The 72,089-nt window shown below is 39.8% G+C and overlaps 2 protein-coding genes across 4 annotated transcripts; one reads left to right on the forward strand and one right to left on the reverse strand.

Annotated features, from left to right (window-relative positions):
- Nucleotides 1-12,768: 12,768 nt before the first annotated feature.
- LOC311508681 (interferon-induced protein 44-like) lies at nt 12,769-21,096 on the reverse strand. Its single transcript, XM_084573588.1, has 7 exons — nt 21,076-21,096; nt 20,934-20,967; nt 20,569-20,764; nt 14,095-14,247; nt 13,790-13,961; nt 13,573-13,673; nt 12,769-13,467 (listed from the first exon to the last, which is right to left on the reverse strand). Exons 4-7 carry the CDS (start codon nt 14,179-14,181, stop codon nt 13,306-13,308), a joined length of 522 nt encoding a protein of 173 aa, XP_084429714.1. The 5' UTR covers nt 14,182-14,247; nt 20,569-20,764; nt 20,934-20,967; nt 21,076-21,096; the 3' UTR covers nt 12,769-13,305.
- A 26,080-nt stretch (nt 21,097-47,176) lies between these two features.
- Nucleotides 47,177-56,159, forward strand: LOC311508680 (uncharacterized protein). Of its 3 annotated transcripts, none has more exons than XM_084573585.1 (8): nt 47,177-47,228; nt 47,765-47,827; nt 49,375-49,410; nt 52,024-52,093; nt 52,182-53,163; nt 53,281-53,448; nt 53,677-53,772; nt 54,472-56,159. In XM_084573585.1, exons 5-8 carry the CDS (start codon nt 52,201-52,203, stop codon nt 54,784-54,786), a joined length of 1,542 nt encoding a protein of 513 aa, XP_084429711.1. In that variant the 5' UTR covers nt 47,177-47,228; nt 47,765-47,827; nt 49,375-49,410; nt 52,024-52,093; nt 52,182-52,200; the 3' UTR covers nt 54,787-56,159. The 3 variants fall into 3 exon arrangements, with proteins under 3 accessions (XP_084429711.1, XP_084429712.1, XP_084429713.1); XM_084573586.1 differs by having other exon boundaries at nt 52,029-52,093; XM_084573587.1 differs by lacking the exons at nt 49,375-49,410; nt 52,024-52,093; nt 52,182-53,163 and having other exon boundaries at nt 47,199-47,228.
- The last annotated feature ends 15,930 nt before the right edge of the window (nt 56,160-72,089 follow it).

Consider the following 72,089-nt stretch of genomic DNA (forward strand, 5'->3'; position numbering starts at 1 on the left):
CAGACAACCATTCACACTCACATGCACACCTACGGCCAATTTAGAATCACCAGTGGTTAACTGGTGATAATGAGCATGTCTTTGGATGGTGGGAGGAAGCCGGAGTACCCGGAGAGAACCCACGCAGACACAGGGAGAACATGCAAACTCCACACAGAAAGGCCAGCCGGCCCATGGATTCGAACCGGTGACCTTCTCGCTGTGAGGCATCAGTGCTAACCACCTCGCCACTGTGCCGCCTTTACAGTTTTCATCAAAATGAATTTAAAAATAACTTGCCTGAGCACTTTGGCTTTGCCGCCGATCCATTTTGTCCGTCCCGCTAGCTTCAGGATGGTGACATTGTTTTCTGCACCAGCACACCGCAAAGAGCAGTGTTCGATGCGGCTATTATTATACAATATAGCCATTTTAATGAGAAGCTCGGACGCTCTTGTATGTGTTGAATGATATTTTATTCGAACAGTGGTCCAACAAATAAAAGAAATCACATTTATTACTGCCCCGGGGGTAGGGAGTGGATAAAACCTGTTGAAAGAGTGCCCGCCCGTATGCGACGCTCTTTGAAAAACAGCCAACGCACTGTATACAAACAGGGATCATCTGATTGGTCACTACCAGCCGGCCTTCTATTGGTTGACAGCGTTGATACACCAAAGATCCGCGAGCAGAGCAGAGTTTCGTGAGCGCACATGTTCCGCGAGAGCAAGAGAGAGAGCTGGAGAGTGAGCGCAGGAAATCTGCGCGAGCAGCATCGTAACCGAGTGTGTGGACACAGTTTGAGCACGCGCAGAGCAAATTTGAGAGTGCAGAGCAAATTTGAGAGCGAGAGCAGAGTTTTGAGAGATAATATCACAAAATCTGAGAATGAAATCGATAAATCCTGCCCTCGAATCAATTTAAAATGCTCTTGCATTATGATAGTAAATTCATTCCATACACACATGAATGAAAGTTTGTTGCAAGAGGCTCAGATAGCAGCATTTAAGGCACAGGTACTTAAAAAATTTTAAATAAAATGTCTAAAAACCAAAACAGTAAAAAAGTATAAAAACAAACAGTAAACAGTAATAAATATTAGAATAATAAGGTGCAGGAGAATACTGTACTGGATTATTGTACTGAAAATATTTCACTGGATGTTGTCTCGTCCTCAAAACCTGACAACAGACTACAGACTGTTATCTATTTGCAGTTCAGAACAGTGTTCGAATTATACCATGAGCTTCGGGGGGGTACTGCTATTTTGACTGGTGACGTCACTCTCCATTTTATATAGGCTTACACACACGATTTCACACTTGTGGTTCACAGTCAATTTTCCTTCGAAATATAGGTCATATGACCGTGGCTGGCTGGCCGACAAGGTAAAAAAAACTAATCATGCTAGCAAGCACAATGCACCCTACACGTTATAGGAAGGGTTGAATTCGGGCACGGATAAGCACTGTTTCACGGTGCGCCCCGTGCGTAAAATTGCGCACCACAGTCAAAACATATTTTTCGGTATAGCAGTGCAATGCAAACATGGAAATGCATACAGACCAATAGCACAGATTACCGAAATGTCAAACACCCGATTTAAATGTAAAATCCAGAATTATTAACAGATGGGCTACAGAAAAATTCCCGTTTAATAGCCAAGTTCACCTAGCCTAATACAAGGCCTGCACACTGTGCATTTGTTTTAGTTCGTCAGTATTCATTTACCACAAAATACAACGCATGGTGATATACATGGTAGTCAAAACCATAGGCAGAGTTTAAAGTTGATTCAGCCACTTACTCTTAATTTCGCACACACCAGCGCCTGCGCCCGCACCCAGTAGGCTACGTACTTCGACAGCTAGTGAAGAACCATAGCAAACAACTGAACGTACTGAGAAATGGTACATCCCAATGGGGGTGAGGGTTTGAAAATCGTATTTCATTAGATTATTTCCTGAATTGATGTGATGGTAATACTGCATTTAAATACATACAATTTTGGAAAGGCTAACATTATATTTTATTAAAAAAATTTCAGTACCCCCCAAACTATTATTTTCATCTACTTTGGGGGGGTCTAAGTCTCATCTAGGGGAGTCAGATCCCTCCAATACCCCCCGTAATTCGAACCATGGTTCAGAAGTCTTATGGCCTGAGGTATGAAGCTGTTGCAGAGCTTGGCTGTTCTGCACCTCAGGCTGCGGTATCTCCTGCCAGAGGCCAGCAGAGAGAACTGTCCATGATGTGGGTGTGTGGTCTCTGATGATATTTTTGCTCACGACAGACAGTATTTGACACCCATGTCTTTGATGGAAGGAAGAGAAGTCCCGATAATCCTCTCTGCTGTTCTCACCACTCTCTGGAGGCCTTTCCAGTCTGCAGCTGAACAGCTGCCACACTATAGAGTGATGCCGTTGGTCAATATACTCTCTATGGTGCTCTGGTAGAACATGGTGAGGATATTGGCGGGCAGATGGATCCTTCTCATCCTACAAGTGCAAATGCTGCTGCGCTCACATTATCAGAGATGTGGTGTTCTGGGTCCAGGATAGATTGTTTGTTATGTGCACCCCCAGGAACTTGGTGCTTTCAACCACCTCCACTGCTGCGTTGTTAATAATCAGAGAATTGGAGGGTGGGCTCTTCCTGAAGTCAACAATGAGTTATTTTGTTTTGTTGACATTCAGGAGGCGATTGTTCCACCTGCACCAGTCAGCCAGATGCAGCACTGCCTCTCTGTAGGCCCGGTCATCATTGTCCCAAATCAAGCCCACTACTGTGGTATCATCTGCATACTTAATGATGTGGTTAGTAGGGGGCCTGGCAACGCAGTCATGTGTCATCAGTGTGAAGGGTAACAGACTCAGGATGCAGCCCTGAGCAAATCCAGGGGAATGGTGGTGTTGAATGCTTTTAAATGAGTTAAAATCGACAAGCAGCATTCGCACATGAGCTTTCTTCTCCTCCAGGTGGTTGAGGCTCATGTGGAGTGCAGAAGAAATTGCATCCTCTGTAGAGTGGTTTGTGTTACGGATTTTCCAGGGGAGAGGTAGGACCCAAGGAGCGGGAACAGGAGCAGAAGCCGGGGTCCAAGCCACCTCGGAACAGGAGCAGAAGCCGGGGTCCCAGGTACCAGAGAAGAAGCGACCCTCGGAGCCGGAACAGGAGCCAGAGAAGAAGCGACCCTCGGAGCCGGAACAGAAGCAGGGGAAGAGGCAACCCTCGACGCCAGGACAGGAGCCAGAGCTGAAGCGACCCTCAGAGCCGGGACAGGACCCAGAGCTGAAGCGACCCTCGGAGCCAGAACAGGAGCCAGAGCGGAGGCCGACCTGGGAGCCGGAACAGGAGCACAAGGAGCAGGAGCAGAAGCTTTCCTAGGAGCCGGGACAGGAGCACAAGGAGCAGGAGCACAGGGAGCAGGTGCTGAGGCCTTCCTGGGAGCTGGAACAGGAGCACAAGGAGCAGAAGCGAAAGCCGACCGGGGAGTTGGGACAGGAGCACAAGGAGCCAGAGCAGAGGCCAACCTGGGAACCGGAACAGGAGCAAGAGCAGAATCCAACCTGGGAGCTGGGACAGGAGCACAAGGAGCAGGGGCGAAGGCCAACCTGGGAGCCAGGACAGGAGCACTAGGAGCAGGAGCCGAAGCCTTCCTAGGAACTGGGACAGGAGCACAAGGAGTAGGAGCGAAGGCCAACCTGGGAGCCGAGACAGGAGCACAAGGAGCAGGAGTGGAGGCCTTCCTGGGAGTCGAGACAGGAGCACAAGGAGCAGGTCGCTGGAGGTTGGCTGGCCGATGGTCAGCAGGCCGGGGAACCACTACCATGTGGCTGACAGACCGTTGCACCAGAGGCTGCCGGCCTGCAGGCCTGCCTCCATGGCGACCATGAGGGCCTAACCTCCCTGTGTGCTCAAGGGGAGCACTGGAGACACACAGGAGCAGTAAAAACACAGTATGACGCGAAAAGGAACAAAGGGGAAGGCAGAGCTATATATACACACTTGAGGAACAGAGACGAGACACAGGTGAAGCAAATCAAGAAACAAGACAAGGAGAAACCAATGACCTAATCAAACGTGGGGAACACAGGGAGTAACAACAGGAAATCAAGATCTTAACAAAATAAAACAGGAAACTGGAAAACATGAACAAAACTCAAAACACGAACACAGGAGTAACAAAACCAGAACCATCACAGTTTGGACGGTAAGCAAACTGGAACTGGTTGAATGTGAAGGGAAGGTTGGAGGTTATGTGCTGCTTTATCAGCCTCTGATGGTATGATGGTGGCCTGCTTGATGCATGATGGTACAGTGAAGTGGTTCATGGAGATGTTCTAAATGTCCGCCAGAACCGGGGCCAGCTAGTCCGCACACTCCCTGAGAACTTTCCCGGGAATGTTGTCTGGCCCTGCTGCCTTATTGATGTTTATTTTTTTCAGGGTCCTGCAGACATCAGCTCTTTCAAGCTGCAGTGCCTGCTCATCCTGCTGTGGTGCTGTTTTCCTCGCTGGGGTGATGTTCAGCGCCTCAAACCTGCCAAACAATTGTTGAGGTTGTTTAAGAAGTCAGTGTCATCCTTGCAGGGAGCTTGGGTTCCCTTGTAGTTTGTGATCGCCTGGATACCATGCCACATATTCCTGGTGTTGTTTGGGTCGTGGAAAAACTCCTGGATCTTGAGTCCATGTGCGCGCTTTGCTTTTGGTTGAGATTTGTTCTTGCTCACCTTAGAGCCTCTACGTCACTAGATTTAAAGGCAGTGTCTGTGCTTTCAGCATAGTGTGTACCTCTCCAGTCATCCAGGGTCTGTGGATTTCTGACACAGACGTAGCATATTCCTCCACGTTGATGCTCTGGTTGTATGTTGCTGCTGCTCTGAACACGTCCCAGTCCGTATCAAAACAGTCCTGTACTTTCATAGCACCATGAGACCACATGAAACTAATACTGTTACATTTTCTGTTTCTTCTGCCATTTTAGGAGTGAAAAGTCAACACCATCTCTTCTTTTTGTTCTTTTATTCACAGCTCATTTATCAGTCACGGTCAGTAAACAACATGGCAGAAAAGGCGTCCCATAACAACAACAAAAAACGCGCCCATAACATTTCATTGGCTTAAGAGGTTCACGTGACCTCCACTGAACATACAGCTTTAAAATAAAAGCACAACATAATAATACATGAGAACACACAACCTAACACCCCCACTTGTTCTCATCATCATAAACCGATATGTTATCATTCCAATACATTTAGTTTCCAAAGAACCACGTTCTGAACTTGATTATTTTTGTTTTTTCTACAGGCTTTGTCAGTATGTCTGCAACCATTTCTTCTGATGGGCAATAGACAATACTTATTTTACCTTCACTGAGTGTGTTACGTATGAAGTGGTATTTCACATCAATGTGTTTAGACCTCTGTCTGTTCACTGGGTTCTTACACAGTGCTATGGCACCCTGGTTGTCACCATGAATCTCAGCACAACTGTGTATTCTATTATCCATGCCATTTAACAGCTGAGTAAGGTATATGCTCTCCTGAGTAGTAGCAGCTAGACCTATGTACTCAGCCTCACATGTGGACAACACCACTGTGGGCTGTTTCTTTGTTTTCCATGAAATGGCGGGACCCTGTTGTGTCAGTACCCTGTAGTGCTCCGTCTATCTTCCACAGAGGATGCCCAGTCAGCATCACTGAAGCCAATAAGATTCAAACCTTCTTCATTTTTCTTGTAACATAGTTCATAGTCAACAGTGCCCTTCAGATACCTTAAACCATGTTTAGCAGCCACTAAGTCCTCTGCTTTTTGATTTGCTAAAGTTTGAGAGAGCTTACTCACAATCCAGCTGGTATCTGGTCTTGTACTAGTTGTAACCCAGGTTATTTTCTGTGGCTTCAGTTACAGATTTCCCTAAATGCCACTTATGCAAATATTCGGTAAACACTGTAAGTTACTGGTGTTCCTTGAATGCATCACAAGCAGGTTGTCAGCTAGACAGCGTCGTGCGTGCGTAGCGTATCGAGTCTTCCCTCAGTACGTACAGCCTACGGGAAGCATACATGAAGCAGACGTGGTTGTCTTTGTTGAAAACAGTGAAATAAGTATTTTAGAGTAAGAGACAGATAAATTAAAACTGAACCGGCGTATCGCTAGTGAGGAAGGCAACTACTGGTGTGTGGTGTGTGTTATGAAATATAAATTGGTTGGATATGCAAGTTATCTAAAAGTGTGTGTACGTAAAGTGAAATAATTTAGTTCATATGTTCGTTATAGTTAATTCAGTGTTATGCAAATTTTATACTGGTAATTCTCAAACAATGGACAGTGAAAACCAGAAAATACAGACTGTGTCTAACTGTTCTACACACTTGTGTGTAGGCTGGTTTTTTGTTGATGGACGATTCTATCTGTGACATCGTGGAGCTTCTTCGTCTTCGGGTCCAGATCGCCATCGCTGTTGTGGATGCCTTCACCTTGTCAGGACGCTGACAAGTGTACATTGTGCCAGTCCAAGGGACGGTAGGAACCAAATCAACGCAACTCAAACTGAGGAGAATTTTTCTATTTTGTTTTGGTACTTTTCCACTGAGATCTCAGGTCGTTTTTAGTTCTCGGATCCGAGAAAGACTGAAATTAAACGGGGGAAAAAACTAAAACTGAACTGAACTGACAACTGAAACAAAAGTGTGTTTGGTCCACTAGTGGATACATTTAATTTGTGTATGAAGCACTGAGAATTGAATATTCTTTTATTTCCTAATTACTACAAATTTTGGTAAACCACTCATTTGTGCTATCCTATTTTAAGGTGTTTAAGTTAGGATTTAGGTCAAACAATCTTGGTTCTTTTGAAGAGGTTAAATATATGTGAGATATTTGAGAAATGATATGCTGTTATGATACTTTCATAAATACATTTCCTACTTTTTCTACTAAGTCAGTGGTTGTGTGTCTTGTGTGGGTTGGAGGTCTTACGTCTCTCCTCATAGAGTTTGCTACTACCAATCTCCTTACCGAACCTAGTGAATAGTGAACCTAGAACCTGAGTAAACCTGTAATCGTATCAGACTTTGAGGTCTTTGGTCTGAGGTATTTCAGAGAACCCCAGATTGAACTACTGTAAATACTTTAGCCAAGATCAGCATTAAAGGAACCCTACTAGAGGGAAAGGTGACGTACAGGTTACATAGTCATAGCATAAATCAGGCCGCCAACAATCTCCCGATATCCTCTGGGGTCTACAAACTCACTGTTCTTTTCTTCCTCATTTTTGATACCATCTTCCCTTGGTTCACTTGGGATAGATCTGGGTTTACAATCTGAAATTCCAAATCTTTCAAGCATTTTTAGAATGTATTGTTTTTGATTCATTGTAATGTTGTCTTTCTTCTGGTCAAAGTGTATGCCCAAGAAATATGAAATTTTCCCCAGATCTTTCATGTTGAATTGTGATCTCATAGTGTTTTTGAAGCTGTTGAGTAGGTCAGGTTAAATCATCCTTCTGAACAGCAATTTGCATAAGGGCTCGCACTGAACAAATGTTTGCTGTTGGGGCAAATGTTTCATTATAGTCTATTCCCTCTGTCTGGTTGTAGCCTTTAGCAACATATCTAGCTTTGAAAACATTTCCCTTTTCTGTGTCCCCGCCCCCCCCCCCCCACACACACACACACCGCACACTGCCCTGAAACAATAATCAACACTAGCATGGGTTACATCTTTATCTTTAATGTCCGATATGTAATCCTTTTAGCTATTTTGGAGCTTTTCTTTTTCTTATTGGGTAGCAGGGGTTTTGGTCATAACTAGGCTCTGAACCTAACCTGTTTTTGTTTTCACCCAGAACAACTTCCTCATCTGTAGTTTCATCATTTTGTACATTTTCATTCTTGTCTGTGTCATCATCATTATTGTTTAAGGTCTGATTCTCTTTGCTATCTTCTTTCTGTAGCAATTCAGAGTCACTCTTTTCAATTTCTGACTTTCGGTCTCTGAAACTGTTGGTTTCTGGTTCATATTCATCAGTCTGGGTTTGTTGATCAACACTGTTCATTTTGATGAATTTCACCAATCTGTGTTTGGACACCTTTCTTGTTTGAGGGTTGTAAACCAGATACGCTGGACTGTTTTCACTGTACCCCACAAGTATTCCCTTTTTACATTTGGGATCAACTTTCTTCTGATCATGACTATATGCATAAGAATCTGATCCAAAGATCCACATTTTTGATAGGTTTGGCTTTCTTCTTGTTAGCATAAAGTATGGGGTGTTTTTAGTTGTCTCATTGTAACATCTGTTACGGATATGGGCTGCACTTTGAATAGCATAAGGCCACAATGCTTCTGGTAACCCCTTTTCTATTAACATGCATCTCCCCATTTCAAACAAGGTCCTCCACTGTCTTTCAGCCGTTCCATTCTGATGTGGAGAGTAAGGGGATGATGTCTCGTGTCTTATACCTTTTTCTCTTAAAAGAGCTTGAAAAGCCTCACTTGTGTACTCTGTACCATTATCTGATCTGATACATTTGACACTACCATAAGGTGCACTGTCTGCAAGGTACTTCTTTGTGGCCAATGTTGTATCACTCTTATTTTTAAGGAAGTAAACAGCCACTGCCCCTGAAAAATCATCTGTGAATGAGATGGCATAGCTATGCCCATCTTGACCAGTTGGCTCTATTGGACCTGCTAAGTCAGTATGTACTAACTCAAGGGGCGCACAAGCTTTTGCATCAGCCTTCCTACTTCTACTGTTGGTGAATTTTCCCTCAGTGCAAACATTACAGTCAATCTTAGTTTCCCCCGTGATTTTCATGCCTAATACAACATTAGGTAGTTTCATCACATCATCAGTATTACAGTGTCCCAGTATTTCATGCCATGTTTTGGCATCACACGTTAAATTCACTTTGTCCTTAGACATTATGCCATTGACTGAGTAATCAACCCATTTTTCATTGTTATTTACCGTTTCAATGTAGTACAGTCTTTCCAGTTCCTCAATGCGGAAGACAGTCCCATCTTTGGTTGTCAGTTCATTCTTCCCTTTTTGGAAAACCACTTTGGCCCCATCAGCTGTTACTGCCTCTACTGAGAGGATGCTCTGAGGATACGATGGTATGAACAGGGCCCTCTTCAGTGTTACCATGACGTTTCTCCCGTTCTGGTCCCGTAGCATCACCTCTGCATTTCCTCGCCTGAGAGCTATGTTGTTCTCTCTGGTGCCATCTGCAAGCTCCATAAAATGTTGTTGTGGATTAAAGGTCTTGTCAAATCTTGTACTGTAAATTTACTTTCCTCTGTTATGATGTGGGATGTTGCTCCACAGTCCACCATCAGTCCATTTTCTTTGATGTTATCTGGGAGGAGCTCTTGACTAATCTTGAATACGTAGGTTTGTTCTTCGTCATGACCTTGTTTCTCTGCAGATTGTTTTGCATCATCTTTCTGCATATTTTTCCTCCTGCACGTCTCATTGCTGTGTGTTGAGCTTTTGTGGTAGCTGCACCACAGCTCCTTTTTGACGGCAGTCTCGTGCAAAATGACCGTGTGTCTCCACATCCATAGCACATCATGGACGACACGTCCACTTTCATTACATTGTCTGACTTTATCTTTGTTTCAAACTTCTCTGTTTCTTCATAGCTTCTTAGTTTACTTTTGAACTCAATAAAGGTCATCTCTTGACTGCTCTGTGTTGTGTGTACAACAAATGGCTTATATGATTCTGGGAGTCCTTTCAAAATCATGGCGATTATAAACCCGTCACTAATTATTTCTTTTGCGCTTCGAAGTGACGTTATTACCTTTTCAGTCCGGATGATATAGTCTGTCACAGTTTCTTCTGGCTCCTTTCTAAGCGACGTTAATTCTGTGTGCAAGGCAATTATTCTGGGTTTACCATAGATAGATAGATAGATAGATAGATAGATAGATAGATAGATACTTTATTGATCCCGAAGGAAATTCAAGCATCCAGTAGCAGTAACATACATTAAACATACAATACAAAAACTATATAAAAAATGGAAAGTAACTAGAAATAAAATGTTTTATACAACTATAAACTATGTTAAAAATTTAAAGTGACCTGTTAAAAATATAAAGTGACCATTAGAGGTAGAAGTTTTTTTTATATATAAATATGAGAACTACAAATGGGGAGGACTGTGTGCAATTAAATTAGGCTGTAAACAGATGAATGAAATGAATAAATGAATGAAAGTCACAGTCACCACATATAGCTGAAGTAGACAGACATGGCAATGACAGAGTGTCCAGTAAGTAGTGCAAAAAGATTTGTCCATTGTCTATTGTGACTCCTGCCATCACTGAGAGCTGTTGTACAGTCTGATGGCCAGGGGGACGAAAGAGTTCTTCAGTCTGTTGGTGGAGCAGGATTGAGACAGCAGCCTGCCACTGAGCAGACTCCTCTGCCTGATGAAGCAGGCGTGAACCTTGACTGGCGTAGTGGTTCCATAATATTTGTAGGGCTTTTCTGCCGTTGTCTGAGGCTTCTCTCATCACCAACGACAGGCTGCGGTCGTCGAGGAACTGTTTAGCTCTGCGTAGCATTCTGCATTCCTCTCTGCATTGTTGGGACCTGAACCCGGTGGTGAGCTATGGAAGCTCACCATGCATAACCAAGTTGACCACATGTCTTGGAAACAAAGGGAAGCACCAGAACTCTAAGTCCCACAATCCTCCAGGTGTGAAAACTGACCAAGCAGTTCACTGGCTGACAGTGGCATGTGACCTCTGAGGTCATCAGGTCATATAAAATGCACCGTTTGGCCTTTGTTCTCTCTCTTACCCTCTTACCCTCTACAACTCCACACCTCCACGTGGAGACCCCCAGCTGCTCGGCTGCAGCTGGGTGACAGGCCTGTTCTCCTTACAGCAGCGAAGCGAGATCCTGCTGAGGAATCTACACCAGCTCTTTTAGCCAACAAACAGAAGGTTTGCAGGCTAAACTCCCAAACAACAGGAGCCACACGGCTAGTTAGCACCGAGCTGCTAACAAGCCACTTCAAAGGACTCAAGGAGCGGCCGGTTTCCCTCCAACGTCTGCCATCAGGAACACACAGCAAGGACTACAACTTTTCCCAGTTTGGCCTTCCATCAGGAACTGCCAGCTAAAGGAGCAACACACCAGAAATTGACTTTTCCACCAAATCTGGTAGTATGACCTGGGTCTAGTTAAGCTAAGCAAAGCATAGAACTTTGATTTGATGTGATATTTGTGTTTATTGAGTTGTTTAGTATAGTGACTTGATGTTAGTTTAGATTATGCAACACATAGACTCAGGGTCTTGCATGCTAAACTAACCACTCTTCCTCTAACCTGGCACCTCATAAAACCCTTATCACATTCCACATATCTACTAGCCAGCACATGGTCTGAGTGTACCCACTCAGCAGCCATTGTTTCCTTTGTGTTCAAGACCTCAAGGCCCCAGCGGCCATCTTGGCACGCCCACAACTGGCGGCCATCTTGACACACCCACAACCAGCGGCCATTTTGGCACGCACACACACACACACACCCACCCACCCACACACACACACACACACACACCTGTATAGAGTAGACTGTAGTTGGATTGTATGTTTACTTTTATTCTTGTTAATAAATGTCTTTTAAACATACCTGTCTGTTTAATGTTGCACAAGAGTGAATATTGCCAACCTACACTGCCAAGAACTCCAAATTCCTTCAACTTTAACTAGTTGTTAACGTGGTAATTTTGGTTATAGTTACTAAGTTAATATTAATCCGAACTCCAAATTGACAATTTAGTATAATTTATGAGACTGTTTTGATTAATTGGCTATCTTTTCCCTTCCTAGAAGGGTGGTGCCCCGAGGTGATCTAGTAATTCAGATCCAATTATTTAATAATAAATAATTATTTTTGATAGTTATTAATTATTCATGATAGCCAGAGAAAAATGGCAACAAACTATAAATAAATGTATAGAAATTTCGCAAATGTTGGTTGGTATAAACTAAGCAGAAGCCAGGGAGAAAGCAGTTCAGCCTGTTTCAGTCCTCCCATATTACCAGTCATGGTGAAAGAACAAACCATCTTGTTGCACCGCACAATATTTTGTCCACTCTTATGTTATCAATATCAACAGTACATTTGCTTTTTCAGATGTACTGTTGATATTATTTGCAACAACACACTGTGAAATACAGTCCAAAGTATTCTCCAGAATATACCAACCATTTAGCTATTGCTCTTGAACATTTGTTGCTTGAAGAATTGACCACAGCTTTTGAAAGTGTTACTGCTGCTTTGATCACTACCCCTACACTGAGCTCATAACAGAATGTTATTTGCACGCTAAAATAATCAGTGGTGTTAAAAGGACTTTGGGTGAACTCATTATTAATATTTTAACTTTGACAACCTTCATTTTCATATATTAGGTAGGCTGATAGCTGAGTTGAGAAAGTGCGTGCAGGTCCAACAGGAGTGACATTTTGGTTTTATTTGTCCATGGCATTATGGACTGTTTGAAACTCATTTCTGTCATCACAGGCAGGAAAAACAATCACTTTATAAGCAGACACTTCCAACCAACCAGCTCTGACACTCAATGTGATGTTTAGTTTTCAAAACTATAAAATAAAAATGCTATAGTGGAACAGACATTGGAAATGCAAACTGCTGAAATGAAACAAAAGGGATCCTCAATAAACCACACGAAATACTTAAATAGCTTTAAAGATTTATTGAAGAAATTTGTTATTTTTGTTGTATTGATTTACAGGATTATTTATACCATGATGTATTTAACTGTGAACATTACAGAGGTCAGTAAAAGAGTAACAAAGTAAGAGGCATAAAAGGGAAACACAAGAAAGAAAAAGCGATAACATTATTTCTGATATGATAGTGACTTTAAACAGCAGTTAAAACTGTGAGGCTTCAACCAACACACCTAATAATAAAAAAAGCATAGTCTCCATTCCCCACTCACCCTGAGCCCACTGAACTGAAACTGCAACTCTCCTAAAATGGGTTCTTATATCATGTCTTAGCATTTTTGTCTTTTCTTTAAATCAGAGAACTGAAACACTCCAGAAACGTGAATCTCCAGGAGTAGAAAGTCTATGAAGCATTAGGGACACCAACACAGCAATCTTCAACAACTTTTCTAGTTATACAACAGAGAATTTTACAGTGATTCATCATCTCAGTACTTTTCACCACAGCTGACATTACGCAAGAAAAGAGAAAACACTGATTGACTTGTGCATGACCTGTTGAGATAAATTACACAAAGTCCAGATCAGCTTTTGGTTAAATGTCGTTCAGGTAGTCTTCTCCATAGTCAATGATTTTTTTCATTGCACTCAGTATCAGTGAATCAATGTCAGCGTCTGTGTCAATTTCTGAGTTGTAGTTCTTCACTGGAAAGATGCAGTTCATTGGAATACCCAGCGACACACTCAGTTGTTCTATCTAAGGTTAAACAAAATGTAATAAATTTTTTTGCCACAATTCTGATATTTCTAAATAAGTGAATTCATTACAAGCTAATGGAAAAGTAAAACACTTCAAACATACCTGTTTCTTCAGCTTCTCACTCTTGTAGACATTCTTTATGTTTTCATTCAGCTCAGGATAGGCGTCATCAATTTTGGTAATGATAGCAACTTGGGGAATCCCTGAGAGCACAGAGTGGAAACCAAGGCTGACAGTTAATGTTAGTATTTTCATGCTAACAGACATAAGAGATTGTGAAACAATTACAGCTCTTTAAAAAAACAACATATTCTCTCACCTATGTCACTGGCTGCTGCTCTGATATCCCTTATCTTTAGGGTAGACTCATCATCCATTATTTTCAGTGTGTCGGCAGGAACAACACAAACCAGAACATGAACCTGGTCCTCTAGAGTTGGGTAATGGTTGTAGTCGTGATCAGTCGTAGTTAAGGGAGAGCTGGGATTGAACTTGAAACAAATATATAGAATAGGAAAAGTCATTTTTATATATGAAATTTTTCAATAATAATAGTTTTTTTAGATTGATTACTAAATGGTGCACACAGTACTGAATGTTTGATAGGGCCTGTAGTGATTGTACCTTGTAACCTTCTTTTATGTGTCCCTTCATGGCCAGTCTGACATCATCCACACTAATTCCTCCATTAGTGCCCCTCTCAAGACCCATGGTGTCAGCGAAGACGAAAGGGTAAAAGGTTCCCGGTTGACCTTTCTGGATTTTATAACTTCTGTACTGTTAAAAAGAAAACAACAAAACAGGCTTATTGCGACAATGGTACCACAGTTTGTGAGTTGCTGAGTGATTTAGTTTGAATAGTAATAATAAAGTTAAACAGAAATGATCTATAAACTATGTACTGTAATGGTACAGTGCCTTCATACCTATAACCACAGGCTGTGTAAAATGTGGCAACATGCTTGATTAAATGTGAATCAACACACAGCCTGTTTCTGTGTTAAACCAGATGTAGAGTGACAATTCTCGCTGCAGGATGCAAATTATTAGAAGTTTATACAAATTATATGGAAATTAATCATTGGCTTTATCCCTTTAAACCTTCCCTTCCACACTGAACGATGAGTTCAAAGTAAAAAAGCATTGTCAGCTGTGACCATTTGAACAACAACTGAGTTTTATGGAGCCAAATGCTTTGTCAATTTGAAATATAGAAATGTAAATGCAACATTAAACTAATATTAATACTATCATACTAATTAGTCATGATAATGGCCACTATTGCACCTTACTATCATCCCTGTGTATATAATATATATTCTTCTATCTCTATTTCTTGTACATTTTATATACTAATATGCTAATTTGTACATTTTGCTTATACTATTTTATTTTATTTTATCATATTTAATTCTTAAGAGTATTACTGCTACTGTGACCAAGCAATTTCCCTTGTGGATGAATAAAGTTTATCTAAGTCTAAGTCTATCTAAGTCTAAGTCTAAGAACCCAGAGGAAAAAGCAACGAACTACTGTCGATGTGGAATTTCTTACACTGTGTAGCTCTACAGGTGGTTGGTGTAGCCTGGGAGAAAGCAGTTCAGCCTGTTTCAACCCTCCCATGTTAGCAGTCATGGTGAAAGAACAAACAATCGTGTTGCACCATACAACATTTTCTGTTTCACAAGGTCTGCTTTCATTTATAATGCTGCCAGTTATGTGACGCTATTAGTGTATTATTATTATTATTATTATTATTATTATTATGAGTATTATTATTATTATTATTATTATTATTGATGGAAAAGTTAACATGTTCTCTGATTCTCAAACATATATGACGACATTCACTTAACCACAGAGACATCTACACCCACTTAAGACTCACATGCACAGCAGTATAGATACAGATGTCACTGACAGATAGAAAGAGCACACTGTATTATTGGCTAGGCTAATATCATTGTGTCCTCTGTTTGCTGAAAGTAAAAGATCCTTAAGGCAACCTCGTCTGGAGTCTGTCTTGTCTCTCATCTGAAGTGTTGGTAATCTTGAAGATTTATCTGACAAACTTGGTCCTTTGAGCCAGATCCCAAGACACCTGCAGGAGCCAGGAAAAAAAAAAAAAAAAAACAGTGATGCCTGAAAACTGTGCACAGTGGTCTGGGACCTCAACAAAGACCTCCATCTGAATTGATGTTCAAAGAGGCCGGGACGTTGGGACTGAAACTGACTCCTGCTGGGTTGACGGGATCCAAATAGTGAACCGGAGAGGAAGACAGACCGACCCTGGAGGTGAGTAAAAGCAGGGCTTTTAAAGAGTCTGATACTCATAGGCAGACGTGACTGAGTCACCGCGTAGGAGGCCATAAAAAGATTAAAAGAGTCTGGGACTCATAGGCCACAAGGAGATAAAAAGAGTCTGGGACTCATAGGCCACAAGGAGATAAAAAGAGTCTGGGACTCATAGGCCACAAAGAGATAAAAAAGAGTCTGGGACTCATAGGCCACAAAGAGATAAAAAGAGTCTGGGACTCATAGGCCACAAAGAGATAAAAAGAGTCTGGGACTCATAGGCCACAAAGAGATAAAAAGAGTCTGGGACTCATAGGCCACAAAGAGATAAAAAAGAGTCTGGGACTCATAGGCCACAAAGAGATAAAAAGAGTCTGGGACTCATAGGCCACAAAGAGATAAAAAGAGTCTGGGACTCAGGCCAAAAAGAGATAGAGAGTCTGGGACTCATAGGCCATAAAGAGATAAAAGGAGTCTGGGACTCATAGGCCACAAAGAGATAAAAGGAGTCTGGGACTCATAGGCCACAAAGAGATAAAAAGACACAAAGAGATAAAAAGATTCTGGGAAAGGAGTGATCAGTGATACAAACTGATGGATGGGCTGAAACCTGTCAGTGCTAACATAAACCCATCGCTGTTGAAGTAGGTCACTGAAACACCTCATTAGGGGTAGGAAAGGAGTGATAGAATAATTTACAGAAGAAAAAGCTGAAAAAAAAATTGGGGAACTGTCTTACACAACGAGAGCCCTTAACTGGGGATGGAAAATATATGTACTGTACTCTCGAGATCCACGATCAGTAGAAAAGCTTGGCAAATTGAAGAAGAAATATCACTTCAATGGCAGGTTAAGTCCACAGCAGTGTAAAGAACTAAAGGAGAAAATCATAAAAGAAGGGAAAAAGATGAGACAGTCAATAGATATTTCCACAGATACAAAGCAGTGTTTTGACACAAATAACGGAATACAGCCGGCCGCCATTGACCAAGCGACCCCCAGAATTACACTCCTGACTTGGTAAAAAAGGGACCCTCACCAGTGATGCAGAGATTTTGAGAAAAGCAACAGACCTGACCAAACGGAGCACAGATCTCCAGCAACCAGGCGACATGTATTGTACTCTGTACTTTAACTACACCCCAGGCCCAGACCTGTCATATGAAAAGCAATTTCACAAACTGACCAATTCGAAACTGGTTCTAAAAACACTTTACGAGGATGAAGAAGGATACTGTGAGGTAACAGTACAGTTGACAGCTGAGGCATGGAAATTGCACTGAAATCGCTCTCCTGCCCATGTATCTCTGTCAAAGTCCAGGTGGGGACCGTGGCGGTGAGTAGGTGATTTCATTCAAAAGGTGACACAAGCTATTGACTGGGAGAAGGTGATGGAAAATTGTCAGCATAGCTCAACAGCTCATTCATACAGACAACGACTGAACTGGGTAACACCGGCGGAACTGGTAATCTGGTGGTGTACATTTTAGGCTCTGACGAACAGAAAGGACTGACTGATGTGTTTTTGACCGAAGAACAGGAGAAAGAGTTAGTGAACATACCAGAGACGTTGTGGTCAAAAGGTCCACATGATGTAGGGTTAATAAAAGGAGTGCTGCCAGTACAAATAGTGCCAAAATCAGATTTCAGACCTCACCAACAACAATATCCATTACAACCCGAGGCAGAAGAAGGAATAAAGCCAATCTTAGATGCACTATTGCAAGGAAAATTGATAGTTCCGTGTGAGGACTCCCCCTGCAATACGCCACTGTTTCCTGTTAAAAAGGCTCCACCTTCAACAGGATGGAGAATGGTGCAAGACTTATGGCAGTAAACAAAGCAGAGGTGCCCAGGGCACCCTGTGTTCCAGACCCATATACATTGTTAAATGACTTGTGACCAGAGGCTAAAGTGTTTACTGTGATAGATGTGGCTAATGCACTTTTCTCTATACCAGTTCACAAGGACTCACAATTCTGGTTTGCCTTCACATACAAATGAAAGCAGTACACCTTTACAAGGTAATCTGGCAGGGTTTGTGCCCCCAAAAGGAAGTCAGATTTTACTGTATGTGGATTACATATTGATAGCCTCCAAGAATGTAAAAGATTGCAAAACAGATACACTGGCACTTCTACAATACATGTCAATGCAAGGGCACAAAGTGAGTAAGGCTAAGCTACAGCTGTGGTCACCAATGGTAAAATATTTGGGATATAATTTATCTCAGGAGGGACAGCACCTAGATGATGGAAGACAGAGTAAAAATATGGAACAAAGCTAAGACCGATAGCTTATTATTCAACCAAATTAGGGTTAGGCCTTACCTTACTGTGTGCAAGCTGTAGTAGCTGCATCTATGGCAGTGCAGCAATCTGCTACAGTTGGGATATTTCACCACATTAATGGTACCACATGTAGTGTCAGCTCTATTGTTGCAAAGCAAATTAGCGTTCTTATCACCATCCAGACATTTATCGTGCATGGCTATCTTGCTGTCTCAGCCACACTTGACAATTCAGAGATGTACAACTCTTAACCCAGCGACCTTATTACCTATAAGTTCAGATGGAACACCATACGACTGTCTTAGTGAAAGTTCAACATCAGTGCTTCTGCGACCTGACCTTACAGACGCCCCACTGCAACACCCACACATTGTTTTCTATGTGACGATAACTGAAACTTGCTCTTACCAGAGACACTTGCTCCACCCTACATGTTTTCGCTGCACAGTGGAGGAAGAGGGGGATGGTGAACTCTACAGAAACCTGTTGCACAGACGTGGTATCAGAAAGAAACCGGAAGGCAGATGTAGCTGCAAAAATAGCCACAAAAGCATTGCTCACAGGAGTAATGCACTCTGACCCAGCTAAACCAATCTTACAGGACATGCAGGCACATGCACCACAGGCAGAGAAATCTCTATGGAAATGCAAAGGGGCAACACAAAAAGACAATATCTATGTCTGACCACAACAATAGCCAGTCTTACCAAAATCGCTCTATAAATATGCAGCAATAGTGAGCCATGGTAGTACACATGTCTCAAGAGGAGGGATGTTTACACTAGTGCACCAGAAATATACGACCTATGGGTTTACAAATTACTCAAAACTATTTTGTAGAGACTGTCTTATTTGCGCAAAACACAATCCCCAGGGGAACGTTAGACCACTGTCAGGCCGCTTTCCAAAAACAGAGTACCCCTTCCAACATCTGTGCATGCATTTTATAGAACTACATAAGGTCCAAGGAAAGAGATACTGCCTTACAATCATAGCTCTGTACTCTAAGTTTGTGGAAGTGTTTGTGTGTACTCATAATGATAGTCTTACTGTCGCCAAATGCCCATTAAGAGACGTAATGCCCAGATTTGGAATACCTGAGATCATCGACAGCAATAATGGGCCCCACTTTGTAAATCAAGTAATAAGCCACCTGGCCCAACACTTAAATATAACGTTAAAAAAACATTGTGAAGTTGAGGTTAAAAAAGACCATGGCTGAAACAGAATTAACCTGGGAAGATTGCCTTCCCTTGGTACAACTGTACTTACAAATAACCCCTGTATAACAAGGGTTAATGCCTTTCGAGGTGATACATGGAAGACTGTCGATAATACCACAGCTAGGACAATTTATACCCCCAGAACTGAAAGAAGCAAATACTTCATTAGACTACATGGTAGATACCCTGCAGCACAGAGAGCTAACGTACAACTAGTTGTTTCTGTTCCTCCTCAGGTAGGACACTTACTGAAGGCTGGAGACTGGACACTGATTAAGACCATCAAAAGAAAGGCGTGGCATTAACCAAAGTGGGAAGGTCCTTACAGAGTACTCCTGACAACACCAACCGCTGTGAAGATAGCGGAACGACCCAGCTGGATACATGTGAGCCTTTGCAAAAAGACGACCGACTTATTGGGATTAGGGACAGATAGCCCAACCTCTCCTGACTGCAAAGACCAGTTAGACTAAAAGGGGACATGCAGAGATAACTCTTAGAGCTCTTTGCACCCTCTCTGGCAGAAGAAAACAACAAAACAAGGATGAGAGGTTTAAGGGACAAATGGCTAGTGGTGAGTGTACACATGATCTCAATCTGGTTTCCAGCTGGAGTGTACGCAACAGGATGTGATGGAGTACAAGTAGTAGCCACGCAGGGTCAAACTACAACTTACCAATTTGACTTTATTGCAAAACCAAGCAGTACTCTCTGATGACATATCACGACAGGATGACTCTTGACCTTTTGTTGGCAAAGGTGTGTGTATTATGTTTGGTGATACCTGCTGTACCTTTATACCTAATAATACAGCCCCAGACAGGAGTGTGCAGAAAGCACTTCAAAGCCTCAACTCGCTGGCTGAAGAACTCGCTCAGAACAGTGGGGTGACTGATTCTCTTTCGGACTGGTTCCAGACACAGTTTGGCAGATAGGCAGGTCTGTTTAAGTCCATTTTTCTCACTTTGATTATTATCGTTACTGTTTTCACCTTGATTGTGATCTACACTGACTTATGACTCACGTGCACAGGAGTATAAATATAGATGTCACTGACAGCTAGAGAGAGCACACTGTGTTATTGGCTAGGCTAATATCATTGTGTCCTCTCCTTGCTGCAAGTAAAAGATCCTTAAGGCAACCTCGTCTGAAGTCTGTCTCGTCTCTTCTCCGAAGTGTTGGTAATATTGAAGAATAATTGAACAATAATAATAATAATAATAATAATAATACATTTCTAGAACTTTAATGACTAATCACTGACCAATACAACAAAAAGTTTTTCATACTTTTTTAGTGAAGCTGACGGCAGATTTTGCATCCACCAAAGCTCGAGTTGCAATTCTGCCTTTTAGAATGCTGTCCACAGAGTTGATGAAGCTGGACTTTCCAGCAGCTGGTGGTCCATGAAGCAGAATCCTGAGATGTTGGACTTCTTTATGAGGCTGATATTCTCTCACCTGCTGAAGATCTCCCTCTCGCCGACTGTTTAATTAGAAGATTAAATTAGGTTGCACTTAAAGCCTAAAAATGTATGTTTCAAATGCTGCACATACTTCTGACAAGCAGACAAATACAAAGTAACACAACTAAAGGTAGTGTCAGAAAATGATTTCCTACAATACTCGTTTAAAACAACATACTTAACACTTACCCCCACTGTATTTTCCTCCATTCTGTGCTTAACACTGACAAGTATAGATCACATAGTAGAAGTCACATGTCAAGTCAAAAATCTTAAATTGTATTTTATTTTCATCTCAGTTCTCTATAATATGTGTATGTAAGTATCTTACAAGGAGAAGGTTCTGGTTCGGGGGGTCCCCGTTGCGAAAAAAGTTTTTTAATTGAGCTGTGAACACCAAACACTTTCTTACATATAGTATGAACTATGTATTATGACTATGTATGTATTATCTTAAAGAAAACAAAATGTCAACAGAATGTTTTAAAGTTAATATAAAACATACAAAACAAGCTCAAATCATTTTCTGGTTTCCCTTAATCCAAAGGAGATTTACACAACATTTAATGAACATTTGACAGGAAATATAAACTTACAAATTCAAATGAGGGTTTTTAAAAGCAAAATAGACTTAATCCTGAGAATGGATGCCATTTTACTTCTTCATAACAAAGTATACTATCAGATTTAGTTAAACAGATGTAAAAAATAAAAGTCTTACCTCATCTGTTTTGGTTGTGAAAAGGAGTGAAGGTTTACCTAATGCAAAATACATTGAGTCATGATTCTGAAATCTGATGTTTAGATCATACGCCAAGTTCCATTTGATCACTTTTAATTAGTATGACACTTCATCATCATGAATATAGATTCCTAAAGTAATGAAGTACAAACACAAGCTTAGTATACCTCAGGGTTCCTGGTATTGCTGTGAAGCTGTTGATCTCTGAGGGTGGTGATGTAGACTGGTGTACAATGTGTGAGAAGTGACAGCTATAATCATCTCATCTCTCTTTTGGTTTCTTTTCCGGTCATGTGATTTCAAAGCCCTCTCTGATGGCAGTCTAGTCCTGGTGTATGGAAACTCAAGGTGGGGTTGGTTACATCACACATCTAATAGTTTTTACATTTTTAGATTAGTTGTACATTTATTTAGAAAGACAAAAAATGCCTTAAAAATACATTTTTTAAACAATTAGACTCTTTAATAACTCCTTTTTGTGGGGACACAAAGCTCCCAGAATAGGTAAGAAGTATCTCTGCAGGCCTAAATCTGCAGGAGGATTAGCACTTCCAAATTTTTTGTTTTACTACTGGGCCTCAGCAATTAAGACTTTTATTTTCTGGCTAAACACCACAAAATCCCCACATAATTGGCTACTGATGGAAAGGGAGGAATGCTATCCATATTCACTGGCTAAAATTCTATTAGCGCCAACTAAGATCAGTAGGTTGTTATATAACAACAATCCTATCATTCATAACATGATTTGTATCTGGAAACAAATCAAATCCAGTTATAATTTTAAATCCATATCCTCTGCATTACCCATAGATAGAAACCCCACTTTTGCCCCGTCCGGTTTGGGTGGAGCCTTTTCTAAGTGGAATCAGAAAGGTATTAAATGTGTTGGAGATCTATATATACGAGGTGTATTTGCCTCGTTTTCTCAATTACAGCAGACATTTGGATTGGAAAATAATAATTTCTTTCAATATCTGCAAATTAGGGACTATATACGCAGACACTTGGAGGATTTTCAGACCGAATCAAAAACATTAATAGATGACTGTCTGAAATTGCCAATAAATTAACCTAAATTAATAACACGTATCTATAATAATCTCCTGTCATTAAGTCCCCTCTCTGCCCATATGCATAAACGGAAATGGGAGAAAGAATTTGGTGAACCGATCACAGTTGAGCTATGGGACAGAGCCCTTGAGAAGATCAACACCTGTTCACACAGTGCAAGACATTGTCTTATTCAATTTAAAATTATACACATGCTCCACTTCTCCAAGGAAAAATTACATAATATATTTCCAGAAGTATCACCTATATGTGATAAATGCAAATCTTCCATTGCAACCCATCTTCATAGTTATGCACTATGTCCCAGAATTTACTCTTTCTGGTCTGGTGTTTTTAGTATAATGTCTGAGGTTATGAGGCTTGTGATAAAGCCAGAACCCTTACTTATTATTCTTGGGGTGTCTGAAACCTTTAACAAATTAAACAAAGCACAACAATGTTTTATTTCATATGGTCTTATAATAGCGAAAAAACTGATTCTTATGTTATGGAAGAGTGTAAATGCACCAACATCTAAGATGTGGCTGGAGGAATTAACTAATACACTCCATCTGGAAAGAATAAGGTATGTTCTGAAAGAGAGACTCCAACATTTTGACGCAACTTGGATACCTCTCATACAGTACCTTGCTAATGCGAACCTAACTTAACATTCGGTCTCCTATGCATAGCATGGTTCTCGTGATATTTTCCATGCGGGTCTTCTCCAGGGGGTGGGGGGTGGTTGGGTTTTTGTTTTTTTGGGTTTTTTTTTTTTGTCAACCTGTCATGTTCTGTTTCTGTTGTTGTCTCTGTTTACGTGTTCTGTAATTACGTTTGTATGTTTGTATTATAAATGCCCAATAAAAATACATGAAAAAAAAAAAAAAGAAAGACAAAAACTGCAAAATATGTCCCTATATTCAGGTCTTAATTGTTCAGCGAATAACTCCACAGAACCTTTAAAACACACTACTGAGACAACGCCGTCTTGAAGGCTGAGCTTGCTCGATTGTAAAGAGGAAGAGAAACTATCGTAAGCAAATTGTTATGGTTCAGTGCTGGTTCAGTGCAGTTCAAGTCTTCAATGTGACTCCCTAGGACCCATGTTAATACAGATCTCAACAGGACCTATTTCAATGATGATTCTTTCACATATACAAAAGTTGGTCAAGAATTCCTCATGTTTCTGGACAAGGATCAGTACTTTTCACATTATACATGCTTTGCTTAGTCAATAATTTTAGAATTTCTTTCATAAATTTCCATTGCATCTCATCACATAACTTCTCAACTGTAGGAACTTTGGAGTCATATTTGATGTAAAACACGGGACCAGGATCACGGTGTTTCACCTGCGCAGTATAGTCAAAATGAGGAATATCCTGAATATCAACAATAGATTATTTCATTATATACATCATACTTCTGTTGCCATGTGCATATGGTTTACCCAGCAAACAGTCACTCATCTACATCTTTTAATGACTATTACATTTACAACAATGAATATTTGTAAACTGATAAAATGTGCATAAATGTCTTTGTAATTCAAAGAGTGAGGCCGCCTTTTCTGCAACCATGGAACCATAAAGCTTAGAATGATTAAATCCCATCATTTTTAGTTCTCTGTGACTGTTCAGTTCATTCAATTTATTGTATCCAACTGGTGTGTGGATGATTACTCTGTCCCATAGAATCTTACACTGCATGGGCGATTATCTTTCAGCTGACAACAAGATATTTCACCCCAGTTGATGCAATGAGTAGCTTCTCATTTCTTAAACAACCATGTCTAAAGACACATCCTGTGGTCGTGGAAAAGATGTTAGTCTGTTTGAGAAGGGTCAAATCATTGGCATGCATCAAGGAGAAAACATTTAAGGAGATTGCAGAAACCAAAACTGGGTTAAGAACTGTCCAATGTATTATTAAAACCTGGAAGGACAGGGGGGAACCATCGTCTGATAGATCATGATCTGTGATCACTTAAACCTTTGGTGAAATCAGATGGAAGAAAAACAACAGCAGAACTCAGGGCTATGTTTAACAGTGAAAGTAAGAACATTTCCACACGTACAATGTGAGGGGAACTCAAGGGATTGGGACTGAACAGCTGTGTAGCCGTAAGAAAACCACTAATCAGTGTGGATAACTGGGGAGAAAGGCTTAAATTTGCTAGGGAGCATAAAGATTGGACTCTGGAGCAATGGAAGAAGGTCATGTGGTCTGATGAGTCCAGATTTACTCTGTTCCAGAGTGATGGGGGCATCAGGGTAAGAAGAGAGGCAGATGAGCTGATGCACCTATCATGCATGGGATGTGCGATATTTCATCGTTTACGATATATCATCAAAAACATTCCCCACAGTAAGAATATGTCATCCCGCGATAAAAACGATAAATTCCCATAGATGACATATGTGTGCGACACACTCGCAGCCCAACACGTATGGAATATTGACAAACTGGCAATGGCGGAAGGCGGAGCAGATACGCCGGGCAGCGAGGAGCTCATTCCTAAACGAGGCTCCACCTCCATTATCTGGTTTGGATTTAAATTTCAATTATATAAAGAAATGAAATATTTGTATTTTTGCTTACCACTCCGGGAAGTCCTACGAGGAACGAGTGCCTGCAAAAGGTTCCTAGGAATATTTTGGAATTGCACAAACCGACATTGGAGTAATGCGTTATTTCGGCTGCAGTCTGAACGGAAATAGTGCGTCGCAAATTCGCGACACTAGGCATGAAGGGGTTAAAAAGTTTGATGCGGAGCAGCAAATTACAACATGCAAGGTTTGCTAACAAATAGTGCATAAAAAGGACAGTAACACCACTAATTTGTTCCACCAACTCAAACACAAGCACAAACCAAAAAAGCAGCATCGACTTCATCCAAAGAGTCCGGTAAAAAAACAACTCAGATAAAACTTGCCGATGCATTATAGTCAAAAAGATTAGGCTGAATTGGTGTTTATTTATCGTCATTTTTATCGTTACCGTGATAAATACCAGAAATTATCGGGATAAAATTTTTACTCCATATCGCCCATCCCTAATGCCTAGTATCTACTGTAAAAGCCTGTGGGGATCTGGGGTTGCTGCATTTGCTCAGGTCTAGGTTCAGCAACATTATGTACCCAAAGAATGAGGTCAGCTGACTACCTGAATATACTGAATGACCAGGTTATTCCATCAATGGATTTGTTCTTCCCTGATGGCACGGGCATATTCCAAGACGACAATGCCAGAATTCATGGGACTCCAACTATGAAAGAGTGGTTCAGGGAGCATGAGACATCATTTTCACACATGGATTGTCCACCACAGAGTCCAGACCTTAACCCTATTGAGAATCGTTGTGATGTGCTGGAGAAGGCTTTGTGCAGTGGTCAGACTCTCTCATCATCAATACAAGATTTTAGTGAAAAATTAATGCAACACTGGATGGAGATAAATCTTGTGACACTGCAGAAGTTTATCAAAACAATGCCACAGTGAATGCGTGCTGTAATCAAAGCTAAAGGCGAAATATTAGAGTGTGACCATTTCTTTTTTGGTGGCAACTTTTTTTTTGGCCAGGCAGTGCATTAGTATCAATACTCCTGTAGCCTGTAGGATGGCTGCTGCATCCCTAGATCTTAGAGCAGGCATACATTTAAACAAACATAACCACAAATATTCTATCTGTTAACACACTAGATACATTTTCAAATCCATTTTACCCCATAAAAATATAAACACAAGGAGCCATGCGGCTGGATTATAGCCAGATGAATTATCTTAGATAATAGCACGGACAGAAATGAAGCCTGTTGCAAAATATTCATAGAATCATCGTTACATTAATAACTTCTCTATCATAGTCCTGGCTGTAGGCTGCGCTGTTTCTGTCACTACGGTCACTCTGAAGAATAATTAAATGTCCTGTTTTGTCTGAACAACAGCTGTTTTTTAGTATCTTGAGAAGTAATGAAACTTGTCTACAATAGGGATTTATAGGAAGCCTGCATTAATCTTTAGATCACAACTGACTGCATATGTCACGTCGAGTGGCGGGGAATGGAGGTTTAGGACCCAAATGAGGCTGGAGTAGACAAAAAAAGGTATTTGATGAAAAAAGTCAGAACTTACAAAAACTAAGAGCGCTGTTAACGTGGCAGGAAATCCCAGAAAAAAAATAAATAAATAAAAACACTATGAAAATTACTGTCCTGGTTTAGTTTCTTGGGTTTCTGTTTATTGTATTTTGTTAAGTTCTTGTTTTTTTACTGTCATGGTTTTTATTTTTTCTGTTTTCTGCTTCCTGTTTTATTTTGTTAAGTTCTTGATTTCCTGTTATGTGTTACTCCATGTGTTTTTCCTTTTGATTAGATCATTGGTTTCTCCTTGTCTTGTTTCTTGATTTGCTTCACCTGTATCTCGTCACCCCTCTGTTCCTCGTGTGTATGTGGGTGTGTGTATATATATAGCCCCGCCTTTCCCTTTGTTCCTTGTTGTGCCATACTGTTTGTTTGCCAAGTTCATGTGTTTTGTGCCATATTTTTTAAAAATTTTCCATGCCATAGCTTTTCCATGTCTTGTTCTAGTTTTTTCATAGTTTTTTGGTTAGTGTTTTGGTTATTGGATATCCTGCCTCATCAGCAGCGCTTTTGGTCTGCTACCCCTTCATGACAATATAGATAAAGGTGAAAACAAAGCCAAACCATTCCTGGGCTCACTTTGTACCTTTGACATGAATGTGGTGCATTCTGCCCTCTGGTGCTTACTGGTCAAATATGTGACTACAGTATCAGCTGAAAATAAGTCAGCCTTTGACTCTTTTTTTTTTCTTTTTCTTTAAGTCAAAGGTGTCCTTTCTTCCCCTTCTGTTAGTTCTCTCTCTGTGGCTCTCTCTTTCTTTTAAGTGAGCCACAGGGCTAACAGCAGATGTCAGCTGAATAATCCTAACTATAGTATCCTACAGTCAGGTCTGTTGTCTGCTCTGGAGAAGTAAAAAACAAACTTTCACTCTCTGCTTAACTATTTTTCTTATGCTTTGACCTAAAACTGTCAATCTGAACTCACTGGAATGACTTGCTGAAGCGCTCAACAAACCACCACAGCCCCTGTAAACTGTAATTAATTCATGTAATACATTTTAATCACGGAATTGAACCTTACTGCTGCACACTTTGGAATTTGCTTTAGATTGTAAAATGTAAACATTAAATGTAGCTTGATGTTTTCAATGATCAAGCCTCAGGTTTGACTTAAATATGGAAGAGAGCCGATGTGACCAACAAGGGAATGATAAGAAATTTCCAGAAATGTTTTTCCAGAAAAAAAAAAACATCGGAGCCAGCTGATAAATTAAACTTTTGCCGAATCCCGTAGGAAGGACGGCAAAAATATCTTTCCGATTAACAAATGCCTTGATCGCATTTATCTGTTCCTCTTTTAAAATTAATGCGCTGTCGATATCTTCTAGAACAGACTCGATGGCAGAATCTACACATCTCAGTTCTCCAGCGGCAGCCATCTTTATTGTAAACAAATTCAACCCAAGCGCTCTTTGGTGACGTGGTTACGTTACTGTTGATCATCTGTCCATCATCGTATAAAGCCCGCCCTGAGAATCTGATTGGTACGAACAGCTTCTGTTCGAGCATAATTGCGCCTTAACGGAGCGACACCAGACCGAACTTCCAGACCAAAAAATGTTGTGGGCGGGACTAAGTTCGGCTGGCACCCAGGCTAGGAGGATGGCGGCTTGGCCGTCCCTAATTTTGAACTTTATTCTTGGTCGTTCGTGCGCAGGCCCCTGCTCTTCTGGTTTTATTCTCATTCTTCTGTCTCTTGGCGCACGTTAGAGAGCAACATAGTCCAGCCATGGACACTTCAAGATGTTCTCTTTAGCAACATTTCTAAAAAAACAGTGTCAACTACGCCTTGGCCCCATCATCTCTCATCTTGTATGGAGATTAGTTGAAACACACTGTCATCTTTCCTGCAAGTGGCACACCTTTTCTCCAATATTCAATAACAAGGCACTTCTAATTGGGGGGGGACCTATCTGTGCTCCCCAGTGGGAGCAGAAGGGTGTTCACTATTTAAAAGACATTTATAATGATTTTGGATTACTCTCTTTTGCAGATATTAAGGATGCATTCGGTCTGCCAGGATCCACTTTTTTCTTTTATTTACAGCTAAGGTCAGCTTAGAGCACACGGCGTGCCCTGGCAATGTCCTTTACCTACCCACCCACTCCAAGATTTAGTCACTAAACAAAACAGAGCTAAGGGTGTAGTATCCAAACTGTACCATTTTTTGCAGGTAACAGACCTTGTTTCACTCCCTGTGGAGATGGTCTGGAGGAGAGATTGTCCAGACCTAGTTCAGGATTTTGATTGGGACGCGATGTGGTCCAGCATTCATGAAGCATCTCGTAATCCAGATCATCAGCAAATTCACTTTAATTTCTTACACAAAACGTACCTCACCCCGGTTAAACTCCATCACATGAAAATTATTAATGAGCCTTGTTGTAATCTGTGCTCATTGAAAACCCAGGGCACATTTTATTCACATGTTCTGGGACTGTCCTCCTGTTAGACAATTTTGGGGCAACGTTGCATCCAAACTATCTGAATTGATAGATGATACAGTACCTGTAACTATATGTGTGTTGATTGTAAATAATCTGTCAATCCTCAATATTTCTAAACTCAGAAAGAGAGTCATCTTTGCTGGACTGACAGCAGCTAAGAAAATGATTGCATCTCGCTGGAAACCACCTCATTCTCTGTCTAATCAGTCTTGGATTCTCTCTCTTTTGGACGTCATATACATGGAGCTTTCAACAGCTCGGATTAACGGTGCTAATGAAAGCACCCTTAACACTTGGCGTAGCACTGCTGACTCTTTGAAAAACATGCTGTAAGTTGACTTTCCTACTGTCTCTCTCACCTCTCATCTAGTCCTTCTAGATGTTAAGTCCCTTTTGTCTTGTCTATGTATGTCTGTATGTACGTATGTATTTTTTGTAGGTTATGTATGTACTTTATTTTTTTTTAAATTTCACTGTGTTCTTTCCCATGACATGTTCTTATGTCCTGGGCTAACTGTCTTTCTTTGAGAATCCATCCTTATAATATTGTATCTCCTGAAATATTTTTGTTGGACTTTATGAAAATGAAAATAGAAATAAAAATTTGGTCGCAAAAAAAAACCAAACAAAACCATTTGCCGTTATCCAGGTATTATTTCATAATATTTTGTTTTAGCACTGCAACGTCTCGTCTTCCTCACACAAATAATGGTGGCAGACGAATATTTTTTGTCATCATGTTAACGATATCAACACTGCATGAAGCCATTGCACCCTTATTTCTTTTCAGTATTTCACTTTATATTTGTTGTTTATCGTAATCATCTCCCTGTCTCCACTGCAATGCCCGTATACACATTATTATTCTCTTGTTCTCAGAGCGTCTCAAGCTCTCTCTAAGTTTAAGAGCCAGGGAAAAACAGAAATATATCTAGTATGCTCCAACAGGAGAAAATACCAACACATACATTTTTTAATCCTGGTTATTTGATCAACTAAAATGTGTTGTAGTAAAGCTTAGAGATTTGGGGCTTAAAAGACACTTTGTAAAGTTCACCTGTTTCTGCAGGATCTCATGTTGCAGTTGTTCCAATAGTGGTTTTTGTTTTAATTGTCTCCTTTCCAGTTCATCTGTGTCCCACCAACTAAGCACGTATAAGTCTGACCTCGACTCCAACTTATTTACACACCAGCAGAGTTAAAAGGAGACCTCATAGACGTTGGGTACTTCTAGCAAACTACAGTTTGTCACAGTTACTGTTTTGATAAACTTTTTTGTAACTTGATGTAGCTCTTTGTAACTATGTCACTGTCTAATCTGCATGATCTCACAGACAGGGATTCTGACTTTACTGTTTATCAGTTTCTATAGAGAGAAATATTGAGAATAATGTCAGTGACCATAAGAATCGAATAGAATAGATCTTTATTGTCATTGTCACAAGAACAATTAAATTAAAAGTGCTCTCCTATCAGTGCATTATTAATAAAAAGAACAAATAAATAAAACATATAACAACATTTAGCAGCATAGGTAACACACACACACGTATTATTTTTGTGCAGCATTGAGGGTTGTTATTGCTGTTGGATAAAAACTGTGTTTGAGTCTATTTGTCCTTGCATTTATTGATCAGTAGTGTCTGCCTGAAGGTAACAGTTCAAACGGAGTGACCGGGATGGTGGGTGTCCTGTTCTGGGCTTTTTTGAGACAACAGGAACTGTATAGTTCTTCCAGTGTGGGGAGAGGGCAGCCAACGATCTTTTGGGCGGCGTTGATGACCCTCTGGAGAGCTTTCCTCTGAGCCGCTGTGCAGCTGGTGTACCATATGCACATGCAGTATGTCAGTATACTCTTGATGGAGGCATGATAGAAGGACACCAACAGTCTTTGTGTGATGTTATTCCTCCTGAGTATTCTCAGGAAGTACAGTCTCTGCTGAGCCTTTTTCAGTAGCTCAGTTTAGAATAACTGCTGTTAAGTAAGTTTTTATAGTAAGTATTTCATGATTTTGTTATATAATTTAGGGTGAAAGAGAAGCATGGCCAGTTTTTCACCGTTCACACGTCTGTTCTATGAACTTTATGACTGATTTTATTTAGTTTTCTTTCTTTATTTCTGTGCCGACCAAAGTCCTGTGTTCCATCTCTCACTGAAGCCCATATAAATGAACTGTGTAGAAGCCTGTGTAAGCCACCTCTGTCAGTGATTTGGGATGAAACACTACCACCTCCTGTTCAGCCAAATAGCTGCACCTCTGTTCCCTCAGCCTAAACAGACAATTCATATTCCACACATCACTTAATTCTGGGTAGTTGTTATGAGGTATATTCTTATTTCGATACTTTGTTTATTATCTTTTCCTGCTGTATTTACAATTGTCCCACTTCATAATGCGTTAAACACTGTATCTTATTCTTTAACAACTGATTTCTGGTAATAATTTTAAAATAATAACAATCATCTATTTAATCAAATGTATTATAACGTACTCCAGGATTATTGTCTGTGAAGGATTATTCATTTTTAGTTGTAATGTAAAAACACTGTAAAGCAACAGGTTCTAGCCACAGGTCATCTGAAGTTAGCTCACATACTTCCAACTCTCAACAGAGTTTACACTGCGTTGAGCTCTCACACAAGACTACACCTTTGCTAGAAGACTTGAGATGTTTTTTGTGTGTCAGTTTCTCCTGATAACGGCATAAACTTGAAGTGAAACTGTAGCAAGCTTGCACAGAATCTAGTCAGCCTTACTCATCACACTGCCTTCTACATATTCTAAATATTTCTAATCTTGAAAGTTTAAGATTTTTTTAGTTTAAGAAGTTTTTAGACCTAGGATGCACATGTGTTTTATATTTGTACTTTTGCACACAGGAAGAATTATAAAACAAAGACAGTAACCTGACTTTTAAAAGCACAGAAATGTTCATTTTCAAATGTGGATTTCTGTTCCCAAACAGTGTACCACAAATTCTGTCAAAGCTTAGCTATTAGGGTTTAGGTTGATTTGTCTGTGTTAATTCTCAGCCATCCAGGTCATGGGTTTTCTTGAAGTCGCTCCATCACTCATCCAAGAGGCTTCTTCAGTTCTAACGGACTGGTGGGGAGTTTAGTTTTTCATCAGGAGCAGCTTTGGGTGGTACACACTTGAAACTCACATGACTAGGGTCTGTTAATAACGAGTACTCACCTGGAATTAGAGGGTGTTGTTTATAACTTGGTGGTGTTGTGGTTTTTCCTCTTGCAACTAAACTAGAATCCAGTACTGGGTCAGATTATCACTCCTGAATCCATTCAAACCCATTAATAATTTAAGGATTAATTTTTAAAGTTACTATAAATAAAATTATAAATAACTCCAATTTGAATATTCATAAAAGAGCTCCCTGGCAGTTTCTGCCTCAAATGTCTCTGTGTGGAGTTTCGCTTGAAAGTTTTCCACAGTAGTCACATGCATCCCACCTTGTCTCTCTTGATGAGGCTCTGATGTGATTTGATTCCACCAGCAACGCTAAAAGAAAACAATATTGGTGCATTTTGGCGTTGCATCGGTCAGCCAGCAGCTGGTTGGCATTGACGTACACTGTATGGTTAGTGGAGAGAGCTGGAAGTCTGCAGGGGGCTGAACTCAGTGGATTTAGCATAATGCTGCCGTGAAATGGATCATGAGAGGAGCGCCTCATTTCTTAACACCTTTCCTGCAGCTGCAGTGTGATCCTGCTTCATGTGCATGGTTTTTTGTTTCTTTGGAGGAGACATCATTAAGCTTGTTCTTTATTGTAGTGCTTTGTGGCAAACATTAGCAGTTTAAACTCTTTGTTTTTCACCTGTGGCGATTAGGCTTAACCAAAAGCAGCAAGCTATTTAGTCTTCACATTCTATATAACTGAGGAAAAGAGTGCACCACAGGGACAGTTACTGAAAACTGTCTGATCATCAAGTGGTAGACTAGAACCAAAACTGTTCCTCACTGTCACATTATACTGAGAGTATTTAGGAGTATTCAATAGAAGAATGTTGCACCTCAAACTATGCTTATGTACTGATTTCTTGAATAAGAGGACACAAGGACAGAAGAGACAGAATGTTATATACAATAGGTCTGTTATTATGAAAGACATAAGGGTGTATTAGTTTTTAGTTCCAGCATGTTTCCATCACATCCATGGTTTACACTTATGACTGCCAGCTAGCACTCCTTTTCTCTCCTGATGTGCTGCTTCACTGCTTCCTTTACTGTATGTAGGTCTCTGATGTCAGGGCCCTAAGGACTGACTTGCGAGCCAGCTGGGGTTGCACCAGTCATTCACCTTCTATTCTCTGGCATTTTGTTCGTTATTTTACACCAATCAAAAGTTACTTAATAGAGACAGTAACACAATGTTTAATATTCATGGTGAAGCTAGTAAATAAACTAACAGCTAAATCCATTTTGGGCTCCCCTGGTCTCTGTCCCATCAGCCCTGAGTGTGCTGCCCTCTGGACATTTTTTAAAAAACACTTTTTGGAGACAACTTAAATGTCTCCCTGCATTATAAAACTATAGAACAGAAATATCTTTTAAATTCTGTAACAGTTCTGTAAAGTACTTCTAGACAGCAAACATCTTTAGTCACATTTGGTTTTGGTTTAAGCCAGCTGTAAACAGACACACAGTAGAGATCCCTTACAGTAGTTTGCCCCCTCTCCTTTTGTAGTCTGCAGATAGCACTGTGCAGCTCCATACCATTGCTGGGATTTCATTTGCATTAGGACTGCGCATCCAGGTAACTTGTCTATATTCCATAGGTGCAACGAAGCAGGACTGTGATTTTGTGTCTTATCTTAGAGTGAGCAGATAAGATAACCTATAGGCTTGAGGAAGCAGTTTGGGAACAGTCTATTAAATGATATTGGCTACAGTCGGGGAATTTGGAGGCCCAACAGCGATTATTCCAACAACTCCTGCATTTAAATATTCAGAGGAAACATCTTAGGGCCAGAATTCTGAGAGCCTCAACTAAAGAGAATCGGTGAAAATGAGAGATGACACTGAGGAGAAACACTGATTTAACACACTATTCTTAAAAAGAAAAAGATTTTGAGACATTATTTTCTGCTAGTATTATAAGTATATTTCCTAAACAGAGAAGATGTGTTGTACTTGATGATAGTTGGTAAAAAAAATAAACAAAGTTACATCTAGGTAGTATATGAGCCGAATGTGAGTTTGAGAGATGGTAAATGGCCTTGCTTTTACATAGCGCTTTTCTACCTATTGGTACTCAAAGCGCTTTACAGTCACAGACACATCTACCCATTCGCTCACACAAGCACACACACATTCACACACACCATTTCCACGCACTGGGAGCAACTGGGGGTTCAGTGTCTTGCTCAAGGACACTTCAGCACATTTCAAGGATCGAACCGTTAACCCTCTGGTTCATGGACAACCCGCTCTACCTACTGAGCCACAGCCGCCACAGATGGAAGTGTAATTCAGTGAGGAAACCAGTAAATGCATAAATTGTAGGTTGTTAAACCTTGTCTCATTTTCTGGTTCTGCAATAGCACAGTATTTGAGAGCTGTGTTGAAAAGTACTATCTACAAGCTCCTCCAATGTTACATTAGCCTGGTGTAGGTAAACTATTCTTATTAGAATGTGACCCTGGTAACACATCATTTGGATTTCATAATGGGGTGCGTTTAAATGGATAAAGAGAAAAAAATCCTCTGCATGCACCTGGTTAGTCCTACAACCAATCAGAGCAACAAAGTGCATTTAAGATTCCATACTATGTTCACTTTACACGCCCAAACTAGGAACCATCATAACAATTATGTTGTGCAGATGATCTTTAAACCATTATACATACTTTTGTTTTACTTTTGTCCGTAATCTGAACAGGCATGTCATTAGTTTGAGTGCTCTGGTGGGATGAACCTGATGCCGGTTTTGCCACGGCTCTGGTCTGAGCTGGTGTCATGAAGTAGTAGAAGTTTAATCTATTTGAGGGGAAAGAAAAATCTTTAAACCTTATTTTAAAACTTCACATAGGTGGTCTTGTTACTATGAAATAACTGCCTGGGGCATTAATTAAGCTGACTGTTGAGTGGCAGGATTTGGTATAACTCTGTTACACTGATGTTACTATTTTCAGAAGTCAGTGTAGTCTAAAGAAAACTTTTTTAATTTAAAAATTAATTTTTAATTTTGGAACAACTTTAACTTAGATAAATATTGAAATGTTGAAAACAGAAACAAGTGTGTGGTGAGATTGCCAACATTTCTACCTGTCTAAATGGCCATCTTCACAGGATGAAGCTGATTGTGCATGATGGTCTATACATAGTGAAAATAAACATCCTGTTATTGTAAATCACAGAGGCAAAAGAGGTTTTGCTCACCCACTTGCTCTTTCTTAACCCTGTATTCAGACAATATATGACTGTCACATACAACAGCACAAAGACACAAGAGCCAAAAGAAATGATCATTAGTGTAGTACTTTCCATATGTGTGATGAAATAGGGTTAGACATGCTCAGTGAGGGATGAGGTGATGTGATAAATGGAGCACAGATTAACCAGAGTTCCTATGATGGATGGCCTCCATCATCAGAGAGCAGACAGAACCATGAGTCTGGTGGCTCTTGGATGAAGACACTCAGTGGGTGGTCTCTGAGGCTTTCTAGAGCCTTAACTTACATCAGTCACTGAAGATAGTAGCATCCTCTGGGGCTAAGCGCTGCTCCTGGAAGAGCCCGTTAGAGGTGACCTTGGACCATCCATCCTACTTTCCAGACTATGCAACCCTGGCTGACTCCATGCAGTGCAGGTCATTAGAGTAAGGTAAATGACCATAAATGTATTGAATTGTATTGTGCCAGGTCTTATGCAAGGTGTGCCAACACCTCAGCCTACACTGATCAGCCACAACATTATAACCACTGACAGGTGAAGCAAATAACATTGACCATCTTGTGACAATTCAGTGTTCTGCTGGAAAACGTTTGGACCTGGCATTCATGTGGATGTTACTTAGACATGTAGCACCCACCTAGACCAGACCAGGCACCCCCACCCCATAGCAATGACACTCCTTGATGGCAGCAGCCATCTCCAGCAGGATGCAGCCTGACCCAGGGATGGACGATATGGACTAAAAATTTTATCCCGATAATTTCTGGTATTTATCACGGTAACGATAAAAATGATGATAAATAAACACCAATTCAGCCTAATCTTTTTGACTACAATGCATCAGCAAATTTTATCTGAGTTTTTTTTTTGTTTTTTTTACTGGACTCTTTGGATGAAGTCGACGCTGTCGACGCTGCTTGCGAATTTTCTGGCTTTCTTCATATTCTGGTTTGTGCTTGTGTTTGAGGTGGTGGAACAAATTAGCTGTGTTATGCACTATTTGTTAGTAAACCTTGCATGTTGTAATTTAATCAGACTTTTTGATCCCTTCATAGTGTCGCGAATTCGCGATCCACTGTTTCCATTCAGACTGCAGCCGAAATAACGCATGTAATACTCCAATGTCGGTTTGTGCACATTCAAAAAATTCCTAGGAACCTTTTGTAAGCACTAGTTTCTCATAGGACCGGCCGTAGTTGTAAACAAAAATACAAATATTTCATTTCTGTATATAATTGAAAAATCAATTCAGGCGTTACGGGGTTAAAAACCAAACCAGATAATGGAGGTGGAGCCTCGTTTAGGAATGAGCTCCTCGCTGCCCAGCGTATCTGCTCCGCCTTCCGCTATTGTCAATTTGTCAATATTCCATTCGTGTTGGGCTGCGAGTGTGTCGCGCACATATACGTCATCTATGGGAATTTATCGTTTTTATCGCGGGATGACATATTCTTACCGTGGGGAATGTTTTTGACGATATATCGTAAACGATGAAATATCGCACATCCCTAACAGGCACACACACAAAAATGCTTTAGGAACAACTCAAAAAAAGTCACAAGGTGTTGACCTGGCCTCCAAATACACTAGATCCCAAACTGATCAATTATCTGTGGGATGATCCACAGAGGCCCCTCCCCTCAACCCATAGGACCCAAAGGCCCCCACTAATAACATTCTGTTGCCACGCACCACAGGACACCCTCAGAAGGCCCATGTCTAATCTCTGATGTGTCACAATATTAGGAAGGTGTTCATAATGTTATGCCTGATATGCCTGTTATGTATGGAGAGATTTCATGGGTCACAAGTGTTTTGGAATCACAAGGGAGACCTACACAAGATTACTTGCAATGCAATCTCTAGTAACTTGACAGATAAAAGAATGAACATATATAGGTTTGTGTAGTGTGGAAAGGATTATGTCTTCTAGTGATATCTTGAGTTTCTTACCTTTGCTGACTCTCCCGTCCCAGTGTTTGGGCTAAAAGAATCCCCAGCAGGCACTGTGGGATAAATTAAAGGATTATCTTACCTTATAGACAGCAGATGTGCATTTACATTTGGCATGAAAGTTCACTTCAGCACTAAATTCCCATTAGAAGAGCTGTGGGTCGTGACTGGACGTGATAAATTTGCACACACCTCAGTTTTCCATTGATGATGATGATGATGAAGAAGATGATGACAGCAGTGCTTTAAGTGGGGAAAGGAATAAGTGCTGTCCTGTCCTTAGTCACCTGTCGGTGCATGCGTTTGGCGGTTGGTACCGGCAAATAATTCGGCTGCATATCACTGAATTGCTACACTGAATAAAATACACTAGAAGATAATGCAGTTTCTTTTTCTTTCTTTCTTTTTTTTAAAAAAAAAATTGATAAAGAAAAACATCCAAAACACTTACAGGACAGAGACAAAACAGTTAGTGCAGAACATTGAACAACATAGAATGTGCTAGTTGTGTGTGCTGTGCTGTGCTGTGCTACCTAGATGTTTTGTAATGATATAGGCATGACCGTATAGTAATATTATTAAATTAAAATATATATTACATTATATTCTGCTCAATTATAATAATTTTCAATAATAAGAATTGTAAACAGTTTAGTATAGTAGTGTAGTAGTGTTTAGTAGTGTTAAAGAAATAAAGCATAAGTGACAGAACCTTAATCTATTGAGACAGTCTTTGTTTGAAGAGGGAAGAGAATAAGAAATGATAAAAAAAAAAAAAAAACGTAAAAACTAACAGTAACAAAAATAACAACAAACGGCTCAGTCATTTATATGGGGGGTGCTGGCGGGGTTTTTGGGAACAACCTGGGCACTAGAGACACTGATGTGCCTGCATGTGTTTATATGTATGTTCTTAATTTCCTTCATAAGAGTCCAGTATTTTTGAGTTGTGCCCAGTGTGTCTGACAAAAGTGGATCTGATTGTTTTTTTTTTAATGCTATTTGTTTTTCTGTTGAGATGTGGTTAGATAATAGGAGGAGCCACTGACATCACCATATTGTGGTGTTTGTTCTGTTTCCAGTTTAGGAGGATTGTCTTTTTAGCGACTGTTAGAGCGATCAATATTGGTTGTTCATATTTCAGTGGCGGTTCAACTACAGAAAGGTCTCCTAGCAGGCATATAGATGGGGAGGCTGGAATACTACTAATAATAATGTATGTAATAATAATGTTGTTTTAGTATGTCATGGGGAATGAGTGAGTTGTGATCAAATATATCTTCCAAATGTATTATTCCTGCTTTTCTCCATGACTGAAAACATAAGGGCTTGTTTGTAATTTGGAAATCCAGATTGTGCCACAGTGGAGTGACACAAGCTGTACAAGCTCTACAAGCTGTCAGAGTCACTGCTATATATGGCTTTTTGAAACAGTTGTGTTTTTTGACTGACTGTGTAAGAAAGGGGAGGTCTGATATTGATATTTCTTGACAGTTGTTTTATGTCCAACCAGGGTTTCTGTGATAGTTGTGGATATTGAAACCATTTGGACATATACTGTAGATGATTTGTCATTTGATATAGTCTAAAGTTTGGGGCAGCCAGTCCTCCATGGTCTCTTGGTTTCTGCAGGGTGGAAAGTTTGATTCATGTTTCCAGTAGAAGTTATGACAGTCTAATGCATTAAACCACTGAGATGTGGGTTGGACTGGGGTCATAGCAAAAGGTAATTTATCTTAGGTAAAATGGACATTTTTACTGCTGCTATTCTTCCAGTTTGTGAGATGGGTATGGGGATTATTCCAGAGAGTGAGGTCTTCTTCTGTACTTTTTTTAGTAGTGGTGTGAAATTCATCAAGAACAACTCTGACAGCCTGGTGGAATCGTTGATGCCAAGATATCTGATGTTACCAGTTATTGTCAAGGGGAGTGTTTTAGTCGCAGAATTCCTGCCTTCCTGACAGATTGGAAGGATTTTAGATTTTGACCAGTTTATAGAATAATCAGAGTCTTGAGAAAGAGGATATAATATTTATAACTCTGGGAAGGGAAGAAGAGGGGGGAGGGAGAGAGAGGGGCAGGAGTTGATATATGCTTAGAAAGGTGGATACAGAGAGTTGTTTATGGATGGAGACAGTCAGTTAGGTGAGATGCTTTAATGATTTCTATTTTTTGCGAGTCTTACAGCCCGGTTCAGGTTGGCTCTAGCTGTTGTCAATGCCACCATGTCACCAGACTTGGAAGCGTCCTTCTGTGCTATCAGCCTTGTACGTACCTCACTGGTCATCCAGGGTTTCTCATTTAGTGAAGTGATTGTACCTTGTAACCTTCTTTCATGTGTCTAATGGCCAGTCTGATGTCGTCCACGCTTACTCCTCTGTAGTGCCCCTCTCAAGACCCATGGTGTCAGTGAAGTTTGTGTGATTTAGTTTGAATATTTTATTTGTTTTTCTATTGCAGTCCACTCCTATACTCCTCTGAACCCTGGAGTTCTGTTAAATCCACCATTCTGTTGCACCAGTCAAAGCTTATTATTGTATTGTATTATTGTAATTCATTACTGTCTAGCTGTCCAAATAGCTCTTTAAAAAGCCTCCAGTTGATTCAAAATGCCGCAGCAAGAGCATTGACAGGAATTAGCAAGAGAGATCATATTACTCCAGTTTTAGCTTCTCTTCACTGGCTCCCTTTAAAGTCTAGAATAGAATTTAAAATCCTCCTCCTTACATACAAGGCCCTTGAAGGCCTAGCTCCATCGTATCTTAAAGACCTTATTGTACCATATCATCCCAGCAGATCACTTCGGTCTGAAAGTGCAGGCCTACTTGTGGTTCCTAGAATTTCAAAAAGTAGAATGGGAGGTAGAGCTTTCAGCTATCAGGCTCCTCTCCTGTGGAACCAGCTCCCAGTTTGGGTTCGGGAGGCAGACACTCTCTCTATTTTTAAGGTCAGGCTTAAGACTTTCCTTTTTGATCAGGCTTATAGTTAGGGCTGGACTAAACCATCCCTTAGTTATGCTGCTATAGGCCTAGGCTGCTGGGGGACGATGCACCAAACACATGTCCTCCTTCTTTCTTCTCTCTCCTCTCTCGCATCCTCCACTTTCTTTTCTCTGGCACAGAGCTCTTGCCCTCTAATTTCCTATATACTACTAGTCATACAATTCTGTGCTATTACTATGTAGAATGTTTACTGCTGTGTGTGTCCCACCCCCCTTCCCCCCCCTTCCCCCCTCTTCTTGTGAGTATCTCTGGCCTGGAGTGGTGTGTTTCCTGTGGAGCTCTATACTACATCTGTTGTCGTGGTCTCATCAGCCTGCCCAGTCTTCATGGAATCCTGCAGTTATCCACTCCTACCTGAATGAACAATTCTCCAACCTGCCTATGACTCCTCTTACATTTTCAAACTGTCATGTAACATCATCAGTTTGTATCATAAGATTCCACATGTACACTTTAGTCAGATATGTGTATCTATGACAGATGTATGTTTATCTTGCTGTTCTCTTCTCTTCTCTCTTTGCTGTTCTCTTCTCTCTCTCTCTTCTGTCTGTACCCGGCTGGCCTTAGGCAGATGGGTCCCTCCATATGAGCTGGGTTCTGCTCGAGGTTTCTTCCTGTTAAAAGGGAGTTTTTCCTTGCCACCGTTGCCTTCAGGCTTGCTCTGGGGGTTTCAGGCCGGGTTTTTGTAAAGCGTCTTGAGACGATTTGTATTGTTATTGACGCTATATAAATAAAAAATTGAATTGAATTGAAAGCTTAGAGGGATATAACAGCGATGTAGTCATACACGCACATCATTTGAGTACAGTAGAGTTGAATGTGCGTACAATAGAATAGCTCTGATTTGACCCTATGATGAAATCCACAAGTTGTGTTACCAGTCTGATGACGTCTCATGATGTCAGACTATGTTTCTACAGGTAGAGTTTGTGTGATTGTAAAGTTAAACAGAAATGATACAGAGTGACATTTTCGCTACAAGATGCAAATTATTAGAAGTTTATACAAATTATTTGGAAATTAATCATTGGCTTTATCCCTTTAAACCTTCCCTTCCACACTGAAATGGTGAGTTCAAACTAAAAAAGCATTATCAGTTGTAACCATTGAGGTTCATGGAGCCAAATGCTTTGTCAATTTGAAATACACAAATGTAAATGCAACATAGATAGATAGATCTTTATTGTCATTCAAAATACACACCACAGGTGCACACATGAATGTTCGTTGCAAAAGGCTCAGATAACAGCATTTAAAGCATCTTTTTTTTTTTTTTAAATAAATGTCTAAAAACCAAAACAGTAAAAAAGTATAAACACAAACAGTAAACAGTAATAAATATTAGAATAATAAGGTGCATGAGAATACTGTACTGGATAATTGCACTGAAAATATTGCACTGGATGTTGTATCATCCTCAAAACCTGACAACAGACTACAGACTGTTATCTATTTGCAGTTCAGAAGTCTTGTGGCCTGAGGTATGAAGCTGTTGCAGAGCTTGGCTGTTCTGCACCTCAGGCTGCGGTATCTCCTGCCAGAGACCAGCAGAGAGAACTGTCCATGATGTGGATGTGTACGGTCTCTGATGATATTTTTTGCTCGCGACAGACAGTATTGTGCACCCGTGTCTTTGATGAAAGGAAGAGAAGTCCCGATAATCTTCTCTGCTGTTCTCACCACTCTCTGGAGGCCTTTCCAGTCTGCAGCTGAACAGCTGCCACACCATAGAGTGATGCTGTTGGTCAGTATACTCTCTCTATGGTGCTCCTGTAGAACGTGGTGAGGATGTTGGCGGGCAGATGTATCCTTCTCATCCTGTGAAGGAAGTGCAAATCCTGCTCCGCTCGCATTATCAGAGATGTGGTGTCCTAGGTCCAGAGTAGATTGTTTGTTATGTGCACCCCCAGGAACTTGGTGCTTTCTACCACCTCCATTGCTGTGTTGTTAATAATCAGTGGAGAATTGGAGGGTGGGCTCTTCCTGAAGTCAACAGTGAGTTATTTTGTTTTGTCGACATTCAGGAGGAGATTGTTCCGCCTGCACCAGTCAGCCAGATGCAGCACCGCCTCTCTTTAGGCCCGGTCGTTGTCATTCCAAATCGAGCCCACTACTGTGGTGTCATCTGCATACTTTATGATGTGGTTAGTAGGGGACCTGCAACGTAGTCATGTGTAATCAGTGTGAAGAGTAACAGACTCAGGACGTAGCCCTGAGGAGAGCAGGTACTCAAGGTGATGAATGAGTAGGTGTTCTTCCCCACATATTTTTCTGGCACTGGTATGATGGTGGCCTGCTTGATGCATGATGGTACAGTGGCCTGGTCCAGGGAGATGTTATAAATGTCCGTCAGAACCGAGTCCAGCTGGTCTGCACACTCCCTGAGAACTTTCCCGGGAATGTTGTCTTTTCAGGGTCCTGCAGACATCAGCTCTTTTAAGCTGCAGTGCCTGCTCATCCTGCTGTGGTGCTGTTTTCCTCGCCGGGGTGATGTTCAGCGCCTCAAACCTCCAAAAACAATTGTTGAGGTCGTTTGAGAAGTCAGTGTCATCCTTGCAGGGAGCTTGGGTTCCCTTGTAGTTTGTGATCGCCTGGATGCCATGCCACATATTCCTGGTGTTGTTTGGGTCGTGGAAAAACTCCTGGATTTTGAGTCTGTGTGCATGCTTTGGTTGAGATTTCTTGACACAGACATAGCATATTTGTTCACATTGATGCTCTGGTTGTATGTTGCTGCTGCTCTGAACACGTCCCAGTCCGTACATTTCTGTCGTCACCCAAAGCTTCACAATATTAGGCCTTCCACAGGCAGGAACAAACAACATATAAGCAGACACTTCCGATCAACCAGCTTTGACACTCAATGTGATGTGTAGTTTTCAAAATTATAAAATAAAAACTCTATTGTGGAATAGACGTTGGAAATGGAATTATTTTGAATGAAAACTGCTGATATTAAATAAGAAGGAATCCTCAATAAACCACACAAAATACTTAAATAGCTTAGAAAGATTTATTGAAGAAATTTGTTATTTTTGTTGTATTGATTTATAGAATTATTTATACCATGATGAATTTAACTGATGAACATTACAGAGGTCAGTAAAAGAGTAACAAAGTAAGAGGCAAAAAAGGAAACACAAAAAAGACAAAGCTGTAACATTATTTCTGATATGATAGTGACTTTAAACAGCAGTGAACTGTGAGACCAACACACCATGAGCCCACTATACTGAAACTGCAACTCTCCTAAAATGGGTGCTTATATCATATCTTAGCATTTTTGTCTTTTCTTTAAATCAGAGAACTGAAACACTCCAGAAACTTGAATCTCCAGGAGTAGAAAGTCTAAACATTCTTCAACAACTTTTCTAGTTATACAACAGAGAATTTTACAGTGATTCAGCATCTCAGTACTTTTCACCACAGCTGACATTATGCAAGAAATGAGAATAGACTGATAAACTTGTGCATGACCTGTTGAGATAAATTACATGAAGTCCAGATCACCTTTGGGTTAAATGTCGTTCAGGTAGTCTTCTCCATAGTCAATGATTTTTCTCATTACACTCAGTATCAGTGAGTCAGCGTCTGTCTCAATTTCTGAGTGGTAGTTCTTCACTGGAAAGATGCAGTTCAGTGGAATACCCAGCAGCACACTCAGTTGTTCCATCTGAGTTTAAACAAAATGTAATTGAAGAAAAACTTAGATTTTGCCACAATTCTGATATTTCTAAATAAGTGAATTCATTCCAAGCTAATGAAAAAAACAAACAAACAAAAAAAAAAACACTTCAAACATACCTGTTTCTTCAGCTGCTTGCTCTTGTAGGCATTCTTTATGTTTTCATTCAGCTCAGGATAGGCTTCATCAATTTTGGTAAGAATAGCAACTTGGGGAATCCCTGAGAGCACAGAGTGGAAACCAAGGCTGACAGTTTCATGCTATCTGAAATAAGAAATTGTGAAACAATTACAGCTCTTTAAAAAACTACGTATTCTCTCACCTATGTCACTGGCTGCTCCTCTGATATCCCTTATCTTTAGTGTAGACTCATCATCCATTATGTTCAGTGTGGTGGCAGGAACAACACAAACCAGAACATGAACCCGGTCCTCTGTAGTTGGGTAATGGTTGTAGTCGTGATCGGTCTCAGTCAAGGGAGAGCTGGGATTGAACTTGAAACAAATATATAGAATAGGAAAAGTCATTTTTATATATATGAAGATTTTTTGTAGGTTGATTACTAAATGGTGCACACTGTACTGAATGTTTGATAGGGTCTGTAGTGATTGTACCTTGTAACCTTCTGTCACGTGTCCCATCATGGCCAGTCTTATATCATCCACACTAACTCCTCCGTTAGTGCCCCTCTCAAGACCCATGGTGTCGGCGAAGACGAAAGGGTAAAAGGTTCCTGGTTGACCTTTATGGATTTTATAACTTCTGTACTGTTAAAAAGAAAACAACAAAATAGACTTACTGTGACAATGGTACCACAGTTTGTGAGTTGCTCAGTGATTTAGTTTGAATGTTCCATTTATTATTCTATTGCAATCCACTCCTATACTCCTCTGAACCCTGGAGTTCTGTTAAATCCACCATTCTGTTGTTGTCCAGTCAAAGCTTTGTGGGATATAACAGCGATGTAGTCATACATGTCATTTGAGCACAGTAGAGTTGAATTTGTGTACAACAGAATAGCTCTGATTTCACCCTATGATGAAATCCACAAGTTGTGTTACCAGTCTAATGATGTGCCATGATACCAAACTATGTTTGACTTTGGACAGGTAGAGTTTGTGTGATTGTAAAGTTAAACAGAAATGATCAGTAAATATGTACTTACAGGGCCTGAAGTTAACTTTTTTGGCCACAGTAGTTTTTTACCAGCCAAATTTTTTTTGTGCCTAAAATAAAGGTGAACGACTCAGAAAATGCATAAGAATGGTTCTTGAACTTGTACAGAATACACATTAAAGTGCTGTCTGGTTATTAACCAACTTAACCAATCTCATTTATGACTAGACCTACATAATGATTACAACTGTATCTGACCTGGTGTCGTGGCAGGCATTTAGAATAAAAAATAACATAAAAACAAACAGCCAATCATCTCACTGACGGTCTCATTTATTTAGTTAACTGCAATCCATTAGTCACTGTAGTGTGTTCAGTTTATTTATTTATTTATTTTTTTACATTTTCGATTTTAATCACATTTATATCAAAAGACTATTTTTAAGTTTGTACATATTATAAGTTCATGTTGCTTTTTAAAGACAAGAGTCTAATATTTTGACTGAATAACATTTAGATAAACATTTAGATAAACAACAACAATCAGTCAGGGGGGTATTCCAGAAAGCAGGTTTACCGCTAACTCTGGGTATGTAAACCCAGAGTTAGCGGTAAACCTGGGATTTCGGTTCCAGAACGCTCAAATATGATCAGGCTATGTAAGTAACTATGGTAACATAGGCTCTGAACTTAACTGGGTATGTAAACCCAGAGTTAGCGGTAAACCTGCACTGTAAACCCGAACAGTACAACAAACTCATAACTATTACCGGCAACTAAATCAAAGTGGGGTAATTAGTTAACCCGACACTGAAACATTAAGTATTCTGAACGAATAATAGCGTTTTGATTTCACAGGGATAAGTATGTTTAAGTGAACACCGTCACTTAACTTGAAACGTTTAGGCAGAGCCCGTCTACGGAGAGCCTTCCCACTCTCTATTAAGTCCCATTGTAACGAATTGTGGTTGCAGTTCCACCAGATTTCCACTGGGGGCGATCGCCATGAGTGCAACATGAATGGGACTCTATGGAGCTAAACGGCTAAATGTGTCTCTTTCACCCGATTGTCGTTGAGAAATCTCAGATTTGATTGTAGGTTTTGCAAGTTCAACATGGGTTATAGGTCAAAAGTTGAATGAACGAGAACTTATGTCCTTTCGTTTTCTTACAGGTTGAGTTGTTGTTGCCCATAACACGCTAGCATTGTGCTAATGAACGCTGATTGGTCAGTGAATGACTGATTACGACCAGATCCCGCTTGACGGCATCGTGGCATCCGAAGCGGGACCAGAATGTTAAGACGGACTTTTTCGCCCAAGTTTTTTTTTTTTCGGCCCGGTTTTTTAAAACAACGAAACAGAAACTCTTCTAGCACGAGTATTTACCCGTGTCAGCTGTGTTGTCCATGCCTCGAGAGAAAAGAAAGTGCAGAGCGCGAAAGCACCAAAGCAGTGACTGAAGGATTGCCGTAAAGCAGTATCTGGTCGTACGATGTGTATGACGTCATTGACATTTTAAAATACTTTTTAAAGCAAAATAAGTGACTCTAAAAAATCTAACACCCAGCAGTGTGTCATTTCTTTGCATCTCCTTTCAAATTCAATATTCAAATTACTGCACAAAAAATTATATCCTGAGAAAAGTGGATTTTGAGGGGTACTGCTCCATAGACCGCCATTCATTCTGCACTCGTCCTGAGAGCGCCCTCATATGGAATCAGAGTGGAACTGCAACAGTTCAGAACCCGGAAGTTCAGTGAGAGTGGAACTTCTCCCCATATTAGACGTTCTCTGGTTTAGGTTAACAGGCGTACGTGAGGGGACGTGACGTCTGACGTCACTACATCCAACTGTTCAGGGCACGCATTCAGAAAATTCAAGATGGCTGGACCTTAGCGAGGGATGCGACCGGAGCGAAGAAAGGAGGTAAAACATTCATATTAATCAAAAAACCTGCACAACAACGCACATTTGTTGCTGTGCTGTTGTAAAATTGTCTTTTATCTGTGTTTTGTGTTCCGGGGGACCCTGATTTCAGGATTTGAAAGTTTTGCGCGCGCGACGGTGTAACTTAACGTAACGTTACAAAAGTTCAGCAAAAGTTCAATACAGCCTAGTTTTGTTAAACGATGTGAACGTGTGTAATGAAGTTACATGCTGCGATACTAGACTTATTTCCGACTGGTTTAAACTGAAGCGTACTTTGTAATTATCGTCAGTGTCGCTACTCAGCCCAGGTCGCTAACGTTACGTTACTTCGTTATTTCGTTACAACAACGTAACGTTAAGGGCAGTGGAAAGAGCCGTTCTTTGCCTTGAAAAAATATGCAGAGGACGACTTGTTTCAAATATTCGTGAGATGTTTGAATAAAGGCAGCTGCTACATATGTGAATGTTTTTTTTTTTATCAGACATTGCAAAAATGCACTAAACATAGGTTTGTGCTCTCTCTTATGTTATAGTGCCAGAGCGGTTTTGTCATCCTGAGCAACCCTGAGCAACAGACAGCGTTGGTGAATTTTTTGGTAAGTATTTGTTTATTTAAAAACACTAGGGGTGTAACGGTACATGTATTCGTATTGAACCGATTCGGTACGGGGCGTTCGGTTCGGGCCAGCGCGGAGAACGATTTAGGGAGCCATTTTTTTTTCCCACTTCGGTGCCTCACTGTCTCTTCTCCCCCATGTGTTGTGCGTGTGCTCTGCAGATGCTGCAGAGCCAATGTGTTTTTTTTTCTTCGGTGCCTCACTGTCTCCTCTCCCTGACACTCTCCCTCGTGCCATGCCTGCTCTCACACATCTTGACCAATCACGTTCGGCTTTCAATTAAAAAAGTGGAGGAAAAAAGCAACTTTTTTTTCTCCACTTTTTTTGCATGAAAGCTGAAAATGTTTTAAACTTTATATAGTTTTTATACTTTTAATAATTAATCATTTATTTTGTAGACTTTGTTCAAGTGGCACTTGCGTTTAAAATAGTTAAAAGTTTGCCTAATTATGTCTTTATTTTTATGTTGTATAATTTATTTTGTGGCATTTTTTCAAGGTTGAGTGTGTTTGTAAAATAAAGCCATAAAGGATAAATATTTGATGTCATGTATGTATTTTACATTAGTAATTTATTTTTTCAGGCAGTTTTGCATTATTTTGGGTGATAAATTAGTTAGTAAGTTTTATTTATATAGCACATTTTTACACAGCATGCACTGACCAAAGTGCTTTACAATGTCAAAAATAAAAATATAATAACATTTAAAAATATAAAAATAATAATAACAGCAATAATATCATTATTATAATAATAATAATAATAATAATAATAATAATAATAAAACCAATTAATAAAATGCGAGGAGCCGTCTGGGAGCCGAAAGAGCCGGCTCCTTATAGTAAGCAGAGCCAAAAGAACCGGCTCTCCAAAAAGAGACGAAATTCCCATCACTAGGAGTGGAGATGGGGGCTGTGGCTCCTATCTCCTCTCTGTCTGTCTGCCTGTCCCTCTGTCCGTGCGTCCGTCTCCCTCTCTCTCTCTGTCTGTGTTGCGCACCGAGCTCCAGCAGCTGTGGATCAGCTGCAGACGCGCCGCCAATAGCAGGCACATGTCGCTGCTGTGTTGACACTACGTGCCGTCGTGATGTTATTCATTCATTTATTTAATCATTTGCGGCCGAATGGTTGCATCTTCAGGCAGCCGCTGTGGCATTTGCCCACATTGCCCTGTGGTCAGTCCGTCACTGGCTTCAACTGTTAGTGCTGCACTTTACATGTGTAAAAAAAAAAAAAATTGTATCAGGGACAGTGTACTTACAACATAACATTAGTAGGTGAGTAAAATAATTAGATTTGACTAAAACATGTAAATTTGGTTTAGAAAAATTCCTAATAAACAAGCAAATTTATGTTTTGCATTTGGTTGTCTTACTGTACTGAAAATGAACCGAACCGAGACCTCAAAACCGAGGTACATACCGAACCGTGACTTTTGTGTATCGTTACACCCCTAAAAAACACCTTTGGTTATGACGTTCATCATGATTTGGAAATTAATTACATGTGTTTATTCTCTCCCTGCAGGATTTGTGTGACCTCTTCTGCCCACCCCAGTTCACGGTAAATGGATTGGAAGTGCAAGTTGTGCTCTGTATCCTTGGAGACACGTGCAAAGTTATTTAGGCATTATCAATTGCACCATAACCACTTCTCAAGAGTCAGCCCTCTACCATGTTTGTACAGTGACTGCATTTGTACTTTCCAGTCATTTAATGCAGTTAAAGCTCATTTGTCACGGTGTCATAGTGATACAGGCAGAATAAATTTGGCTGATGGTTCACAGTCAGGAAGTGCATTTTTTACATGTCCCTTGTGTGGCACCAAGCAGCCATTTTCTGAGGCATCACTATTTTCTCATTTAAGGGGGCATTTAAGAAATCATGAAGTGGTAGTATGCCCATACAATAACTGCAGTTACAGTACAAATGCATACTCGTCCTTCAATGCACACAAAAGCCGAAACCATGCAGACAGTTCAGATTTTGATACAAATATTGTATGTTCAGAAAAGAATGGTACGCCTGGTGAAAATGTTGAGGAGGGACCTGCTCAGTGTGAGAGCTCAGACACCTTTGACTCTGTTGAGCTAGAGAGTCAGTGTGACACAGACACTTTAAGAGCGCAGCTGCACCAAAGTTTAGCATCGCTATTCTTAAAGATGAAAACAATTCTTCATGTGTCTGACTTGGCGACTCAGGACATAGTGGAGAATCTGACACAAATCTTTTCCCTGTCCCAGCCTCTAGTCAAACAATCTCTTAGAGAAGTCTTAGAACATCATGACATCTCTGTCAGTGAAAATACTCTCGATGACATAGTTACTGCTGTTCTGGAAAGCAACATTCTTGTAAACGCCACAGCTAAAGGTAGAGAGTTATCTACAACTAAAAGAAGGAAAACATTTGTTGAGAAAAACTACCCTGTGGTGAAGCCTGTAGAGTATGTGCTGGACCCAGGACACACAGCAGTCTATGTTCCTGTTCTTGACATGATTCAGAAAATGTTCAAACATACAGACATTCTGGACAAAATTCTAGAAACAAAGATGTCACAGGAAGGTCATTTCATGAGCCACCAAGATGGCTCATACTATAAAGAGAATGAATTATTCTCTTCCTCAGATGATCTAAAGCTACCACTCATTTTGTACATTGATGATCTGGAAATAGCAAACCCACTTGGAACATCACGGAAGATACATAAACTATGTTCAGTCTACTGGGTATTAGCTGATCTGCCGAGTAAATATAGATCATCATTGCATGTGCTTCAGTTAGCAGCATTATGTAAGGTGTCTGACGTTCAGCGGGTTGGATATGAAAGACTGTTTGCTCCTCTTTTGCGAGACATCCAAACTCTTGAGCAAGATGGTGTTTTTATTGAGTCCATCGGTAAAGCCATAAAGGGAACAGTCTTGGTTGTCGTGGCTGATAATCTTGCAGCTCATGCATTAGCAGGATTTACCAAGTGTTTCAGAGCTCAGTATGTGTGTAGATTCTGCACAGCTACCAGAGACCAAATTCAGGCTCATGATGTTGGGAGTGGAGAATTCAGTATGCGGACAAAAGCCAGTCATGATGTTGATGTTGATGCTGCACTGCATGGGGTTGGTCAGAGTGGTGTTCAGGGAGGCTGTGTTCTGAGGCAGGGTCTACAGTATTTTCATACAGTCACAGGCTTCCCACCAGATGTCCTGCACGATCTTCTTGAGGGCATTGTGCCCGTAGAGCTGGCCCTGTGTATTGGGAAAATGATACATCATAAATACTTCACCCTGGAGTATTTAAACAGAAAAATTGTCTCATTCCCATACAAGCATGCAGACAAGGTTGACAGACCTCAGCCTATCCCAAAGACCTTCACTGTGAAGAAATCAATTGGTGGCAATGGCCATGAAAATGCTACTTTGCTCAGACTGCTTCCATTGATCATTGGTAGTAAAGTTCCAGAAGAGGATGGAGCATGGAGTGTACTCATGGATTTGAAAGAGATAGTAGAGCTGATGATTTGCCCAGTGTTTACAGATGAATCCATCCAGTATTTGCAAATGAAGACACAGGACCATAGACACCTGCTGCAGGAAGTTTTTCCTGATTTCACACTCAGACCAAAGCATCACTACACTGAGCATTACGCTGACCTCATACGTTGTTTTGGACCTCTTGTCCACTTGTGGACGATGAGATTTGAGGGAAAGCACTGCTTTTTCAAGCGCGTTGTACATGACACACAAAACTTCAAGAATGTTTTGAAAACACTTGCAAACAGACACCAACACATGATGGCATACTCTCTCAGTGCCCCATCCTTCTTCAAACCTCACCAGCAGACATCTAGTGTCTCATCTGTGATGGTATCAGGGCTTCCTGATGTTGCAAAGGCATATGTCGAACACATGACAGACAGCAACATGATTTACAGCACATCAGTTGTCAGTGTTGATGGAACTGATTATGGCGTGGAGATGTTTGTGTCTGTGGGACAGGAGGGAGGTTTGCCTCAGTTCAGCAAAATTGAACAGATTCTCCTTGTTGATAACCAGATCGTCTTTCTTTGCAAGACACACACATCATATTACATTGAGCATCTGAGATCTTATGAACTTTCACCAGGGAACTTGGCTGTCCACCTTTTAAAAGAGCTCAATGACACTTTGCCTCTCTCTGCATACAGAACAGATGGAAGACTGCTCTTAACACCAAAACGGTTCATATTACTAGACTGACATCTCAGCTCATTTAAGGTAAATGGCTAATATGGTAACTTTATTCAAAGATCATTCTTAATCACAATCACACTAACTCTATTTACTGTTTTTTTTGTTGTTGCAGTACATCAACACATCAAGATATGGCTGCTCCGCAGAAATTTGTGCTCCGTGTATGTGTTGAAACAGATGTTGCCATGAAGCTCATCCTCACCGAGCGACCACAGTCAGTAGAAGAGCTCAAGAATATAATGCAAGAGAAGTTTAAGCCAAGGCTGGACTGTGAATTTACCCTTCAATATGAAGATCCTGACTTCGATGGACAGCTCAGTGTTCTTATGGATATTCAGGAGCTCCCTGAAAAAGGAACACTGAAAGTGGTGAGACCTGAAAGCGATGTATCCTCCACTGGAAGCTCCGACACAGACATACTCCCACATGTGCCTTTAAGACAGCGTCAGAAAAACTGGCCAGATTGTTTCCCTGTGCCAACTTTTTCTTATGAAGTTGAGCATGTATGTGCACAGGGAAATGCTGCCTTTGAAAGTTCTGGGAAGACAGTGAAATTAACAAGAGCCCAAAAACACAATATCCTGGAAAACATGGCTGAAACAATGTACAACTTCAAGCCATATCCACATGACAAGGAAGTGGGTATGGCTGCTGAAGCTCTAGTAGCAGCTCATCCATGCCTCCGAGAACATGGGAGTAAGAATGGATGGTATGGATGGAAGGTGGCCTTGAAGTTCAAGATGGGGAATTTTCGCACTAAGTTGGCCAGATCTGGTTGTGCAGAGGTCTCCATCAATGCAGGCAAGAGAAGCCAAACCAATCCTGAAAATGATCATCCTCATTCCAACATCAAAAGAGCCAGAAGAGCCGAAGTTAATTTCCTACCCAACTTCCCCAGGGGAGAGAATGAGGCAACCTTGGAGGAAATGAGAGTACAAATCGTACAAGAGACTGAAAAGACAGAGAGAGACCAGATACTGATAGAAAAGCTCATGCACACAACCTTTGCCCTTCGCCGCCAACACATTGTTCAAGGAAGTCCACAGGTGCAGGAATTCCTGGAGAAATGGCCAGCGTTGCGAATTCAGTCACAGGTAAATATATAGTATGTTTTAATTAGTAATAGTTAATAAAAGTTATTGATAGTTAACATTTCATGTCGTAGATATCAACTCAACATTGTTTTTACACCTAAATATTTGTGTGTACAGGTGTTTGCAGAGTTCCATCGCATCACAAACGTGAATCTACGCAACCAGTTTTACTGTGAACTTGACCGATACACACCAAAGCTTGTTGCACTGTATCGACAGAAGTCCTCAAGGACTGGAAAGGGAGCAGAGGCACTGCGAGAGATGCTGAGAATTTATGACTTGGAGGTAAGTTTATGTTTGACTTTTCCATGGGGACAATGCTGATCATATAATGTGTTGTCATTACAGATTACAGATGCCTTGATAGTCAGTCATCCTGCTGAATCATAGATAGATTACTATTTTCAACATGACTGCATAACTTCATAACTGAAGCATTACATTGTTATACCAGTGACACGGACTGGGCATGCTGGCAAAAATATTTCTATAAAGATTTTTTTCTCAATCTAGGAAGAACATGACATCAACATGCGACGCACTCTGGCTCTTCGCGCGCTTCCAGTGTATCTCCGGGAGGATGACACTGAATTCTACAAAACCTTTAATGTAAGTATTAGGGTTTCAGACAGGTATCTGCTAGTCACACACAGCCCCCACCCCTCCCCTACACATATTGTCTCTGCAGCCAGAGCTGCTTCACTCTCGCACACACAGTGATTAATCTCTGTTTAGCTTGACTCTAGCTCATGTTACTCTCTTCAGTACTCTTCAGTTTTCTTCAGCTCGCCTCTAAGTTTCTATGATATTTAGAGTTACTTAGGCTTCAATCTGCCTCCTCATGCTCCACTCCAGTATCATATTTCTACAGCAATAAGTACATATTACATAATATGTGATTATAATTTTTTTTATGTTGATTGCCCTGCTAATGATCAATAGGATTGGTTTTCACTTTCAGCATGTGTAAATACAGTAGATAGTAGCAACAAATTTCTAGTGAAGGTGATTCAGATCCATGCATGTAGCCATGTAACTTGAGCCCTCCACTGTATCTAGAATATGACAGACTGAGACCCAGCATCTGATAAAATGACAGTTTCAGTCAGATGTGGAGAGGAGAGAAGAGGATAGAGGAGAGGATATAGGAGAGTTGAGGGAGAGAAGAGGGGAAGGAACGATGATATTTAAGTTACTTGGTTAACTTGTTATGAAAGGAATAATATACCGTATTTTGGCTCTATAAACAAGGATTGTGTTACATCCCTCTGGATTGGTCGTTATAATTAATTTTCTTGTGTTTTGCAGGGTGAAGATGAGATGGAGACCACTGACACACCGCTAGCGCTCCTCTCTGTGGTCCCTGACTCCACTGGTTCCATCAGCTTCAGCCCTGAGAGCATATCCATTGTGATAGAGGATGAAGTTGTTATGAGCGAGCTTCCCAGGTTGGCTGATGCATTTGTGGTGCTGCTTGGTTTAATCTATGCATTACACTTGGATTATCCAAAGAAACTCACTCACACATTCACATTCGTCCAGAAAGTGCTGATGTGTCTGGATGATAACAAACCATTGAAACCATGCCTACTCTCCCTGAAAAATGATTTGTTAAAGGAATAAACAAGCTGAAAAAGGGATGCCCGACTGAGCAGGCATGCACAAATGTAATTAATATCAGCAACATTAGTACAGCCATGTTGTTCTGTTGCTCATTCTTAAATGTGTTTGATAGTATAGACTGTTAAAACGTGGAAAGCACTGTTAAAAGCTTTTTGTGTATGCCCAGTGGGCTTTCTTTAAGTTAAGCATGAGATTTTTTGTTTACTTTATTGTACTGCCTCCTTGACCTCATTGATCAGTATGCCCTCATTTTTAAAGGGATAGTTTACCCAAAATTGAAATTTCACTCATTATCTACTCACCCTCATGTCAACTAAGGGCTGGGAGAAGTTTCAGAGTCCTCCGTGGTTTCTCTGAGTTACAGGGGGTCTCGGTGTAGCAGTGCATGTCCATATAACGATTGCAAATGGATACCAACTGTCTTTGTAACAAAAGGACACACCAAATACCTGCATGTTACTCGTATGTAACGTCCGTTTTGTATTGAAGCCCCAAGATGCAAAATTTGTCCCAAAAAAATTGAATAAGTCTATATTTCAAACTTGTTTTGTCGCGAAAGCTTTTCGAAGCTGGACCCTGGTTCGTCCAAATTTGACAGACCAGGAAGAGGAGCTTCTGCGACAAAACAAGCTTGAAATATAGAATAGTTAAATTTTTTTTCCCAGAACAATTTCTCATTTCAGGGCTTCAATACAAGACGGACATTACATACGAGCAGTATGGAGGTATTTGGATGTTTTTTGGTGTGTCTTTTTGTTATGAAGACAGTTGGTTTCCATTTGCAACTGTTGTATGGACATGCACTGCTACAGCCAAACCCCCTGTAACTCAGAGAAGCCACGGATAACTCTGAAACTTCTCCCAGCCCTTAGTCGACATGAGGGTGAGTAGATAATGAGTGAAATTTCAATTTTGGGCGAACTATCCTTTTAATGGCCATTCAGTTATTTATTTCAATTATATTTTCTTTTATTTATTGTATTTTATTCTGTTTTATTTGGTATGTTTTTGATTTTCCTCATTTGCACAAATTTAGATATCTATGCTGCTGCTTTTATAAGATATTTTTATTATTATTTGAGGAAATACAGTGCAGAGATGGGGAAGTTTGCTCATTCCAAATTATTCAAAATAGGCAGCTAAATATATATGTGTAAAAAAAATAATGTTTGACTCCAGGTGTTGCACTTTAATGTTATTTGACATTTCACAGTTTTACTAAGCCTGATATATTGTTCTGAAAAGAAAAAATGTTTAAATGGAACAGTTGTTAATGCCTTTTTAAAAGGTCGGTTTTAAGGTGCTGTTTTATACACTAATAAATTATTGCAATTCTGAGGAACACTTTAGTCAAGAACCTTTTTTTGCATGGATGGTGGAGGGGGAGTGGGGGGGGGGGGTACAAAACACATCTCTCTGAAAACAGGGCGTCTTGTACATTTTTAAGTTGGCAAGTCATAAATATATTAACTTCATTAAGGTGTAATATTTTGAGTAGATAGAATTGATATAATATACATTGTTTTCAGTTAGTTTTTTCAAGTCCATGTGATTCACTTTTTATAAGTATATTCAGTCAAATAATTTAAGTATGAAGAAGACATAAATATTAAGTTAAGGAAATTTAAAAAATATATCAACCTTAAAATATAAATTAAGTCACGTGACAAAATTTTTTTTAAGTATAGTGTAACTCAAAAAATTTATCACAATAACTTAAAAGTTCTTACGTAATCAGTTACGACAAAAATTTTGAGTTTTCTGAACTTATTCGGGTTTACAGTGTGGGATTTCGGTTCCAGAACGCTCAAATATGATCAGGCTATGTAAGTAACTATAGTAACATAGGCGCTGAACTTAACCTGGTAGGGGTAGGTTTTGTTCAGGTTATGTTCGGGTATTTAAGTGCACGTTCAGCCAGGCCGCTGTTTCCACACTTGTCACACAATGACGTTTCCTTTTGAGGAAGATCCAATTGACATTGAAGCACAAATCATTCGGGCTATTCACCGTGAGAGGGTATAAGACCACGACTTGATATCCTTTCTTTTCCTGATGAGTTTTTGCCAGAGCACTACTGTTTTTCTGCGGAATCTTTAATATATTTAAACAACATTCTCCATCCCCACATTTCGAACGTTACGCATCGTGGATTCGCTCATCGTAATTGTTGCGCGTGCGATAGCCTATTGCACAACATTGCAACGTTGCGCAATTAATTAGTTCCTGCTATTGAGGAGCAGATAGGAACACATTCAGCAACTTGACATCAGAGATGGTCAAAGAATGCGTGATGAAATCTGTCACAATCACTTCAACCAAAAAAAAAGAAATAAATGCACGTAAGACTGTTTCACACATTTATTTGCCCATTGCGTGTTTCATGGCCTGAAAAGAGAAAACACTTCATTATAGAGCAAATGTTTTGATCCAGTGTTCTCATGCACTGACAGAAAGCATGAAGAAACTATGCTCTAGTCTCTGCACAGCATTTCTTTACCTCGATCTTTAATTTGATTCCTCCGTGACTGCTGATAATGTCTATTCATCCTCCTATTATTTATATGAACGGTAATATTGGCTATAAATTGGTCATTTTCGAACATGCAAGGCTACACAAATTAGACATAAGTGATTTAGGCGTAGGCCTATTAGGGTAAATACATTGCACTTGTTCATTTTGCTCCTCCTGGGAGGTTGAGGGCTCCGATGACGTGCCCCCAGGAATCCCCTCCATCATCGGACGCCCTCGATTGATACTGATCGCCAACTCCTCCACAGGGGTGAGGGGGGACACCGCTGGCCCAGAACCGGTCTTCCTCTCCTCTGCTTTCTTCCTATTGGCTTTGAAATTAACGTAACTTGTTGCAATATGGCAATTCAAGAATATAATACTGGATAAGTGATGTCTAAGATGATGCACCCAGATATATCTTACCAACTTGGACAATGTTTTTATATTTTGTTTTGACCTGCGGCTTCTCTTGAGGGCGGTCGGGTTACATCTAATTAAAAATAATACTATATATGACAAGGTATTCTATAGTATAAGAAAGTCTCATACAAAGCAGTTAATATGTAGCCTAATATCTGCTGAATTATTGTGCTTCTTACATACATTAATGTGCTATACTAAACTTACGCATTTACGCGGTCGGCAATTCTCTGCCAAGCAAGATCTCGTTCCTTGGCAGACGCGCAAGTATTGCTTTTTTCGTGATTATCGCTCTTTCCTCCTCGTACGCCTCGAGCAGAACTTGCTGCTCCTCTTCAGAAAAATAGGCTGCTCTGCGCTTTGCCATTTTTACTCATGGTTTCGACTCTCAATAGATGATGCCTTTATAACTTCGCCGTGATCGCGCACAACTCTAGGTTAAACAATCCGGGGTTGATTGAACTGATTGCTAACCGGTGTTGTGGAACCGACAGCTCGGGTTTAGTCGCCTCAGGTTCAGACAACCCAGAGGTTAAGTTTTATCTCAGTGTTTGTTAAACCTCCTTTCTGGAATACCCCCCTGGTCACTTGCTCAGCGTTGTGTTGTCTTATTCTGCGTTAACATAGTATCCCGATTTTGAGGCTTATCCCGGATTTGAGCATATTCGGGATATGGTGTTTACATGGAACACAGAGAAAGCCGGTTATTCATATCCCCGTATACATGATAAATACCAGTAACCCGTTTTCCGATCACTGTATCCTATCTGCGCATGCGTGTTTCACGTCTTTTTCAAAGTTTTCCAACGCGACCTAACTTCTTCAACGGAGCGAGGTGGAAAACCAGCTTCACGTAGCTTTTGAATACATAAGCATTTCTGTGTTTTCTGCCACTTAAACACGTCGTTATGTTTAGTTCTTTCATGACTTTAAGGGAAAATTCTGTCTCTTCGTCGCTCCAAAAGTGAGAAGTTCTCGTTGCCGCCATGTTGTTTGTATATCTAGTGCGTCACTTGGCGTCACTCGCGCCTGCGCAGACAGTGGGCAGCCGTCAGAGTACTCCAGGTAGCAAAACTGGGTTTCTTGAAATCGTGAAATGAGCATATCCCGATTTCTGAATTCGGGATATGGTGTTTACATGGACAAACACAAAAACGGGATACCCGCCAACGTGGCAGGTAGATTGACAGTTTCACCCGCCGATCACAAAAGTTACCCGCATTTGGCGGGTGGGCGGGTGCCAATTTCATGCCCTGTGTACTGTAATGGTACAGTGCCTTCATACCTATAACCACAGGCTGTGTAAATGTGGCAACATGTTTGATTAAACATGAATCAACACACAGCCTGTTTCAAGTTACTGTGGACCTTTCTGTGTTAAACCAGATACAGAGTGACATTTTCGCTACAGGATGCAAATTATTAGAAGTTTATACAAATTATATGGAAATTAATCATTAGCTTCATCCCTTTAAACCTTCCCTTCCACACTGAAACAGTGAGTTCAAACTAAAAAAGCTTTGTTAGTTGTGACCATTTGAACAACAACTGAGGTTTATGGAGCCAAATGCTTTGTAAATTTGAAATAGGCTATACAAATGTAAATGCAACATGAAACTAATACTAATACTGAACCCAGAGGAAAAGGCAACGAACTACTGTCGACCTGGCATTTCTTACACTGTGTAGCTCTACAGGTGGTTGGTGTAAACTAAACAGAAGCCTCAAAGAAAGCAGTTCAGCCTGTTTCAACCCTCCAGTGTTATCAGTCATGGTGAAAGAACAAACAATTGTCTTGCACTGTACAAAATTTTCTGTTTTATAGTGTCTGCTTTCATTTTATAATGCTGCCAGTTGCGTGACGCTATTAGTGTATTATAATAATAATAATAATAATAATAATAATAAATAGGGTAACTCACTTATACTACATTTCTAGAACTTAATATTAAGTTTGCCAGACAGTACTTAAGTATTCACCCTACAATATACTTTCATCAAGGCTGTCAATAGATTCAAATATTAAATCACCATCAGTCACACCATTTCTCTAATTAATTGCACATATTTTTATATTTTTAAATGTTTAACATATACCTTATCCCAGTAAATCCTTATCCTTCAGTTCAGATGAGTGGTGAAATGTTTTCTCAAATTAACTCTACAAGTCCAGTTGTGTTTTTTTAAAGGCTTTTTGGATATACCATGACCTGGATGACTGAGAACCTTCACAGACATATACCTTAAGGGGATATTTTTCAGGTTTACACTATAATACCATTATCAACATACACCCAGAAAAGAATATTAATAATAATAATAATAAATATTGTGACTGTACATACATGGTTGTTGCATAAATAGAAAAATACCAGATGCATATTGTTATTGCACTTTGCTATTACACTCATGTTGTTGCAGGTTAGTTAAAAAAGTCATTCTGTCCCTTTCTTTTTTGTCCTCCTCCCCCCAAGTGAGTGGTGGTTAAACAGTCTGATGGCACGGGGGACAAAGGAGTTCCTCAGTCTATTTGTCCTGCACCTTGGGAGGAGCAGCCTCTCGCTGAAGATGCTTCTCTGGCTACTGATGGTCGTGTGCAGAGGGTGGCTGGCATTGTCAAGGATACACGTTAGTTTTAGTGTCCTTCTCTCTGCTACAGTAGCCAGAGGGTCCAGCCTCGTGCCAACCACCGAGCCAGCCCGCCTGACCAGCTTCTCCAACCTGGAGAGATCTGCCTTTGAGGTGCTCCCACCCCAGCACACCACTGATAGAAGATCCCCAGGAGCTTCCTACAGATGTTGAAGGATCTTAACCTCCTCAGGAAGTACATCTTGCTCTGGGCCTTCTTGTACAGCTGCCCCGTGTTGCTCGTCCAGTCCAGCTTGCTGTCTTGCCACAGCCCAAGATATTTATAGGTCTGCACGACCTCCACCTCCTCCACTCCTATCAGAACTGGTCTGGGGTTGGGTCTGTCCCTCCCGAAGTCAATGACCAGTTCCTTAGTCCTACACTGAGCCCTACACTGAGCTCATAACAGAATGTGCTCACGTTATTAGCACGCTAAAAGAATCAGTGGTGCTAAAAGGACTTTGGGTGAACTCATTATTAATATTTTAACTATGACAACCTTCATTTTCATATATTAGGTAGGCTGATAGTTGAGTTGAGAAAGTGTGTGCAGGTCCAACAGGAGTGTCATTTTGGTTTTATTTGTCCATGGCATTATGGACTGTTTGAAACTAATTTCTGTCATCACCCAAAGCTTCACAATATTAGGCCTTCCACAGGCAGGAAAAATGATCACTTTATAAGCAGACACTTCCAACCAACCAGCTCTGACACTCAATGTGATGTTTAGTTTTCGAAACTATAAAATAAAAATGCTATAGTGGAACAAACATTGGAAATGGAATTACTTTGAATGAAAACTGCTGAAATTAAACAAAAAGGAATCCTCAATAAACCACACAAAATACTTTAACAGCTTTAAAGATTTATTGAAGAAATTTGTTATTTTTGTTGTATTGATTTACAGGATTATTTATACCATGATGTATTTAACTGTGAACATTACCGAGGTCAGTAAAAGAGTAACAAAGTAAGAGGCATAAAAGGGAAACACAAGAAAGACAAAGAGATAACATTATTTCTGATATATATTAGATTTTTTTTCAGATAGAAAAAAAACAATGTCTTCATTCCCCACTCACCATGAGCCCACTATACTGAAACTGCAACTCTTCTAAAATGGGTGCTTATATAATGTCTTAGCATTTTTGTCTTTTCTTTAAACCAGAGAACTGAAACACTCCAGAAACTTGAATCTCCAGGAGTAGAAAGTCTAAACATTCTTCAACAACTTTTCTAGTTATATAACAGAGAATTTTACAGTGATTCAGCATCTCAGTACTTTTCACCACAGCTGACATTATGCAAGAAATGAGAAAAGACTGATTAACTTGTGCATGACCTGTTGAGATAAATTACATGAAGTCCAGATCACCTTTGGGTTAAATGTCGTTCAAGAAGTCTTCTCCATAGTCAATGATTTTTCTCATTGCACTCAGTATCAGTGAATCAATGTCAGCGTCTGTCTCAATTTCTGAGTGGTAGTTCTTCACTGGAAAGACGCAGTTCAGTGGGATACCCAGCAACACACTCAGTTGTTCCATCTGAGGTTAAACAAAATGTAATTGAAGAAAAACTTAGATTTTGCCACAATTCTGATATTTCTAAATAAGTGAATTCATTCCAAGCTAATGAAAAAAACAAAAAAAACACTTCAAACATACCTGTGTCCTCAGCTGCTTGCTCTTGTAGGCATTCTTTATGTTTTCATTCACCTCAAGATGGGCTTCATCAATTTTGGTAAGAATAGCAACTTGGGGAATCCCTGAGAGCACAGAGTGGAAACCAAGGCTGACAGTTTCATGCTATCTGAAATAAGAGACTGTGAAACAATTACAGCTCTAAGAACTACATATTCTCTCACCTATGTCACTGGCTGCTGCTCTGATATCCCTTATCTTTAGTGTAGACTCATCATCCATTATGTTCAGTGTGGTGGCAGGAACAACACAAACCAGAACATGAACCCGGTCCTCTGTAGTTGGGTAATGGTTGTAGTCGTGATCGGTCTCAGTCAAGGGAGAGCTGGGATTGAACTTGAAACAAATATATAGAATAGGAAAAGTCATTTATATACTGTATATATGAAGATTTTTTGTAGGTTGATTACTAAATGGTGCACACTGTACTGAATGTTTGATAGGGTCTGTAGTGATTGTACCTTGTAACCTTCTGTCACGTGTCCCATCATGGCCAGTCTTATATCATCCACGCTAACTCCTCCGTTAGTGCCCCTCTCAAGACCCATGGTGTCGGCGAAGACGAAAGGGTAAAAGGTTCCTGGTTGACCTTTATGGATTTTATAACTTCTGTACTGTTAAAAAGAAAACAACAAAATAGACTTACTGTGACAATGGTACCACAGTTTGTGAGTTGCTCAGTGATTTAGTTTGAATATTTTATGTGTTATTCTATTGCAATCCACTCCTATACTCCTCTGAACCCTGGAGTTCTGTTAAATCCACCATTCTGTTGTCCAGTCAAAGCTTAGAGGGATATAACAGCGATGTAGTCATACACGTCATTTGAGCACAGTAGAGTTGAATTTGTGTACAACAGAATAGCTCTGACTTCACCCTATTATGAAATCCACAAGTTGTGTTACCAGTCTGATGACGTCTCATGACACCAAACTATGTTTGACTTTGGACAGGTAGAGTTTGTGTGATTGTCAAGTTAAACAGAAATGATCTATAAATATGTACTGTAATGGTACAGTGCCTTCATACCTATAACCACAGGCTGTGTAAAATGTGGCAACATGTTTGATTAAACATGAATCAACACAGCCTGTTTCAAGTTACTGTGGACCTTTCTGTGTTAAACCAGATGCAGAGTGACATTTTCACTACAGGATGCAAATATTAGAAGTTTATACAAATTATCTGGAAATTAATCATTGGCTTTATCCCTTTAAACCTTCTCTTCCACACTGAAACGGTGAGTTCACACTAAAAAAGCTTTGTCAGTTGTGACCATTTGAACAACTGAGGTTTATGGAGCCAAATGCTTTGTCAATTTGAAATACACAAATGTAAATGCAACATGAAACTAATACTAATACTGAACCCAGAGGAAAAGGTAACGAACTACTGTCGACCTGGCATTTCTCACACTGTGTAGCTCTACAGGTGGTTGGTGTAAACTAAACAGAAGCCTCAAAGAAAGCAGTTCAGCCTGTTTCAACCCTCCCGTGTTATCAGTCATGGTGAAAGAACAAACAATTGTCTTGCACTGTACAAAATTTTCTGTTATATAGTGTCTGCTTTCATTTTATAATGCTGCCAGTTACGTGACGCTATTAGTGTATTATAATAATAATAATAATAATAATAATAAATAGGGTAACTCACTAATACTACATTTCTAGAACTTTGATATTAAGTTTGCCAGACAGTACTTAAGTATTCACCCTACAATATACTTTCATCAAGGCTGTCAATAGATTCAAATGTTTAATCGCCATCAATCACACGATTTCTCTAATTAATTGCACATATTTTTATATTTTTAAATGTTTAACATATACCTTATCCCAGTAAATCCTTATCCTTCAGTTCGGACGAGCGGTGAAATGTTTTCTCAAATTAACTCTACAAGTCCAGTTGCATTTTTTTAAAGGCTTTTTGGATATACCATGACCTGGATGACTGAGAACCTTCACAGACATATACCTTAAGGGGATATTTTTCAGGTTTACACTATAATACCATTATCAACATAGGAGTGGTCAAATAGGCTTACTTTACACAAATGTATTATTTGTCATTATTTACAACAACACACTGTGAAATACTGTCCAAAATATCCTCTAGAATAAACCAGCCACTCATTTAGCTATTGCTCTTGAACATTTGTTACTTGAAGAATTGTCTACAGCTTTTAAAAGGAATACTGCTGCTTTGATCTCTACCCCTACACTGAGGTCACCTGCATTTGCCAGTTATTGCCAAAGGTACCACCAAAGAAAACAGATGTCTATGCATGAGATTAAAATATTGATGCATCTGTCTTAATTGACCAATACAACAAAAAGTTTTCCATACTTTTTTAGTGAAACTGACGGCAGAGTTTGCTTCCACCAAAGCTCGAGTTGCAATTTTGCCTTTCAGAGCACTGTCCACAGAGTTGATGAAGCTGGACTTTCCAGCACCTGGTGGTCCATGAAGCAGAATTCTGAGATGTTGGACTTCTTTATGAGGCTGATAGTCTCTCACCTGCTGAAGATCTGCCTCTCGCCGACTGTTCAATTAGAAGATTAAATTAGGTTGCACTTAAAGCCTAAATATGTATGTTTCAAATGCTGCACATACTTGATGTACTTGTCACGCTATCCATTACTGACAAGCAGACAAATACAAAGTAACACAAGTAAAGGTAGTGTCAGAAAATGATTTTCTACAATGCTTGTTTAAAAAACATACTTAACACTCACCCCCACTGTATTTTCCTCCATTCTGTACTTAACACTGACAAGTATAGATCACATAGTAGAAGTCACATGTCAAGTCAAAAATCTAAAATTGTATTTTATTTGCATCTCAATTCTCTATAATATGTGTATGTAAGTATCTTACGAGGAGAAGGTTCTGGTTCGGCGGGACCTGCTCCCCCTCGCAAAATAAGATTTTTAATGGACCTGTGAACACCAAACACTTTCTTACATATAGTATGAACTATGTATTATGACTATGTATGTATTACCTTAAAGAAAACCAAATGTCAACAGAATGTTTTAAATCCAGTTAATATAAAACATACAAAATAAGCTCAAATCATTTTCTGGTTTCTCTTAATCCAAAGGAGATATACACAACATTTAACATTTATGTTAAATGTAAAAATAAAGAAATATAAACTTAAAAATTGAGGGGTTTTAAAGGCAAAATAGACTTAATCCTGAGAATGGATACCATTTCACTTCTTCATAACAAATTATACTATCAGATTTAGTTAAACAGATGTAAAAAATAAAAGTCTTACCTCATCTGTTTTGGTTGTGAAAAGGAGTGAAGGTTTACCTAATGCAAAATACATTGAGTAATGATTCTGAAATCTGATGTTTAGATCATACGCCAAGTTCCATTTGATCACTTTTAATTAGTATGACACTTCATCATCATGAATATAGATTCCTAAAGTAATGAAGTACAAACACAAGCTTAGTATACCTCAGGGTTCCTGGTATTGCCGTGAAGCTGTTGATCTCTGAGGGTGGTGATGTAGACTGATGTACAATGTGTGAGACGTGGCAACTATAAACATTTCATCATACTTTTGGTTTCTTTTTCGGTCGTGTGATGGCAGTCTAGTCCTGGTGTATGGAAACTAAAGATGGGGTTGGTTGCATCACATATTTAATAGCTTTTACATTTTTAGATTAGTTGTACATTTATTTAGAAAAAAAAAAAAAAGCAAAATATGTCCCTATATTCAGGTCTTAATTGTTCAGTGAATAACTTCACAGAACCTGTAAGACACACTACTGAGACAATACTTGTCTTAGAAGGCTGAGCTTGCTCGACTGTAAAGAGGAAGAGAAACTATCGCAGGCAAATTGTTATGGTTCAGTGCAGTTCAAGTCTTTAATGTGACTCCCTAGGACCCATGTTAATACAGATCTCAACAGGGCCTATTTCAATGATGATTCTATCACATATACAGAAGTTGGTCATGGAATTACTCATGTTTCTGAACAAGGATCAGTATTTTTCACAATTATACATGCTTTGCTTGGTCAATTTTTTTTAGAAATGTTTGCATAAATTTCCATTGCATCTCATCACATAACTTCTCAACTGTAGGAACGTTATATTGGATGTAAAACACGGGACCAGCATCACTTTGTTTCACCTGCGTATGGTCAAAATGAGGAATATCGGAATATCAACAATAGATAATTTCATTATATATACCATACTTCTGTTGCCATGTGCATATGGTTTACCCAGCAAACAATCACCCACCTAAATCATTTAATGACTTTACATTTACAACAATGAATATTTGTAAACTGATAAAATGTGCATAAATGTCTTTGTAATTCAGAGTGAGGCCATCTTTAGTGCAACCAAGGAACCATGAAGCTTAGAATGACTAAATCCCATTATTTTTAGTTCTCTGTGACTGTTCAGTTCATTCACTTACAGAAATGTTGTCATTACAGCTACAGTGAAAAGTATTCTGGTCAAATTTACTGGAAATGTCGATTTGCCTTTTAATGGGCCGAACTTAAACTCAACTAATGCTAGCTGCTGAAGCTGAATGGCTCTTTCGCGTTAGTATGTCTGAACCAGAGACAGTAACCAGACTCCCGACTCTACATTAGTTTTGCAGAGGGGTGACGAGACACAGGTGAAACAAATCAAGAAATAACACAAGGTGAAACCAATGATCTAATCAAAAGGAAAACACGGACGTAACACAACAGGAAATCAAGAACTTAACAAAATAAAACGGGAAACAGAAAACAGAAAAACTAAACACTAAATCATGACTATGAAAAACCAAAAAGTTAACAAAATACAATAAACAAAAACCCAGAAAACTAAACAAACCATGACACTTTTCAGTATTTCCCTTTACTTTATATTTGTTGTTTCTCATAAACATCTCAGTGTCTGCACTAATGCCCATATACACATAATTTTTCTCTTGTTCTCTGAGTGTCTCAAGCTCTTTCTCAGTTTAAGAGCCAGGGAAAAACAGAAATATATTTTGTCTGCTCCAACAGGAGAAAATACCAAACATACATTTTCTAATGCTGGCTATTTGATCGACTGAAATGTGTTGTACTAAAGCTTAGAGATCTGGGGCTTAAAAGACACTCTGTAAAGTTCACCTGTTTCTGCAGGATCTCATGTTGCAGTTGTTCCAATAGTGGTTTTTGTTTTCATTGTCTCCTTTCCAGTTCATCTGTGTCCCACCAACTAGACACGTATAAGTCTGACCTCGACTCCAATTTATTTACACACCAGCAGAGTTAAAAGGAGACCTCACGTTGGGTACTTCCAACAAACTTTGTAGCTCTTTGTCACTACGTTACTGTCACAGATATGGATTCTGACTTTACTGTTTACCAGTTTTTATAGGGAGAAATGTTGAGAATATTATCAATGACCATAACTGCCGTTAAGTTAATTAAGTTTTTATAGTAAGTATTTCATGATATTGTTATATAATTTAGGGTGAAGGAGAAGCATGGCCAGTTTTTCACCATCCACATTAAGACGGTCTGTTCTATGAACCCTGTAACTGATTTTATTTAGTTTTGTTTGTTTAGTATCGCCAAAAGTCCCGTGTTCCATCTGTCACTGAAGCCCATATAAATGAACTGTGTAGAAGCCTGTGTAAGCCACCTCTGTCAGTGATTTGGGATGAAACACTACCACCTCCTGTTGAGCCAAATAGCTGCACCTCTGTTCCCTCTCAGCCTAAACAGACAATTTAATTCCACACATCACTTAATTCTGGGTTGTTTTTATGAGGTATATACTTATTTCTATATTTTATTCATTATCTTTTCCTACTGTATTTACAATTGTCCCACTTCATAATGCATTAAAAACTGTATCTTATTCTTTAACTGATTTCTAGTAATAATTTTAAAATAATAACAATCATCTATTTAATTAAATGTATTATTAACATAACGTACTCCAGGATTATTGTCTGTGAAGGATTATTGATTTTTATTTGTAATGTAAAAACACTGTAAAGCAACAGGTTCTAGCCACAGGTCATCTGAAGTTAGCTCACATACTTCCAACTCTCAACAGAGTTTACAGTTCGTTTAACTCGCACACAAGAAGACTTGAGATGTTTTTTGTGTGTCAGTTTCTCCTGATAACGGCATAAACTTGAAGTGAAACAGTAGCAAACTTGCACAGAATCTAGTCAGCCTTACTCATCACACGGCCTTTTATATATTCTAAATGTTTCTAATCTTGAAAGTTTAGGATGTTTTTAGACCTAGGATGCACATGTGTTTTATATTTGTACTTTTGCACACAGGAAGAATTGTAAAGCAAAGACAGTAACCTGACTTTTAAAAGCACAGAAATGTTCATTTTCAAATGTGGATTTCTGTTCCCAAACAGTGTACCACAAATTCTGTCAAGGCTTACCTATTAGGCTTTAGGTTGATTTGTCTGTGTTAATTCTCAGTCATCCAGGTCATGGTCGCTCCATCATTCATCCAAGAGGCGTCTTCAGTTCTAAAGGACTGATGGGGAGTTTAGTTTTTCATCAGGAGAAGCCTTGGGCGGTACACACACTTAAAACCCACATGACTAGGGTTTTTTGCTCTTGCAACTAAACTAGAATCCGGTACTGGGTCAGATTATCACTCCTGAATCCATTTAAACACTTTAACAATTTAAGGATTCATTTGCTATAAATAAAATTATAAATAACTCCAATTTGAATATTCAGAAAAGAGCTCACTGGCAGTTTCCACCTCAAATGTCTCTGTGTGGAGTTTCGCTTGAAAGTTTTCCACAGTAGTCACATGCACCCCACCTTCTCTCTTAATGAGGCTCTGATGTGATTTGATTTCACCAGCAACACTAAAAGAAAACAATATTGTATTGGTGCATTCTGGCGTTGCATCGGTCAGCCAGCAGCTGGTTGGCATTGACGTACACTGTATGGTTAGTGGAGAGAGCTGGAAGTCTGCAGGGTCATGAGCGCCTCATTTCTTAACACATATCCTCCAGCTGCAATGTGATCCTGCTTCATATGCATGTTTTTTTGTTTCTTTGGAGGAGACATCATTAAGCTTGTTCTTTATTGTAGTGCTTTGTGGCAAACATTAGCAGTGTAAATTCTTTGTTTTTTACTTATGGCGATTAGGCTTAACCAAAAGCAGCTAGCTATTTAGTCTTCACATTCTACATAACTGAGCAAAAGAGTGGACCACTGGGACAGTTACTGAAAACTGTCTGATCATCAACTGGTAGACTAGAACCAGAACTGTTCTCACTGTCACATTATACTGGGAGTATTTAGGAGTATTCAATAGAAGAATGTTGCACCTCAAACTATGCCTATGTACTGATTTCTTGAGTAAGAGGACACAAGGACAGAAGAGACAGAATATAATATACAATAGGTCTGTTATTATGAAAGACATATGGGTGTATTAGTTTTTAGTTCCAGCATGTTTCCATCACATCCATGGTTTACACTTATAGTCAAGTCACGTTTATTTATATAGCACACTTAAACGCAATGTAATTGACCCAAGGTGCTCACAGAAATAAAATATATACAGTAATAAAAACAAAAATATAAATGACAAAAAAAGTAAATAAAACATAAATAAATGAAAATACAAAATAATAATAATAATAATAATAATAATAATAATAATAATAAACAGATTATGATTGTAGATAAAAGAACATATGGTTACTGAAACTAATACTACTAGAGAAAGATGTACAGTAAAGTTAAAGATGCCAGTTAATATAATACTGAAAAGAAATAGAAATAAGATAAATAAACAAACAAGGGGAGAAATTAATGGACATTATAGGCCAAAGAAAATAGATGGGTCTTTAAATTTGATTTAAAACTAGTGATGGTGGGACAGGACTTAATTTCTATAGGGAGATTATTCAAGAGTCTAGGGGCAGCAACAGAAAAAGCCCTATCCCCTTTAGTTTTTAGGATTGCATTTGGGACTGAGAGAAGATGTTGTGAGGAAGACCTCAGTGGCCTAGAAGGACAGTAGGGACTTAAAAGGTCACAGATATACTGTGGTGCCATTCCATTTAGGGCTTTGAAAACAAAAAGTAAAACTTTAAAATGAATTCTGTATTTGACAGGTAACCAGTGGAGTTGGGCCAGCACAGGACTTATGTGCATATGTTTCTTTGTTCCAGTAAGAAGCCTTGCTGCTGCATTTTGAACTAATTGAAGTCTAGCAAGGGTAGATTGGTTCAGACCTAAATACAGAGAGTTACAATAGTCCAGCCTAGATGTAACAAAAGCATGGATTACAGTTTCTAAATCAGTATATTACAGCCAGGGCTTTAATTTAGCTATTGTTCTTAGTTGAAAAAAGCTTCCCTTAACCACACTACTGACTTGCTTATTGAAATTCAAAGAGGAATCTAGGAAAACACCTAGATTTCTGACCTCACTGTGGCAATTTACAGCCAGTGGCCCAAGTGCATTTCTTATCTTAGGAACAGAGCTGTGTGGATCAAAAATAATTATCTCTGTTTTCTTTTCATTTAATTGTAAGAAATTTGCAGCCATCCAACTCTTTATGTCATTAAGGCAATTAAACATGCTTTCCAAAGTGCCAGAACTTTCAGCTGCTAATGGCAGGTAAAATTGAGTGTCATCAGCATAGCAGTGATATTGAATGTTATGTTTGTTAAAGATGGAGCCAAGAGGCAGCATATATAGGGAGAATAGCAACGGGCCTAAAATGGAACCCTGAGGGACACCACATTTGATAGGAGCAATGGACGAAGAGCAATTACCTAATCTAACAGAGAATGTTCTATCCTTCAGATAAGATGTGAACCAATTCAACACCACCCCTTGCAGACCAACTTCAACCTCCAGACGTTTTAAAAGGATGCTATGGTCAATGGTGTCAAAAGCGGCACTAAGGTCAAGAAGTACTAAAAGGGCACAAGAGCCATTATCTACTGAGCAAAGAATATCATTTTGCACCTTAAGTAGAACAGATTCCGTGCTATGAAGTTTTCTAAAACCTGACTGAAATTTATCTAGGATACTGAAAGCATTCAAATAAGAGGTGACCTGAGAGAGAACAACTTTTTCCAGGATCTTTGAAACAAAAGGCTGCCAGCTAGCACTCCTTTTCTCTCCTGATGTGCTGCTACACTGCTTCCTTTACTGTATGTAGGTCTCTGATGTCAGGGCCCTAAGGATTGACTTGCGAGCCAGCTGGGCTTGCACCAGTCATTCACCTTCTATTGTCTGGCATTTTGTTCATTATTTTACACCGTCTAAGCCAATCAAAAGTTACTTAATAGAGACAATAACACAAAGTTTAATATTCACAGTGAAGCTAGTTAATAAACTAACAGCTAAATCCATTTTGGACTCCCCTGGTCTCTGTCCCCTCAGCCCTGAGTGAGCTGCCCCCTGGACTTGTAGAGTTTTTTAGAAGACATTTCACTACTCTTCAGTTCTTCAGTTCTGTTTCATTTTTTTTAAAAACGCTTTTTGGAGACAACTTAAATGTCTCCCTGGATTATAAAACTATACAACAGAAATATCTTTTAAATTCTGTAACAGTCCTGTAAAGTACTTCTAGACAAACATCTTGAGTCACGTTCTTTCACATTTGGTTTTGGTTTAAGCCAGCTGTAAACAGACACACAGTAGAGATCCCTTACAGTAGTTTGTCCCCTCTCCTTTTGTAGTCTGCAGATAGCACTCTGCAGCTCCGTACCATTCCTGGGATTTCATTTGTATCAGGACTGCGCATCCAGGTAACTTGTCTATATTCCATAGGCGCAACGAAGCAGGACTGTGATTTTGTGTCTTATCTTAGAGTGAGCAGATAAGATAACCTATATGCTTGAGGGAGCAGTTTGGGAATAGTCAAAATGATAATGGCTACAGTCGGGGAATTTGGAGGCCCAACAGCAATTATTCCAACAACTCCTGCATTTAAATATTCAGAGGAAACATCTTAGGGCCAGAATTCTGAGAGCCTCAACTAAAGAGAATCAGTGAAAATGAGAGATGA

Source organism: Chelon labrosus (assembly GCF_963514085.1).
Source record: "Chelon labrosus genome assembly, chromosome: 23".
NCBI classification, from domain to species: Eukaryota; Metazoa; Chordata; class Actinopteri; order Mugiliformes; family Mugilidae; genus Chelon; species Chelon labrosus.

What these genes read in the sequence shown, in the direction of transcription:
- LOC311508680 (XM_084573585.1), top strand. Translation starts at nt 52,201, where the DNA reads ATGGCTGCTCCGCAGAAATTTGTGCTCCGTGTATGTGTTGAAACAGAT. An exon ending in TGAGAATTTATGACTTGGAG is followed by an intron (nt 53,449 to 53,676) that starts GTAAGTTTATGT and finishes TTCTCAATCTAG; the next exon opens with GAAGAACATGACATCAACAT. An exon ending in AATTCTACAAAACCTTTAAT is followed by an intron (nt 53,773 to 54,471) that starts GTAAGTATTAGG and finishes TGTGTTTTGCAG; the next exon opens with GGTGAAGATGAGATGGAGAC.
- LOC311508681 (XM_084573588.1), bottom strand. Translation starts at nt 14,181, where the DNA reads ATGGGTCTTGAGAGGGGCACTAATGGAGGAATTAGTGTGGATGATGTC. An exon ending in ACATAAAAGAAGGTTACAAG is followed by an intron (nt 13,962 to 14,094) that starts GTACAATCACTA and finishes ATTTGTTTCAAG; the next exon opens with TTCAATCCCAGCTCTCCCTT. An exon ending in AGCAGCAGCCAGTGACATAG is followed by an intron (nt 13,674 to 13,789) that starts GTGAGAGAATAT and finishes CTGTGCTCTCAG; the next exon opens with GGATTCCCCAAGTTGCTATC.